Genomic DNA, 65,104 nt, shown 5'->3' on the forward strand with positions numbered 1-65,104 from the left:
ATGTAATTAATTTTTTTTTAATTTTTCAAAAAAAAAAATTTAAATTCCAAGATAATTAGTGTTAATTTATATATCCAAGCTCCTTTCTTTTTCCTTTTTTCTTTTTATTTTTTTGGCAACAAATTTCTAATTTTCACAAAAGCAACTCAGCAAAAGCACACCCATTTCAAACAAGGGGAATATATTATGTTCTACATATAACATTAACATTTTGGTGATAATGCTTCAATGATGATGGATTGTAAGAAAAGAGGAAAAGAAAAAGTAAACTAACGTCGAGAAAAGTGAAATATATTAGTAAATTAACCTTGAAGAATATGTTCTTAAAATAGTAGTAAAAAAAATAAAAAATGTGAGAACAGTAAGTTAGGACCATAAATTCAATGAAGTGGAGCTCCATATGAGCCAGGGAAAATTTAAGTAAAAAATATTTGAACACTTTTTCCTGTGTATTGTAGTCAAAAAGTTAATAACACTTACATTTTTCTAATGAATGAGTACAAGATAACATGATTAAAAGGGTGAGACCAAAACAAAAAAGTTTCAAAATCTGAATTAGCTTAACAAGGAAGAATGTAGCCACTAAGCATATTATATTTCAAATATTGAGATATTGATATTGGGTGGGTCTTGTACGAGTCATTTGTCAAATAAAATATACAACTGGAACTAAAATCGAGGTTGAGTTGCATCAAAGGCTCCAAGTGAAAAAGTGAAATTTGACAAGCATTTACAAATGCAGATTTCTTTTTGTATTTTGGAGGACACAATGACAGGATGCCATTTCCATTCTCTCTGACAAGGGCAGCCATAGTCTTTTTCTTTTTTTCTTTTTTTTCTCCTTTTTTTTTTTTTTTTTTTAAAGTGCAGTGGATGGCAAATTAAACATAATTTTTTTAGAAATAGAAAATGTAAATTCTTTGATATATATATATATATATACATACTCTCAAATTTCAAATAAAATTCGTTGACTTTATTAAAATAAAATTTACTTTTAATAATCATTAAATTTTATTAATAAATTAAAAATTTATCTTTTAAATAGGAATTTAATAATAACAAAAAAGCGATCTTATTTTAAATTTTACTGTATATATATATATATAGTGATATTGAGGTAAACTTTATTTGAGTTTTACTGTACATATATAGATGTGAAATTTTTTTTTTTTTTTTTTTTTTTGTGTAAGTGTTAGGGGTGGGCTCGGTTCGGCTCGGTTCGGTTTTGTGATCTTTTTTAAACCGAACCGACCGGTTCGGTTTGGGTTGGGTACAAAACCGAACCGAATCGACCGTTACATTCAACCCAAACCGAACCGAACCGAATGAATATTTTTCGGTTTGGGTTGGGTTCACGGGTTGGGCTTTCTGATGGGCTTCGGCCCAAATTTTTTTATTTTTGGTTTAGGCCGGTTTGGGCCTTATGATGAGCTTCACTTTCAGCCCAATTTTTTGTATTTTTGGTTTGGGCCGTTTTGGACCTCATGCATATTTCATGACTAAACCTTCACCTTTGGATTATTATGGGTCGGTTCGGTTTGGATTGGGTAAATTTTCTACCCACCCGTAACCCGAACCGAAAACCACGGGTTCAATACATATGTAACCGAACCGACCCGTTTAACAGTTAAAAACCAACCCAAACCGACCCAAATAGTTCGGTTCGGGCGGGTTGGTGGGTTTGGGTCGGGTTTTGCCCAGCCCTAGTAAGTGTTATAAGAGCTTATTACATACAAAGGCTTTCCTTTATAATCTGTTCACCAATATTAAAGGATAGATTTGCTGATAAAAGTCAATCTCATTTTAAGACCATTCCCGAGCATGGATCCCCAATTTAGTTTTCTTTTCCCTTTTTTCTTTTTTCTTTTTTTAGATGGATCCTCAATTTAGTTAATCTAGAATGTAGTTGTGAAAAACAAAAACAAAAAACAACTTATAAAATTTAAAAAGAAAAAAAAAAGAAGAGGTCTTATAAACTTGGGAAGACATGTCACAACCATAGATGCTTCATATTCATTTTTTGTTTTTGTTTTTGATTTTTTTTTTTTTTTTTTTTTTTTTTTTTTTTTTTTGGGTAAATGATGCTTCATGTTCAATCAAATGTATAGAAATGGTTAAATTCCATGAAAGCTCAAACTCTGAATCATCCTACTTGAATTGGACCAAGTTACAGAGACTGCATTAGCCGTAAGTCATATGAAAATGGCCCAAGCCCAACAAAGATGGATTGGTCCATCAGGCAGCAAAGGTTCAATAGTTCGATTGGATCTCATTTCAAGTCCAAAAATTGCACACTCAACTAACTTACCAAGTCATCACCTTTTTTTCTTTTTTTTCTTTTGTTTTGGGACAGTAAGAAGTCATCAAATTACAATTCCAACTTTTTGTTTTATTTAAAATACATTCCAGTGAAGTGGAATGAGGATTCTACACATTCAGTGGATCATATTCTTTAATCTAGGTGATATACGAAAGTGATTGTGTTTTTGCCAAATTCTGGAAAATTTTGTCATGGATAACAATGCTACAAACGGTGCCTACTTATATGTTATTTATTTATTTATTTTTTTAACATTACAAAATTATTTAAATTTTTGTTATTCTTATGACCGGAAATTTATATTTTCATGATATAGATAAATATACTCAATTATCAATTGGTTTATGGTTTATGTCGACAAAATCAAAGTTTTTATATATTCGCCTTGATCGGTCGGCACCATTGGAAGTAATTTATAAAATATTTTATCCAAAATCAGAGAGTGTTTGGTTGAACAACATAATCTGTTGGATGCCGCCTACTAAAATTAAATTTTATATTTAAATACGAGCATAAACCCCATATACCCGTTGGAAATGGGGTCATAAACCCTTACCATGAGATGCTATCATAATGTGGTTATGATTTTTTTTTTTTTTTTTTTTTTTTAATTTTCGTTGGTAATGGTATTTTCCTTTCACCTTTTTTTATTTTTATTTTTTTATTTTTAATTTTTAATTTTTTTTAATTTTTTTACGTTAATCTCCGCTTCCCAAATTTTGCTTTCCCTGGTCCAAAAACCTCACTTACCTCAGGAGTTAGCAACATCAGCAGCAGATCTACAAATGAGATCTGATTGGACATTTTCTCATCCACAAAGAGCAAAAAACTAGATAAGGTGATAAGAAAAACGTGGCAAAGACCCAGTTACTCTCTCATTCCCTACAAACCCAAAATCTCTCTCCTTCCTCCATCTTCTCTCTTCTTCCAAATCTTTCAACACCCAAAACAAAAAGCCATGGCTTCACCAACGCTGCTCACTCCCACCTCTCAACCCAAACCACTCCCTCCTATCAAGCCCAAATCAACAACAACAACCTCCTCCACACTCACTGCCAAGTTATCAACCACCAGCGCCGGCACAACAACCGTTGCCCCACAATGCAGGCGCCGGCAATTGCTATCCCTTGTGGCTGTGACTCTTTCTCCATCATGGCTCTTTCCAATTAGGCCGGCAATGGCTGCATCCGACGAAGAGTATGTGAAAGAGTCAGAGGAAGTGATCAACAAGGTCAGAACCACCATTAAAATGGACAAGACCGATCCCAATGTGGCTAACGCCGTGGCTGAGCTCAGAGACACATCGAATTCTTGGGTCGCTAAGTATCGGAGAGAGAAAGCTTTGCTGGGCCGGGCTTCTTTCAGGGATATTTACTCGGCCCTCAATGCTGTTTCGGGCCATTATATCAGTTTTGGGCCTACGGCTCCCATACCAGCGAAGCGAAAGGCTCGGATCTTGGAAGAGGTAGACACTGCAGAAAAAGCCCTTGCAAGGGGTAGATAAAGAAAACCAAAAAAACAAAAAAAAAAAAATTAAGGAACACAAATTACCCAAGGGATGCAAAAATTTTCTCATTCTGTTTATGAGCTGCTTTTTTTTTTCCTTTTTTTCTTTTTTTTTTTTTTTAAATTTTAAACTAATTTAATATTTAATTTATATTATGTTGACTTTGAGGTCATAGCAGATTTTTAGTGATGAATTAGTGGGGGGTTTTTTTTCATTCTCATGAAAACCCTGCTTGAGTATGTGTATGAGAATTGAAAACCAGCTACTATGTATGTATTATATGCATATTCTCAAATTATAATACATATTACTGCATATCTCTCTGCATTGTTAACTATTGATTTCATGACTTTTTTCTTTTTAAATTACTTTTCGAACAGTTTAAGAAGAATAATAATCCATAAATCTTATCTCTATGTATTTATGTTATCTTGAAGCATGATTTGAGGTAGCTTTACGTCTTATCCAAAATAATAAAAAAGAAATTAGATACACGATTTTTATTTTCCTCATATATACATTAAAAGATTTGACATATATGCGTGATCTCACCATGTATAAATAGAAGTGGAAAAAGAGAAGAAACAATTCCTATAAAAAGAGAAAAACCCAAAAATTCAATGTCGTGTAGAAAGAGGTAATTGATTGGCATCTTCATTATTAAATTATATATATATATATATATATATTGCACAGAGATCGGTTTGCATATGCATCTTATTTCTAATTCTGACAGAGAATTGATTTCCTACAAATAAGCCTTTTCTTTTGGGTACTTGACAACATAAAAAGTCAACTAGAAGGGTGTTTTATGTTTTCTGGTAATCAAGGTAATGGATAGTGGCTTTGATGACTCTATATATCAACATTCAACAATTAGATAGCTTAAGATTTGAGCAAATCACGTTGGATAAACATGGGCCAAATTGATCAGTGATCTTGATAATGTCGGTAAAGTTTTTCAAATAATTTTTGGTGGAAATTATGATACAATATTACACTACCAAGTTGTGGAAAGAAAATGATAGAGATATATGGTTGGTGCATTTTTTTCTACCTTAAAACCTGACAGAGATAATTACACAAAACAATTACGTGGGCATGTAGAATTTCACATGATGATAACCTTTGATTGACTTGTATGCATGAGCTCATCATATATAAAATTTGTCAACATTCTCATCTTCAAATAATGTTATTGATTCTCTTTTTTCTTCTTTGTTACTTAAGCCACTAATTACGTTAAATTCTTATAAAAAAATAACAGAAAGTAATATTTTTTGTAATTATATGCCCCAAAAAAAAAAAAAAATTCAAACTTCACAAGTCAATATTCTCGTTATGCTCTGGGCCTTTGCCTCAAAGTTGTTGGGCCACATAGCTGTGGTCAGAGAATGTTGTGGCTGCTGCTGACCCATTTCATAATATACAATTATGCATTGCTTGATTTTGCTCTTCTTTCCTCTTGACACAAACAATTCCAAGACTTGGTTATTGTATTTTTTTTTTTAATTTTTTCCTCAAAATTATATTATGGATTTGGCAATTCTAAAAGCTTGTAAACAAATTTTACTTTTTCTCCAAGTGGCGTTTTGGTAATCCTCCTGTATTGACATGAAGAAGAAATTAAGAAAACTTGTTCAAAGGGTCATATATTATGTATAATCTTCTGAATCCTTGTCCAATGGTTATGTTTACTTTCTTTTTCCTTCATCTATTTTTTATTCAAATTTTGTACTCCCATTAATTGCGGAATTAAAGTAGATATATTCCGGTTGAATTATCTTTGAAAAAGTCCTGATGGAATTCGAATCCGGACTTGGAGGAATTGACAGAAGAAGACTGAACGTGAAAGAAAACATATGAATTAAACAAAAAAAAAAAAAGAAGGTTTTTTTTTAGAATATACTGAAACCTTACGCTACAAGCATATATTCTTAAAAAGACAAGGAAGGCAAAAATTTTCTTAGACCAAATAAACCAATCAAAGGCACCACGATTTAATTAAACAATTTTACATTTTCTACAGCAATCTTTATATTTGCATCAAAATCTAATAACTTTTCTAAATTCATTGTTTCCATCACCGAATTCCAGAGTCATACACATTAGGCACTTTGAGAAATGATAGCTAGATATAGGTTTTTTTCTTGGAAAATGTAGAAAAATTGTATGAAACCATAATTGGGCTTTTTGATTTATATGTTGGGGGAATGCATAAAGGTCAAAGACAAAGCTAAAGTGGATTTGGTTATTGGTAAGCTCAAAACAGCCAAATACGGACAACCGCTGTTTTATTCTAATGTAGTGGTATTATTGGTAATTTCCACTTCTTGGGGTATTTTTAATATTGTGGCATCATTATGTATGGGCTTTTGCATCCATAAATAAGGAATTGTATAACAAACATTTGCCCCTAAAATAAAACAAAAGAAAAAAAGAAAGAAAAGGGAATTCTATAGCAAACATTTACCAAAATAAAAAAAGGAATTGTATAGCAGCCACGCATATTTTACTTTTGTTATGCAATGAAGGAATTGTACAGCAGACATGCATGCATATGTTATTTTTGTATGCAATGAATGGCTGTTTTCTAGGAAGCCCATTTGTCTTACTTTTTTTCCAAGGAATGTCAACTAAAAAATTTGATATACAAGGTCATATAGGTTAATAGCTTTTTTTTTAATTATTATTATTTAATTTTTAAATAAAAAAACTTAAACAAATTTTGTTTACCGGCCATATACACATTGATAATTTATTGGGACGATATTATTAAATTGCTTAAACTAAAGCCCAAATAAAATTGAAAAAGAAGTGAATATTATATTCATTTTTGATAAATTTGTTTGGATATTGGATAACATTAATTAATCTATATAATAATCATGTCAAACTAGTTAACATATGCTACAATATCATTAATATTATTATGTTTTTTTTTTTTTTTTATCATATATGCGACTTATTTAATAGTATATATATTTTAAGTTTCATTGATACAGCAGCACTTGTTTTCTTAGATCTTATTGCCATCCCCTTGTTTGATAGTGTTTATGTTTAAAATTAGCATATAGTACTCATTTACCATTCATGTATGCTAATTCTCACTTAAAAAAAAAAAGGTCAACTGGTTCCACTTAGTTGGCGGTTGTGGGAATATGGAATCTATAAGTTTGTGCATCCATAAAGTACGGAATAAATATTATAAAGCTTGTTTTCCCATCACAGCTTAGGGCCTTAGCTCCCAAAAAAAAAAAAAAAAAGCTTAGAGCGTTAGAATATTATGTTTTTTGCGTTATTATTATTATTATTATTTGCTTCTTCTTCTTTTTTCAATTACTATTTGGTTAATATATTAGTTTGGTGATTTAGGAAGATATTTATTTAGAAAATATGAGTCAAGCAATGAATGGGTTGAAATAAACTTTCTTGTTCGTCCACTCTGCTGGCTACAAATTTGGTTTAGTGTCAAAATCCAATTAAGGGTTGAATTTTGTGCATAGAAACCTATTCCCCAAATGGTGCATCTTTCTCTATCTTTAATATTTTAGGCCAATTACCCGAAAGAAGACCCAAAAACTAAGAGGAAAAAAACAAATACAAATTTTTTTTATTTTATTTTTTTGGGTAAAACAAACACAAGAAACTTCAACCCCAAAAAGAAAACCTTAATGATTAAGGGGCTTATAATAAATTTCCAATAGACACTCTTTTGCGACACTAAAAGCAACGAAGATAAAGTGGTGTTTACTCGCTTGTGGGGGTTGGCTTTCCAACAAGAAACTGTTGCACAGTTTGATTGAAGATTGGATTTTTTGTTTTTTTAACTCCCAAAATCCCCACCGACCGCTTGCTTTGTGTCTCTAATTTAAATGCTGCAAAAGAGACATTTTATCTTACTTGTTTTTTTTTTTTTTTTTTTTTGGGCCCATTCTTTAATTTATTAATTTATAAATATAATGTTATTCCATTTTTTCAAAGTTTTTTCCTCCATTGATGATGGACCGACTCAGCTGGTCTGAAATTTGACTTTGAGTCAGTACAGAGGGAAGTATGATGCAACATGGCAAGTGGACAGTGGGGGCACCATTATTATTATTATCAAACCCCTTTTTTTTTTTTTCTATAAATATTATTGGTGGTGATTTGTGGATCCATCTGTTTCAGATTTCATGTTCTGCGTCTGCCTATAATGCAATGAAAAGAGAGATGATTTAAAAGCTTTGAAAATTGCTGTCTCCTAGACTCCTGGTACTATTCATTTTCTTTTTCCTAACAGGAGGAAAACCAATATATATATTTTTTTAATTCTGCTTTTGACTCTTATATATATATATATATATATATATTTTTTTTTTTTTTCTTTTTAAGTTTTGTCATTACGATTTTTTTTTCACAGTACAATTTTGTAAAGTTTTTTCGACCTCAACATCAGAGTGGGATCGTGTTAGCCAAAAAAAAAAAATTCAGAGGGGGGATTGAAATTCTAATTTGTTAGATTAAGCAGTAGTCAGCCTTATTTGCTGCTTAATTTAATGAGAATACAAAAACCATAGTATAAGGACCAATTTCATACAGGACATCTAAATTGAATTTTAGAGCTTTTTTAAAATTTCTTTAATAAAAATAATGCTAAACAATGGAAACCAATCAACTGATATATGACACAATATTGACACATAAATAATTGGTTCCCTGTGATCAAATTAACAAAATGTTATCAATGTCTATTCAAAGAAAAAAAAAGAAAAAGAAAAAAAGATACCAATATCTTTTCCAATGTAGGTTTGTACGTAAAAACTAAACAAAATGTCCTTAAAATCCTTTCCAACTGCAATGTGAAAGTCTGTTGTTTTTTTCAAACAATTCGGCAAATACATAAAGCAATGGAAGGCGGTTCAATTATGGACGTGGGGTAGAGTTAATGTTATCCTTTTTCATTGATTATTGCAATGCGGGTGCAGAATTTAGGTGGATTTATATGTGAAACCATATATGTAAGGGCATAGATAGACCTTGTAAAAAAAATATAATTAATCGAATTGACAAATTCTATATTTGTTTATTTATTTATTTATTTTTTCAGATTTGAACATGTGACAAATTAATAAAGCCTTTAATTATTAAAAAGAAAAAAACAAAAAAGATGAACCCTCTGGAGTAGCAGAGCTTTTTGAATAAAAAAAATAAAAAATAAAATAAAAAAAGAATAAAAAGAATCTGTCTACTGTGTACTTAAGGTCTCTCCCTTTCTCCCAAGATACCACTGTAAATGGTAATCCGATCCTATGGCATTTACATCTCACATTGGCATTATCTAAATATTTACTGAAGTTTTCTACTTGACAATATCACCCATCATATACAGAGCACCCACCCTAAATAATACATACATATGCTGATAGGTACCTATTATTAATGGTCGTATGTGGTTATGGGACATCATATGCTACCTGATTATTATTTTTATTATTATCTTTTTTGAGCAAGATATGTTGTATGATTATGCCAATTAGATAACAATTATATATATAATTACATGTAATTGGAAATTAGCCATTTCCTCGACGACAATTTCCAACATGCATTTCTATATATATATAGTTTTCCAAAATATATATATATATATAGAAATGCTTACCACAAAGATGGTCCTCGCCTTGTCCATTTTAAAAAAATTGTATATATATTATATGAACAGTTAAAGTATACGAACACCATTACGTGTCCACCTTTTATAAAATTTGAGGTTTTAGAAAAATTAAAAAAAAAAAAAACACTTTACTATAAATTTTGATATATTTGGAAGGCGCGTTTTTTGTTTTAATATAAATATTAAGAACATAATTTTCACTTTATGTTATATATACATTGAGGATAAAGAAATCAATAAAGGTTATTATCTAACTTCTCAATTTGCATTGAAAACCTATTAATATGTAATTTTTTTTTTAATTTTAAATCATTATTGCAAGTGAGATTTTAAACACTTGAAATGTTAGCTAACTTGTTTCCATATGCCACAGAAGAGTCCATATTCATGTAGCAACCTCACTGCCGCTTTCCTGAATCATACATTTTACAAAAGCTTTAGAAATACAACCAGGGTCAATAACACCACCAAAACACTGATTAGTGCCCATTGACCAACAATATGAGGAAGCCTTGTTAGAATTTCTTGGAGTACCAGAAAAACAGACATTAGCAAACAAAGGATATATCAAAAATATTTCTAATAAGATATTCAGTAGTTTTCCACCCGTTTGTAGCTTATAATTTACTCCTATATATACCATGTTATCGTTATAAGAAAATCAAGCTCCAAAGTACTATTTGCAAAATAAAATAAAATAAAAAAAGCTCCAAAGTGCTAGGCTTTGAGCAGCAAATAAATTTTCATACGGGACGAGTTACAAAGCAGAACTTGAAGTATTTTATTAAAAAAATAAAGAAAAAAAGAGCTCGGAGTAGTTTAGAACAATTGGGTATCCAGTTAAAGAAAATGTGCTTGTTTTTTTTTTTTTTTTTTTTTTTTTTTTTTTTTTTTTATAGATATTTGTTTTATAATTAGAAATTGACCATGGGTATTTTAAAAGATAAAATAAAATAACATAAAATCAAAATGGCATTCTTGGCAATGCGTGGCAAGAAAGGCACTAAATATCAATATTTAACAGCGACCCAGTTCAAATCCTGCATCCCAAATTATAAATAAATAAATAAAAGTTTTTTTGCGTGGTCGATTTTAACAATGTTGTTGAAAGCCCTATTTTTAGTAACCTATTCAATATTTACCACAACCACTAAAACGGCTATTTCAAATCAGTTTTCAGTCCCCACAAAAAAAGAAGAAGAAGTATTAGTTTGTTTTTTGTGTGTATTATTTTTCTCTTTTCTTTTTTCGTTTTTTTCTTTCAAGAATCAGTTTATTGTTCTTTCGAAAAAAATAATACTTTTGGTACATTATAACTCTACAATATTAAAAATAAAGCTCTTATGGCCATGAGTCACTATATATATTTATCCAAATTTAGAATATATCTAATAGGTATTAAATGCCAAGTCTTTTTTTTTTTTTTTTCTGAAAATGCCAAGCCATGTAAATTTGAAGTTTTCTTTTTTTTTTAAAAAAAAAAGAAAAAGAAAAAGAAAAAAACAAATTGCTAAAATAATAATAAGAAAAGGACATGTAACGTTGTGGAACATGTGTGCAAAATAGCAAGCCACAAAAAAAAATTTCTATAAAACAAAATTTAAAAGTAAAAATAAAAAAATTTATGTGAGAAAAAACAATGAGTCTCAATCTTTTTATACATTTCTTTGTTTGTAATTTTGGATGGATATGATATCTCTATCACATATATTACCAAAAAAAAGAAAAAAAATAAAACTAAAAATCAGACTTTATAACACACAAAAACCAGCAAGCAAGAGGTCAAAATAGGTGGTCCATATTTACAAATTCAATTCAGTACCACAATTGAAAATGTTTGTTCATCATCTTAACCATCAAATGCCATACCGTCCTGGATTATCTACGTGTTACTATCCCAATCCAAGCTGATCCAAATCTAATATAATCTATCTTCTTCTCCAATCCAGTAGTCTACGTATCACTCTCAGACTCTGTCAAAGCTATTATTATTATATACCTGTAAATATGAAAAGCAAAGCAAAGGTCGAAGACAAATTTACACACATCTTACGTTGTCGTATTTTACTTATATTGTAATAGTGTTGCCATTGTTACGTTCACGCGGTTGTGCTAAATTCCAAGCTTTCCTTCATCTCACAACAACAAGAATGTTCAAACAAAGAGACTTTATAATGGTATTTTTTAGTTAGTCAAAATTTAAAAAAAAAAAAAAAGATTGAACGGATTTTTGTTTTAATTTGTTAAAAATTGAAATCACATGCATTTTGTTGTCAAAAAAAAAAAAAAAACAATAATAAGAAGAAGAATTTGATTTTGATGCTTTGAATTACTTTTTTTATTTTTAAGTCATTGAAAAGTATTAATTACTTGATAGTTTGGTTCATAAAGAATTGTTAAATATATTCTATAGAAAAAATAAAAATTAAAAGGAAAACCATCTCCAATATTGTTACTAAATTTTTAATTACTTACTCAACAAGGAAGATAAATAGAGGTGAGTCATAATAGAACAAAGAATTTATTATAACTTTTTGAAATATATGAAGTAGAAATCAATAAATTGTAAAAAAAATGATTATATACGAACAATAGCTTAGGAAAATAAATTGATTAAAACAATTGAACAATTTTCTTTTTTTATTTTCATTATATTTTTTATTATGTGAAAACAGAAAAGAATATCCATTAACGATGTATCAAGGGGCTAAGGGTGAGAAATTTTTTAATCTGAGTTAATGATAAGTTATTAATATGAGAAAGAAGTCATTTAACGTCGACGTTCTAAAGTCATTTTTGTTTAGTACGTAGTCGCATATACTAATACGCTAATTGCTTATTTAGTTGCCAAAGAATACCTTTATAGTAAGTAATTTATAGTTTTACAATCCCTCATTACAAAAAATGTATGTACTTTTTTATTTTTTGATAGCAACATAATATGTATGTATTTTTTTTTATAGCAACGTATATAATATGTAGTGATTAAATAAACAAAAATATATATATATATATACAGTCCGTTTATAGTGTGGATGGTCCTCGTATAGATTATAATATTGGTGACGGTTTTTCATAATATTGGTGACGATTTTTTAAAAAAACCATCATTAATACTATAAAAAACTGTCATTAATACTACGATTCTTATACTGGATTATAGAATTTCCATATATATATATATATATATATATTTATTAAATAATAAATAAAAAGGCTATAGGCATTGATATTTATATAATTGAAAATATTTAATTGAGTAAAATCTCGATTGAAAATAAATTTATTAAGGTTTCGTACGCATCTTTGGGCAAGCAGCGGATCAAGTCCAGTTGAAAATAGTTTTTATTTTTTTTGTATTTTACAAAAAAGATATTACATAAAATAAATTTTTTTAATTAAATATAAAATTAAGGTTAGAAACAAAAAACAATGTGGAAAAAAGACATTGTACACGTTTCTTTCAAACACAGGGACCTTGAGAGAGACAGGTGAGTCTCATAAATGATAAATCTGGGACTCGGATGCCATAATTATTTGTTGGTATTTCAAATCTCTCCCCTTCTCGCTCTCCTTCTTTCACATACACATACACATCCTCTCTAATCTTCATTTTAGTAATTCGTTTTTTTAATTTTTTCTTTTTCTAGAACCAAAAGCTCTGTTACAATTGGATAAATTTTTGACATTTTCGTTTTTTTTCTCTCTCTGTCTCTCTATGTGTGTTTGTTTTGGTTCTGCTCTTATTTTCCGGGAAAGCTGAATCCTTTTTTACAAATTTCTGTTAGAAAACCGTCTCAGTTTTAGCGCTAACATCGTGAGTAACCCCAAGAACCATCAATCATTTCCGTTGAAAAACAGAGAAAAAATTTTATTTCTTGTTTCCCACTTGTCCCTCATTTTCATGGTCTTTTTTTTTTTTTTTTCTACTTTTAAAATTAAGTGGGTTTTTGGGTTTTCCTTAGTTTTTGCCTTGTTGGGTTTGATTTACCTTGACGGTTTAAACGTTGAATCACTCTGACCTCTCACAGAGAAGTGCGTTTCTTGAAAATAGAACAAAGCACAGAGAGAGAGAGAGAGAGAGAGAGAGTTCGGCTTGAGTTTCCTTTAAGGTTAGTGAAACAAAAAAAAAAAAAAAAAAAAAGAGAAGGTGAATTTTTTTGTTTAATAAAATCTCCTCTGTTTGTTTTTGAACGGAGAATTGGCCGGAATTTGAATACTCAGGTGTACGGAAAAGTGTTTGATTTTGACAACGTCCAACGAAGACTTTTTGTGGAAGAGAGAGAGAGAGAGAGAGAGTTTTTAAGCTCTGCGTGAATTTGCTGTCCGAACGTCAAAAAATAGAAGTCTCTGTAGACCCATTTAGCAATTTATTTCTTTTTTCTCTCTGTCAATCTATGTAAAAGGGATATCATATCCCGATAACCTCTCTCTTCTCTCTTTCTTCACCATTTTCTCTCTTTAACCTCTCTCTCTCTCTTTTCCTTTTTTTTCCTTTCTTTTTTTTTTTTTTCTTGGCTTCCTCTGTTTTCAGGGTTGGGTGAGAGAAAAACTCAATTTCCCTCCCTTCCCTTTCTCTTCCCCCCCTCTCTCTCTCTGTATGAAGAAAATGATTTACGATAAAGGATCAATGCAATCAAACCTTAGTTGTTTCCTCCATTGCACTACACCAGTTGTCCAATCCCAATTTCTTCCAAAGGTTTGTAAAATTTTCCTCCCACTTTCTCATTCTTTCTTGAAATTTTTTATTTTTTATTTTTTTATTTTTAATCTTTTCGATTTCTAATCCAATTTCTTTTGTGGGTTTGGTTTTTCAGAGTGAGATTAGGAATTTAAATCGTCTATGGCACCCATGGGAAAGAGAAAAAGTGGAGTTTTTCACATTGGGTGATCTCTGGAATTCCTATGACGAATGGAGCGCGTACGGTGCTGGTGTTCCGATTGCTTTGGACAACGGCGATACCCTTGTGCAATACTATGTGCCTTATCTCTCTGCTATTCAAATTTTCACAAGCAATTCCTTCGTAAACAGATTCAGGTAACCAAAAAAAAAAAAAAAAAAAAACTTTAGTTTTCCTTCGTTTCTGGGTTTTCATAATATCTGATGCTTAGTCAAATTGAACCCACAAAATGCTGGTATTTGATTGGGATGATTTATGGGTTAAATGGGGGGTTTTAATGTTTTGAAGAAAAGCCCATATGGGTAAATTGGGGTTTATTGTTTTCTAATGAATCAAAAACTCAAAACGTGTTCTGGGTAATTTGGGAAGTGTCATTGAATTATCGTTTTCCTCACATGAATTTTGCTTTGAATTATGCCACCAAAAAAAAAAAAAAAAAAAAGCCTGGAAATTTTGGTGTCGGTGTATTATTCATCTTCATACAGAGTATATGCAAATGGATAAAAGGAATGTGTATATGATATTTCACAATAATTAAAATAAAATAAAAACTTTTCTCAGGGAGGAGGCAGAGTCTGGTGATTGTGAGACAAGGGATTCTTTTAGTGACTCATGCAGCGATGACAGTGAGAGTGATAAATTATGGAGATGGGATGGCTGTTCTTCAGAGGAAGGAGGATTTGAGCAAGAAAACACCTGTCATCTGAATGATAGGTTGGGAAATCTATATTTTCAGTATTTTGAAAGATCAACTCCCTATGGAAGAGTTCCTTTAATGGATAAGGTACTATTTTTTATTTATTTTTTTACTTTTTTGTAAAATTTTTATATTCCCTCTTCTGCAAATTTACTTGGGTTTCGATTAGGTAGCTTTTTCGGTTATCTTTTTTTAATTTTTTTAATTTTTTTTTTTTTTCCTCCCCACCCCTCCCTTGATCAAGCTTGTTTATCTACTTTTGTTTCTATTCGTTTGCCTCTCAAACAAGACTGAATGATCATAACATAGGTGTAGTGGACAAAAAGACTTGTGGATTTGTTAGAATCATGAATTTCTTTTTCTCTGTTAAGCATCTTTTATAGATAAAATACTTTTTGACTTGTATCAAATTGTTTTATATCAATTTCCGATATTTGCTAAGAGATTGATACTCTTTTCTTTCTGTGTCTTTCTAGTACGTATAAACTTAAAAATGGATTTTATTCCCTTTTTTTTTTCTCCCCCCCTTATTATTTGTCATGAGCATATGTTCTGTTCTTTATTATTATTTGTCCTTTTTGACTTTTACTGTTGTTTTGGAGAAGTATGATTAGCATCAAAGATATGAGATTCTAATGTTTTTAGATATTTGGGGAGTGTTTTTGGTAATCAATTCCTGAGCTTCCTTTTCTTATAAAAGTATGTTTGATTGCATTGACACCTTGTTGGGTTCTTTGCTTTCAGATTAATGCATTAGCTCAAAGGTACCCTGGCTTGATGTCATTGAGAAGCGTTGATCTTTCACCAGCTAGCTGGATGGCTGTAGCTTGGTATCTCTCTCTCTCTTCTAATACATAAAATATATACACATATATACAGTAGTATAATATTCTCGAACAACTATGTGAAAGGGACAAATTATGTGGAACACACGCACATAAATGTGACATCCATGCTACACGCAAAGAAATATATAAACAGAAACACGCTAAAAGCATGAAACTGGTTTCGAGCATATGTTATTAGTGTTTCAATTTAGTACGGATTTTGTCAAACATTTTTGCTAGGCTTTGTAGAGTGTGATTACTAATTCTTTAGGAAAAAAAATTCATTAAGAAAGGGAGATTAATTTTTTTATTTGGGTCGAATTATGTTCAGGTACCCAATATATCACATTCCAATGGGAAGAACAATAAAGGACTTGTCCACTTGCTTTCTCACATATCACACTCTTTCATCTTCTTTCCAAGGTATTCCCTCTTACCCTTCCATTTTTCAAACTTTGTATTTTGGTTAGCTTTTTTATTATACGAATTCCATGAAAGTTACATTAGGAATTATATACGCTGCACAATGTGATTCATTTGTTTGTTTGTTTGTTTTGTACTCCAATGGTGTAGATATGGACCTTGAAGATGACTTGGAGGGTGCCGAAAGGAAACAACGAAAGGAAGGAGAAGGTATCTCGCTCCCTCCATTTGGATTGGCCACTTATAAGATGCAAGGAAATGTGTGGGTCTCGGGCAATTGTGGTCGGGACCAGGAAAGGCTGGTGTCGCTTTTGAGTGTGGCAGATTCATGGTTAAAGCAGCTTAGGGTCCAGCACCATGACTTCAATTACTTCACAGGGATTCGGCGTGGCTAGCTAGGTGGAGTCACCAAAACTTTAAAAAATTAAAAAAAAGAATTACTTCACAGGGATTCGGCGTGGCTAGCTAGGTGGAGTTACCAAAACTTGAAAAAAAAAAAAAAAAAAAAAGGAAAAAAAAAAAAAAAAAAACAAACAAATGAACGGGATTTGACGAAGTCCTCTCTGTTTTTTTTTTCCTTTTGGTTGTTAATGGTTTTGTAGCCTTGATGGGAGTCGTTTGGCCATGTGTGTGAGGAGTTTAAGTTGAATCTTTTTCTTCTTCTTGTTGTTGTTGCCAGGCTTCATGGAGACAGTGGCTATTTTAGGTTGCACCCGCCCCATATCATGACATTTTTTGATGGAGTGGCAATGTGTCAAAGCAGATCTTTACTTTGTAACCTTTTTTTCTTTTTTTTGGCTGCTGTTTTTTAAGCTGCAGTTAATGGGGGTTTTATTTGTAGGGAGACAGGAAGAGAGAGTTTGAAATGGATGTTATATATGTAAACTGCATGCATTATCTTGACCATTTTATGGAACCATGAGGGATGAGTGTAAATGCCCTTCCTTTCTTTTACCATTTCTTTTCAATCTCCATTTTTTTTTTGTTTGTTTATTTGTTTTCCTTTGGACCTGAAAACGAAACAATAATAATAATAATAAAGAAAAAGGATAATGTAAGAAAAGATATGGTATGGTAGTGGTAGGGTGGGGATTGTTGGGGTCCACAAGATAGAAGGAGATGCGAGCTGTTGAGCTTGCATCAATCGAATCTTGTCGTTTTGAGATAAGGAACAATAACAAATAGAGCTTTCTTATGATCTGTGTTTGACTCGTTAGTTCAAATAATCTATGACCAAACCATTCCACTTCTGTTTGTTTTTTTTTAGGTATTTTCACCTAATCTAAACTTGACTTGGTGAATTTCAATGTGCACCCACAGTATTAGTTTATTCCACGTTTAATATTTAGTGGATTGGTTTTTGCTAAATTAAGGAATCAAAAACTTGTTACAATGCCACCTATCACTCTATGGCACAGAATGTTTGGGTAAATGTAACAGCTAATGCAATACATTTTCACCCATTAATCTATTGTTACATTTATTGGTTATCCTGCTTTTGTTAAGGATGAGGGAATACGATAATGAAATTACAAACATTAGAAGGACAGGAAGTGGAAAGAAATATATATTTTTTTACCCATTCGTGTTTTTTCTTATTTGGTATTGAAAGTAAAAAATGGAAGTAAATATATCTATTTTTTTTATTTGAAATTATCTTATTATGCTCCTTCATTTTTGTGCTTACAAATCATCATTTTACTAACTTTGGATTAAATAGATAAGGGGATTTTTTTAAAGAATAAGAAAGGAAAAAAAAATCATTTTCTTCCTCTAATTCTTGAATTTTTAAGAAGATCCATTTCAAACCCATTTTTTATTCCCCTCCATACCCCAACTCATGCTAAACAATAAATTTTGTCTCATTCCTCAATCCTCTTCCTCCATTCTTTTATATTTTTTCTCATCCCATCATTTCCTCCTATTAAAGATACCCTTAACATCAATATCCTCATTAAATTAGTATCGTGAATCATTTAAACTCTATCATAGTAGTATTATTTATTTATTTATTTATTATTATTTTTTTTTTGGGGGTCATTGTTGGTTTTCATAATGCTTGTTTTGCCATCTAATTCACTAAACTACAAAACTAGAAAACTGACTAAATAAAGTAAAAGGAGATGATTTTCCGTCTTTCCCTCTCTTTGAAAGACCAAACTAGGGAAATTACCGAATAAAAACAAAGAAATTGAAAAAGATATATATTTTCTTTGGAGTGGGCAATTACAAACAAATAATATTCCTTGTTTTCCCTGAAGACACATTAAATCCATGTCTATTATTTTATTATTTTTGTTTTTTATTAAAAGTGAATAAACAAAGAAAATCTAATCAATCCCTTTAGGACAAATGACATGCTTTTCAATTTCCTATTAATTGTGATTTCCTCCTTAACATATCCATAGGAGAAAAATAAATCGTCCATTAGGAACTGCCTAGATAACAATCAATTAATTATTGTCGATAACTTTTTAAAGCATTTTTAATGGCTCTGTACATTAATTCTGTTCATTTAAAAATTCTTTTCCACATCAGATAAATAGATAGGGTTTTAAAAAAATCATCTCCAATAGTTCTATGCATTAGTTCTGTCAAGATTATATGCCAACAAAAGAAATTGAAGCTGTAAAGAACACTGCCTACTTTTAAAAACTCTGGTAGACAGGTTGAATCAGTATTTTATTTATTTTTATTGACTTTTGTTAAAAAAAAAAAAAAAAATTCTTGCGCGGGCTTTTGGTTTTTTTAATTAGATATAATTTTAAAATAAAAAAATAACATATTAGCATTTCATGACATTTTAAACAGAACTCATTATAGAGAAATTGTCCAAAGCATTATCTATTAAATAGAAAAAATGCCACATAAGTATGAACACTTTCCAAAATCAATGCCATATAGACTCCAATAGAAAGAATTATTGGAGATGCTATTAGATTCTAGGTGGATCAAACCATTTTTTTTTTGAAAAAAGATGGATCAAACTTGATGCTAAAATCCTTCTCTCCAATCAATCAAAAATAATAAGAAGAAAGTAAATTAAATAAAAAGAATATGATAAATCTCTTCCTTAGAAGAAGTAATTGACCAAGCAAATATTTTGCCTTGAATATTAAAATAACGTGACATTGTCTTTTATGATTAAATTTTAAAAAACCATTGTTTCCTGATCACATTCCCATACATCTAATATAAAAAGAATGGAAGGATTACTAATGCATGATAGCAATGTTACCTAAACTGCTGCAACACTTTTTTAGTTGTTAGCATTTTTAGACAACTCATATCAGTAGTTAAGAGATTTAGTGTTTGTATATATCTTGTACTATATACTTACATATATACTTATTTTGTACCTAACTTGTAAACTATATACACTCACTGTATGTTGCATTAAGAGAGTAATGAAAACCAATACTTTTTAACACAATTTCTACATGGTATCAGAATCTTCCTCACTCTAATGAGTTTTTTAATTTTATTTTATTTTATTTCTTCTCCTTCTTCTTCTTTTCTCTCTGAATTTATTCATATATATATATATATATATATATATAAAACAAAGAAAAATGAAAGGAAACAAATGGCATCCATATCCTCTTCTACTCCTTTGTCAAGTACTGGGATTATCGCTACTACTGATCCCACCTTCAATAATCAAACTCTGGTGGTCCTTAATGTTGCATCTTAGGCCCCACTTCGTATCACATCCACAAATTACTTTTCTTGGCGTGCTCAATGGAATGCACTTCTAGTTGCATATGATATATATGGTTATTTAAATGGTAGTTTGCCATGTCCTTCTCCTCTCCTCACAGTGTCATCTTCTGATTTCAATTCTTAAACACTTCTAGCATATATCTTCTAGAATCGCCAAGACAAGTTCATTCTTAATGCTCTCCTCGTTTCCATTTCCATTGATGTCTCTCATTTTGTCTCCACTGCCAAAACTTCATATGAAGTTTGGAACAAACTCTCCAAAATATGTGCTAAACCTTCCACATCACACATTCTTCATCTATGGAAAAAATTGATTCGAACACAAGGGTCTCATACTGTTTAAGATTATCTTCTGACTTCAACACAACATTTCTTGAGGATGATCTCATTTTGTATATTGTTAATGGGTTGTCTTCAGCACTCAAAGACGTTTCTATCACCATTCGAACAAGGAATGATTTCATCTCTTTTGAGGATCTTCATGAATAGCTAGTTGAGCATAGATCTTATCTCAAACGAATTGACTCTCAGTCTAAAAATCAAGTTGTCACTGCTCATCTGGCAAACAAATCTCTATTAAAGCCTAACTATGCTTCCCGCAGAAACTCCTATAGATCCAATTCATCTTCTCCTCAACAATTGTTCTCTCTATCCAGTGGGTCTTGTTATAGTACTCCTACAAGATCAAGTGCATACAAAGGAAAATGCCAACTATGTGATTAACAAAGGCCTTCAGCTAAGTTTTGTCCTTCCTTAAAGGAACAATGGACATAACTCCTCAAAGATCATTTCACACACGTGGGCTAGCACCAACACCTCAAGCTTTTCATTCAACTTCCACACAACAAGGCAATTCATTGACTACCAGGATTCTTGGTCTGTCTCCTACCTCTACTAATTAATTAGCTCATGGATTCAGGTGCTTTGCACGAAATTGCTAATAACTTACACAACCTTTCTTCACACTCAAATTATGATGGCACTAATGAAATTGTGGTTGGCAATAGTAACACGCTTCCAATCACTCACATAAGTTCCACTACATTAACCTCTCCTTCTAAGTCTTTCATTCTCAACAATGTTTTCTGTGTTCCTAGTATGATCAAAAACTTACTTTCAGTTTCAAAATTTTGTGAAACCAATAATGTCTCCATTGAATTTTTTTCCTGATTATTTCTTGGTTAAGGACTTGCAAACAGGCTTGATTCTTCTCAAAGGTCTACATAAAGGAGGAACATATGAATGGCCATCTGTCACCCAGAAACAAGAATCTTATCAATCCATTCATGCTCTTACTAGCTTAAAAAGCAATTCTTTAAGAATGGCATCAACGTCTAGGTCATCCTTCTAATTGTATAATTTGCACAACAATTTCAGCTTCTTCTTTTCCAGTTTCTTCTAGTCAAAATTTTCATTGTTCATCTTGCAAATGTAATAAGATGCACAAACTTCAATTTGATATCTCATCAATGTATAGTTCTCAGCCTTTGCAATTTATTTATTCTGATGTTTGAGGTCCTACTACAGTTATTTATATTGATGGTTTTAGATACAATGTTCTGTTCATTGGTCATTTTTTTTTATAAAATATATATGGTTTTTTTCAATAAGAACTAAAGATGAAGTTCATTATATTTTCATACAATTTAAAGCTGTTGTTGAGAATTTTTTTCAAAAACCAATAATATCTTTTTACTTTGACAATGGAGGGCATTTCACAAATCAAAACCATTTTTTCAAAAACATGGCATTACACATTTTCTCACTCCACTGTACACAGTGGTTATGTCGAACGATGACACCACCATATTAGGGGAATTGGTCTCATACTGTTATATCAAGCAAATTTATAACCACTTTTCTGGACATATGCTTTTAAACAATTGTTTACTTAATTAACCACATGCCTACTCCCCTGTTAAACATGTTTCCTTTGCAAAAACTATTTGGTAAACATCCAAATTACAATCACCTCAAAACTTTTGGATTTTTATGTTTCCTTTGGATAAAACCATATGTCTATTACAAGTTAGAGTCTTATTCAATTTTATGCATCTTCTTAGGATATCTTCAAAATTAAAATTGTTATATTTGCTTTGATCCTATCACATCTAAATTTTTTTGAACTCGACATGTCAAATTCATAGAATATGTGTTTTCTTATAGAACTCTCTCCAAATCACACTCTAAGTCTACCTTTTCCACCGAGACACCACTCTCCTCTTCTGCTGGTTGCACACACACACATTCCTTCCTTTCCTTCTCAAACTTGGTTAGACTCTTTTATCTCTTCCACAATTCTTATCCACTGATCACTTTTCAACCTCTACAATGCCACCTTTGGCCCCACTACCTCACCAGCTAATCACAACTCCTTCTTTAGCAACATGTTCTAATTCAACCTAACAACCTCAATTGGATAGCTCTCATATTGTGTCATCATGTGGACAACTAGAGAATAACTCTTTCTTAAGTAAGTCTTCTACTTCTCACTCTGAACCTCCAGCACATCAGCATCCAATGAGAGCTGGTCCATGAATTTGATTTTTAAGCTAAAAAAACTATTTAACGAGTTTTTTGGGGCAAATAAGCTCTCATTATCTGAAAAGGAACCAAGAACCATCAAATAAGCCTTACAAAACAAGGAATGGCATGCTACCATATCTTCTGAGTTTGATGCTCTTCTGCACAATAACACATGGGACCTAGTGCCTTCATCCCTTGTTCAAAATGTAACTAGGTGTAAATGGATATTTCATATCAAACAGAATGCAGATGGCTCCATCAATCGGTACAAGGCTTGCATTGTTATCAAAGGATACAACCAATAGCCTTGTGTTGATTACTTTACCAAGTTCAATATGATCAATAAACCAGCCACCATTTGCCTTATTCTTAGTCTTTTCGTGGCCAATATGACAACTAAATATTAACAATGTATTTCTTCATTGCATCTCTTAAGAAGAAGTGTATATGGAGCAACCACATGGGTTCACTGATTCAGATAAACCAAATCATGTTTTTCAAATGAAAAATGTACTCTATGGCCTCAAACAAGCACCAAGAGCTTGATATACTAAGTTAAAACAGTTCTTACTGCAGATTGAGTTTAACCATTCCTTATCTAACACATTTTTTTTTTTTTTTGTATATCATCATAACAACCAGACCATGTACGTGCTAGTTTATGTAGATGATGTTGTCTACATTAGTAATAATGCTACTCTACTATCTTAGTTTCTCTTTTAACTGTCTGCTTGCTTCTCTTTCAAAGATATGGGCCATCTTAATTTGGAGTTGATGTTGTTCATACTACAGTGGTCTCTTTCCGTCTCAAAGAAACTATATCATAGATCTACTAGCAGCAACGAATATGCTTGATGCTAAAGAAATTCCTACATCGATGGTTTCCTTAACTTCCTCATTCTTAATGATAGTTCTAAAGTTGTTGATGCAATACTCTATCATAAGGTTGTCGGAAGTCTACAATATTTGTCCTTAAATCATCATGATATTACTTATGCAGTCAATAAATTAGCTCAATTCATGCATCAATCAACTGAGAATCATTGGGCTTCTGCAAGGTTACTATGCTACCTTAAAGGAACCTCCTCTTTTGGTCTTCTCTTATGTCCATATATACCTGTGTCTTTGTATGCCTTTTGGAATGTAGATTGGCTAGGAAATAAGGATGATCAAACTCCTACAACTGCATACATTGTGTTCCTGGGTGCCAATCCTGTTTCATGGTCCTCTAATAAACAGATATTAGTCTCATGTTCATCAATAGAGGTTGAATATCGTGCGGCTGCAAACACAATTTTAGAAGTCTGTTGGTTGATGTCACTTTTACGTTAATTTCATGTATGTCTTCCTTAGCTTTTTTCAGTATACTGTGACAACATGGGTGCAACATACTTGTGTTTAAATCCAATTTTTCACTCCAAGATTAAGTATGTCTCCACTGATTTTCACTTTGTGCGAGATCTAGTCTCATTTGGCAGAATTCAAGTATCACATATCTCAAGTTAAATCAATTAGCTGATACTCTTACTAAACCTCTACCTCGACACTCCTTTCAAATAATTCAACCCAAGATTACTGTTTGTCCACGACCATCAATCTTAAGGGGGCATGATAGCAATGTTACCTAAGCTGCTACAACCTTTATCTGGTTGTTAGCATTTTTAAACAACTCATATAAGTAGTTAAGAGTTGTTAGTGTTTGTATGTATCTTGTACTCTATACTTATCTTGTACTTAACTTGTAAACTATATATACTCAAGGTACATTGCATTAAGAAAATAATGAAAACTAATACTTTTTAACACAGGTTCTACAATGCAAATATAATAAAATTGTGTGATGCAAACGACTAAGACCTTATGATTCATGTTTGGAGCTAATATGGATGATATGAATAAAAACTTCCCATGTACATTTGAAGTCTTTTATCAAACGATTCCTAATTAAGTTACATCAAGGATATATATATATATATATACATAGTTTTTTATTTAATAATTTTTGAATTAAGGATACTTATGTGACAAAAGTTTAACAACTAGATAGACCTAGTAACGTATCATATTAAATCGTGTTCATGTGAAATTTAGTTAACCCAAACATGACCCATTAAACTTTCGTGTGGAAATAAGTAAATCCAAACCCATTCATTAAATTATCATGTAACCCGTCACCCGACCCGTTAACCCATTAAGAATATATAAAAATTTGAAAATTCAAATTTGATTGAACTTTCAAATAATAAAATGATGTTTAAAAAAAAAAAAAACTTATAAAGAAATTTGTTTGTTTTTAGATTTTTGAAAAAGTAAACAAAAAAAAACAAATCAATACATGTTTAATAATGAATTCAATAAATTTAATACTATAAAACTTGTATAATTACAAAAATACTCGCCTTTGATGGGTCTAATAGGTTTATCATGTATTATCTTGTTTCACCCATTAAAATCCGCTAATTTATTTGGTTTTATTGAGTGACACTGATACAGATTCGACATAATATTATCAAACCAAACCCACAAATTATCGTGTGGATTCGTATCATATTATCGTATCGTGTGAAATTTTACCAGATCTACAATTAGATAAAATATTAATTAATATTTGAATATGAATTTATTATTTTAGATGAGATGTGATAACTTTTAATACTTTTCATATAATCATTTCTTACTTTTGTCTTCTTCTTTTTTCCTTTTGGTCTTTTTGTTGAAAGAATAAATCATTCCTTGTTAAAGTGTTAAACAGTTTTGATATATATATATATATATAGACATAAACTATTCACCTAAATTGTCAACTTTTTAACCAAGCTTTGATCTATGGAATAGAATTGGATAATTATATAATATTTTAAGTAATCCAACATTTGTCTGGAAAAAGAAAAAATAAAAGATAGAAAAGTGTTTGAATATGCAGATTTTTGTTTGGGATAAATTTTATTTAGACCACTTAATATTACCATAATTATAATTATATTTATAAGTATTAATTCTAAAAATTAATTCAAAAAAACTAACAAATAAAGTCTAAATATGATTTTCTTATATACGAGTCTAATTGTAATTAAGACAAAACGATAATGATCTAGATAAATTTTTTTCCATTTTGATTGCCATCATTAATTAATGCTTTTTCGAGGACCATAACTTTTATCTTCCTGTGAAGCTCAGTACCACTTTGGCACAAGACCTAACTTTCCTAACATAAATTAATAAATTCCAAAATGGACCAACAGTTTTAACAAAACCTAATATTCCAAACAAGGTTTGGATAACAAATATGATTGCAAATTTCTTTTAGTCCTAGGAAAGCACGCGACATGTACCATGTTAGTGGTTTCTTAGGAAATCTCATTGACTTAAAAGCCTCTGTTTTCGAGTGCAGAACATGAATTGAGATAATCCACTTTGGTGTTGGAACAAAAGGTGGAAACCCAATTTCTTGATCTTATCTCCCCCAAAAATCAGATTTTTGGAGGTTTGGAACTCAGAAGTCAACCACTAATTATATGTTATAAATTGAATGAAATAAACAGAGTAAGTCCTTGTAGTTCAACCACCAAAACCATCATCAATTTCCCATAAAGCACGAGCACTGGGCTCTTTTGGGTCCACAAAGCAAGGACACCTTGGTTGCAAGCCACTCGGACACGAAGGCAACCCCTCATTAGTTTATATTTATTTTCTGGAGTTTTGTATGCCTGTGGCCCATGTTATTAATTCCTTAATATGGAGGAAATTAATAAGCACTAGTGGCTGGTGGCTTAGTGATTGGATATATGTGTTCATGTTGAATTTAATAGATAGAGGTGGAAATGGTAAATTATTTAATGCCTCTTTTTTGTTTCCCTTTTTTTTTTTGGTTTTTTGATCGAAGAATTATTTGATGACCCTTTGAAAGGTTTTTGTACACTTTTCACTGGCAAATCCTGATATAGCTAGATTTTAATTTATATATTTTGTAGAACAGATATAGCAAGATCAGTTTGAAGTGAAATGGAAGAATAAATCCCTGTTTCTGAAAGTGGATTTTTACTTCCAAAATATTACCGTAACAGAGTTGTTTGTAACGCAGATCAACAATAATTGGCCTAAGCTACCTCGAAGGCTATAATACTCATATTTTCAATCAAAAAAAAAAAAAAAAAAGGATTTAATACCCATATTTTAAAGCCCCAAACAAACACACCTAGCCCCACTGCCCAAGTCGAATGATACGTTGCTAGATCCACTTGAAAATACGAAGACATTTATTGCTTTTTCTATTGTATAATTTTGCACCGTTTAACATAGGTTGAATAAACGTGTCGGCCGTACAATACTTAATAATTTGCATTGGTGCTTTTTCTATTGTTTAATAGGCAAACAACACGATTGTTAATGGCTTTTTTTTCAAAATTGACAAACAAATAATTTTTTTACATTAAAATTATTAAGAACGATTTTTTTAATTTATATATATATATATATATATATATATTTGCAAAGCATAAAATACTTTTACCTTCTTCTTTTTTTCTGCACCTGTAAGCCTTCAATAATCACTTCCAAATCAGTTGGTAAGTAAACCCAACAATTTATGTGAAACCTCAAAATTAATTACCTGGGTCGTCTAATATATTTATTTGATATCTGATTATAAATGGTCCATTGCACTCAGAAAGAGTGTTAGGTGTAATCACTTGTTTACTCGCTCCAGCATTTACTATTTTTTAAAGATTGCCAGATTTCCTTGTCATTTTTCAACAATAATAATATAACCAATATAAATAATTATCTTTTTTTTTTTTCTTTTTGCAGACGATTACAATATTGTCACTCCTTTAAATGATATACATCTAATATTTATTTTATATTTTAAAAACAGCTATTGTTTAGTTATTATAAATTAAAAAGAAGATATAATTCTTTTTTTGGCTCATATAAAAGAAGACACCGATTAAATAAAATTAACATAGAATAAAAAAAATAATAAAACATGACTTATTTCAGTAATTGACACGTATATATTCTATTTTATTAAAACTAATAATTATAATATTTGATTTTTCAAGTATCATGTAAAATAATTTACTTTAAGATATTACTTTTCTAATATTTTTAGTAATTTGTTTTATGTAAATACTTTTTATTCACAAATGAAAAGTAAATGTTAAATGCTTTGGTTTTTCCATTAAAAATAAAATCGTTTTTAAGAAATCAACTATTAAAATAAGTTTCATTTTACTATTTGTTAATTTTAGTTTATTGGTTTTTTCTTTTTTATTTATACTAATCGGTAAAAAAATTTAATATATAAAATCAGTATAAATTGAACATCATCTGAAGGAATTACAATATTATAATTTTTTCCAAAGTAAGGGTAATCGTGTCACATTGATTATGTTACTACTGCTCAAAAAGTAATGAGAAAACATGGTAACCTTCAAAGGCAGCGAGTGCAAAGAGCGAATGAAAAACGACTGCACTGAGCACTCCTCCTCAGGTTGATGAGCATGGATGGGATATTTATGAACCTTTTTAAATTATGAAGTACCATAAGTAAGATAATAACTATTTAAGTGATGTTTGACATACATAATAATAATAATTTTTTTTAAAAAAATAAAAATAGTCATTGATGGAAATAAAAAATGAAATAAAAAATTATAATTGCTATTTATATATTTGATAAAAATATTAATTTAAAATCAAAATTTAGTTTTTATAAATAATTTTTAAGAAAATATTCAAATTTTATAAAAATTAATTAAATTTATATTTATTTATATGATAATAAATGTAAATCTAAACATGATAAAGATATTTTAAAATTTAATCAGATTAAAATATAGGAATAAAAATTTTGAAAATTTAAAAATAAATTGTTATTTTTTTAAATAGAAATACATCTATTACTATGAAATATTTATTACCAAATTATAAAAACCTACTAAATTTAAGAAGAACTAAACATATAGAATAGATACTTTATTTTTATATTTATTCCGTAAATCAAATATGCTTTTACTCTTTGTTCAAAAACATACCGTATAAAGTCAATATTACAAAAGCTCTTTATGCAAAATGGATTAACAATAACAGTCACTATATATTTTTAAATTCACTTAGTTACTAAACTATCACATTTATGAGTCAGTGACTTTGAGCTTGAAACATCAAATCAGAAATTATTATATATTATATATTTAAATATATATATATATTAAAAAAAAAATCAAGAATGGCTGTACAAGAAAGTTAATCAACAACAACAATCTATCAAATGGGATAGGCCTCGATGATAAAAGGTAAATTGGAATTTTGATGATATTACAACGAGGAAAGCCTACATCCTCTGACAATTTCTTCCAATCCATGTAAGTCCACTTCCACCATTACAGTTTACCGACATTATTAAATCATATATAGCGCGCAAATCTTTGAATAAATCACTGTTTCCAGCTTAAAAAGGATATCCACAATAATAATCTTTTCAGTCTCTTTCAGTATTGCTTTCCGACAATTTTTTAAAGTCTTTGAACATAATTCTTCACTCCAATTATGCTGCAGTGTCCACTGCATGAAAAATATAAAATGTAACAAATATATATATATATATATATATAGTCTGTTTATGATGTGGACGGTATTCGTACAGACCACAGTATTAATGATAATTTTTTATAATATTGGTGATGATTTTCTAAAAAACTATCGTGTCACTAATATTGGGATTCTCATGCGAACCGTTTTCACCATAAAATTTCTGTATATATATATATATATACATGTTTTATGTTAATTCTTTATCTTTGTTAAATATATGTCAACATTAAGATGACGATGAAGGCATTATATACCTCCAACGTTGAGCAACATGTGATTACTTTAATTCATTTGTTGTTATAGTAAATAATCACATAATTAACTGGATAGTATTTTTTTTCTAAAGATCATATATATGATGTTTATCTTATTGCCGAGGTCGTACGTTTCCATCGAATTAGAGTTTTATAATTAATAATATAGAGATAGACGTTCCAGCACTAATTTTCTTAATTGAAGTCAACAGATAGATATTTAATTGAAGTTAGGTGGGGAGATACTACTTAAAAAAATAATGAAAAAGAAAAAAGTACTTATAACGTGTACTATCAAGTCACCATACAACGAGCTTAATTTAAATTTTCTTCCCGACAATTATTATTATAATCCTTTCAAAAAGATATAAAAAAAAATATTATGATAATAATTATTATTTTGTTTTGGTCTTATCTTCCCACCAATAAATATATATCTAGTATTCATGATTCATTATTGTTCTTAAAAATAATTTATTATTTATTAGCCTCCATTTTTTTGGTGACAAAATCTTCATATGAAATTAACAATTAAGGAATTAGTTTTGGGGAGAAAAAAAAAATCTAATATTACATTCGGAGTAGTCTCAAACCAAAGTTTAAAATTTCGATATCGATTGAAATATTAAATGTTTAAAATATAAATTTTTTTATGAAAATATTAAAAAAATATAGAATATCAATAAAAATTAATAAAAAATAATGAAAATTGATAGCAATTTATTTTAAAAAATAGAAAATTTTGTTGAAATTTTAACATTAGCTTATTTAATCAATTAATTATTAAATTGATTATAAAAACTACAAAAATATTGAATAAATTTTATATTTCTCTTAATCAATTTAATTTATAATAAATAGTAACGATCATAAATAAACTATCATTGAATAAAATTGTTTATTAATTACAATATAACAATTATTACAGTTATACTATATTCATAAATATCATCTCAATACTCATAGAATTTTTAGATAATGAAAATTATTGGTCTCTTTTTTATTTTCATTTTGAGATTTGTGAAATATGAAAAGTAATTATTAAAAAATATATCTCTTTAATAAATTTTCATATAATTATTAATATGTCAACCATAAAAATCTAGTATTAAATAGAGTTGTCTTTAATGTTTAGTATAATATATTCTATCATTTTTTTATAATGTTATTAATTTAAATGCTATCAATACCAATTCTACATAATATTGTATTTCTATATTATTATTTTATGTTATTATTTTTCATTCTTATATAATTAATTATTGACTTATAATTATTGGATTTTAATGGATCCATCTTATATAAAATATATAACAAGTATATATATATATATATAATCAATGAATAGAACTTATCAATTTAATTCATTTTGTTTTATTTATATCTATATCATTAACTATTTAAAAAACAATAAAAAAAACACTAAAGTTAATTTGGTAAAATAATTTACTAAACAATCAATAATATTTTTTAATTTTTTATAAACAATTTTTTTTAAAAAAAATATAGATATTTTCAAAATTTTTATAAAAATTTACATGGAAAATTCTAAAATTTTTGATGGATATTATGGATTTTTCAACAAAATTTTTAAAAATTTGAAGTAAAATTTTGACAAAAATTTTCAAAATATTTTTAATAAATATTATAAAAATTCTATCTATTTTTATTTAAAATCTAAATTTTTTTAATTTTTTTAAAAAATAAAAATTTTAAAAAAATTTCGGTGAAATTTTTCATATTTAAAATCTTGTCTCAAACATATCTGGATACACCATCATTAGTGGGTTCTGTGGCAATGAAATGTGGCGAATAAGAGTAAGTAACTTTGATATGCGGATGAGATTTCACTATCTCATGTATATCTGCTCCGACCCCACCTCCCACATCCACTAATGATCTTCTACAACCGAATCCATCTTTATTACGATGGTAGGACCGTCTCCATCTCGATCTTGCCCAAGCAAACCATTGCATCGTTGAACAAGTTGTTGAACTCAAGATTGGCTGATGCAAACTCCCAACCACAAAACCAACGATCCCTGTGGCTGATATAATGCCACGCAGCCAATTGCAATGAATGGTTTTCAAAAAACTATTAGTCGGACCAGATTTAGCTTGGAGTCCCAAAGTAACCATCTTGATTGGTGGGTCAATCCGTAGATAGTCTCTTCACCGTTGATGAAGGATTACGGTGAAGATATTTTTGCTGACAAGTGGGCCCATAATGCGTGCGACGTAGGAGATAAGTGGAGAGAGTGAGTGACATATACCCGAAGCGATTCGAGACAAAGTGATTGGCCCACGGTGCGAGTGTATGATATTAGCGATGCGGAGCTCCACAGCACATTTCAGTTTCAAAGAGCCTGAGAAACTAAACGTTCAGATGAAGAACAAACATTGAAAAAGAAGCTTGGAATATATACACTGCTTGAGAATAATTAATTTTGAGACTAATTATGTGACATAAAATAACAATTTCCCATTCGAGAAAAAAGGATGATTTGGGGTTTGAAAAACGATAGGCAATATTAAAAATGTTATTGTTATTTAATTTATTTTTATTATTATATGGCACATTGATGTACTTATATAATAAAGAATATAAAACATCATACGAATCTTTTTCCTTTATATATTTTTTGATTTAAAACTAATATTTGGATGCACAAGTTGAGTTGGTATGCATATCCAGCTAGATAATGACATATACATTATTAATTACAAAAGATTGAAAAGATAAAGTAAGATAATAACATGTACATTATTAATTACACAAGATTGAAAAGATAAAGTAATCAACGTGACAAATTTTAACGCCTTTGCTACTAATCAGAGTTTCGAATCGTCCCCTCTCCCTTATTATTATTAAAATTTTGTTTCTTTTTCAAAGATCTCCTTTATAATATAATCACATATTCATATGCTATAAAAAACCAAATCCTTCCATCAATCAGCTGTCACCAAAATAAAAAATTGAAAAGCTTCAATCAACCAAACCATTAATCTTCCAACTTTACCCAACAGAATTATAGAGTCCAACTTGCAATTTTGATGCTCTACTTCTTCATTCCCGTATAAGTATGTATTGGGTATTTCCATAATTAGACCAACAAAAAGAGAATTGAGTCGGGATGTCGGGATGGAGATGTAAGTGGAGAAGAAAAATATTGCCTCAAAGCAGTAAAAAAAACAAAAGGGCATGTCGGGATGGAGATGTAAGTGGAGAAGAAAAATGTTGCCTCAAAGCAGTTAAAATTACTAAGGGGTTAAAAGTTGTTCGTTTTGTTTTGTCTTCTTGTGTTTTTTTCTAGTGTTTTAAAAAGCAGAAAAAAATACCATCTAGACGTGATGTTTTAGATAACATTTCGCATACTAATAAAGTTTAGAAAAAAAAATCAACCTTGTGTTCATCGTCTAAATGTGCGCCTAAGTGTTAAAAAACACATATCTTTTTATTCAAATTTTTTTTTTCTACATTATTTTTTAAAAAATATTAAAAAACGATTTATAAGAAATTAAAAAATAAAAATAAAAGATATTGTTAAAAATGAAAACTGTTTTAAGATTAAGTTTTTTTTTTTAAATAAAAATGTGAAAACATAATGCATAAGGATTAAGGAATTAGATATAAAATTTAACCAAAAAAAGAAAAAAGAAAAAAATGAAATAAAATAATATACTTTTTAAGTAAAAGTGGGCACTATACAGTTTTTTCATTTAGATATTCATGTTCTTAATGTTTAAATGGACCAAAGAGAAAAAACTTATCAGTTATTCCTATTAACTTACAGCTTGCAAGGTTTATTTCAAAAATAAAAAATAGGAATTTCTATTTATCAGGTTGCTTTTTACTCTTTACAAAGATACTAAAGAATTAGACAAGAGTTAGATTATGATAATAACTAAAGTATGTATTAATTTAGAAATTAGTAGGTACTTATAAGTTTGTTTTATATATGTTTTGAAACTAATTTGTTGTTGAAAACTTAAAAAATATATATTTTCATAAATCTATTATGATCAATTACATACTAATTCATGTTTATTGCACATGCAAAAGTAATATAAACTTATATATATTTTGATATTCAAAATATGAATTATTTTGTTTATTTAATAGTCTTATAATAATTAAAATAATAATATAATTATGAAATGGTTTTTTGCAGCTAAATTTATATAATTGTCAAATGCCTTTTCACGACTAAGCTTGTAAGGTTTAAAACTTGACCTTATTGCCTTGCGACATCTTACACCTTTTATAACAATGATTTTTCCAACAAATTCTAATCCAGAAAAAAAAGAAAAAAAAGAAAAAAGAAAAAGAAGAAAAAAGAAAGAAAGTTGTAATAACTCAAATTCACTACTTCCTAAATATGGATGTAAGGTATTTTGTAATTAATGGCATAAATGGCTCAATCAAAGCAGGCGTTGAGATATGGGCCTTAAATTACAATAATTTCTTCATTGGAGTGATTTGATGATCTTTTTAAATATATAAATATAAATGTAGATGAGTTATCAATTCAGCCTTAGACCAATTTTATATATTAACTTTGTTACGGTTTTGTGTATTCAGTACATTCTAATGCTTCCGTGTGTTGAGTTCATTTTGATAGTTTTAGCTCCGGGTTTATTTAGACAAACCCCAAACATCGAGGCCTATTTGGATGTTTTGGACCTCGATCCGGCTCGAGTAGTCCCGGATCTTAACCCCATTCAGCAATCCCACACCTTTATTTGGTTAGAGGATGTCAAATTGATTTTTCAGATTACTTTTTACCACGTAAAAATTGTTTCCAAAAGAAAGAAAAACAACAAAATATTATTTTCTAATTTTTGTTTTTAATTGTTTTATTTTCAAAAACTGTTATAAGAAAGCAAGAGCCAAATGCCTTATAAATTTTTTACAAAATAGTTTTTAGTTTTCAAAAATAGAAAATTATTCTAAAAACAGCAGACTAAACAAGTTTTTTTTTCTAAGCTTAAGGCTTTGTCAAGGATTAAAATATTTATATGTATACCTTAATATATACATATATATATTATATGATAATTTTATCATCAGAGTTTCTTTCATTAACAATTAAATTATTTTAAAGCAGTTAAGATTTAAAAATACATTTATAATTTATCGGATTTTTATAAAATTTATTTTCTTTTAATAAAATTTTAATTTGTCATTAAATCCATATTAGATAACTAATTAAGTTTTAAATCTAGATCTTAAAGAATTCAATGAGTGATAAAGGAATATATGACATTAAAATCATCAAATTGATCTTATGTAAACATAACTCTCTCTCTCTCTCTCTCTCTCTCTCTCTCTCTCTCTATCCAAAATCCAAATAATTCAATCTGAAACCCAATCAACTATTTCTGGTTAATTATAGTAAGTCTGTTGGTTTTTTGTTTTTAAGCACAAAAAACCTCCGAAGACTGAATTACAAAGAAATGACTTCAGGCAAGCAGTGGAGATTTGAAGAGGTTAAAATACAACCAAAAAAAATAAAAATAAAAAATTACAATTTAAAGAGAGAGATCTTTAGCTAAAATATCAGCTAGACTACTAGAAAAACGGACGTTCCATCCAATTATTCACAGAAAACGTAGATCTAATGTTCAAAATATCTTAGACTTGAATGCCAGTCCCCTGGCTTGGCAGAAGAGTTGATCTCCTCAACCATCGTCAGGGCCCCAGAAGAGAAAATTAGATTGTACCACAAACTGTTTGAAGCATAGAACGAGGCCCAATCTACAGCATTCACCTCTTCTTAATAAGCTGAATTAGTTGCCGCAACTACATAAGAAGCCCATCTTTTTATTCGATTATAAAGTATCAAAGCCATTGAACAGTACAATAATTAATCTATTTTACTGCCAAATATAGGACAATATTGCAGGAGCTATTTATGAAATATGGAAATGGCAATTTTACAACAGCTAGCAAAACATTACATACATATGCTTTCCCAAACAGGAAAAGTATCAATATACAATAAGAAACTTAATTAACAACAATATCCATGGATCATATAGGATAGGCCTCAATGATAAAAGGAAGAGTTGGAATTCTGATGATTTTGTAGCGACGAAAACCTCCATCCTCTAACAATTTCTTCCATTCTTGTTCAGTTCTCTCCTTTCCACCATTACTTGTTACCAACATCAATAAATCAAATATTCTGCGCAACTCTTCAAATAAGTCATTGTTCTCTGGCTCAAATACGATATCCACAATTATAATCTTTCCAGTCTTTTCTGGTATTGCTTTTCGACAATTTTTTAAAATGGTGATGCAGTGTTCATCAGTCCAATGGTGCAGTGTCCACTGCATGAAAAATATAAAATGTCACAACACGTTTTTGTCTTTGTTTTTATTTTCTTCAATATAAGTTTTCTAGATATGATTTTTGTAATTTTGAAAACAACGTCATTTTGGCCCCCTCAAAGATAATATATTACATATATTTCAAATAAAGTATTTAATAACTATGATTTTCATATTCACTTAGTAGTATATTTACAAAAATAAGGACATTTTAAACTTAAATTTGATTAACATATATATATATATATATATATAAAATTCAAACATTAAATATAAATGAATTTTTTATTTATTAAAATTAGTTAAAATAAGGACATTTTAAACTTAAATTTGATTAACATATATATATATATATATAATTCAAACATTAAATATAAATGAATTTTTTATTTATTAAAATTAGTTAAAATAATATATATATATATATATATATATAACCTTAAATAAATTTTTTTTATGACATCATTAATCAAAGTGAATAAGTTTTAAACCCACTAGTTTCCTTAGTTGATGATGATGGGGATAAAGGGTATGTATTAAGGCAACGTGAGCAACAAGTGATTACTTTGTGTACAAGCTTTTAATTTAAGCTCCATTTGGTTGATGACAAAATTTCAGATGAAATTACTAATTAAATTTTTTTCGCCTTTTCTATTATTGTTGAATTGATCGATGATATATTATGAATGTGCTCCACCTTAATTTGACAAAGAAAAATAACAAATTATAAAAAATAAAAAAATATTTTTTTGGTTAATACTTGTAGAAAAATCATGGTGACTTATAAGAACAGGACACATACCTCCTTTTTTTTTTTTTTTTTTTTTTTTACAAGAAGGAAAAAAGGCCCAAAAAAATATAAAAAAAAAGTGTGTACTTTACCTACATAAAAATTGCATCGGCATTTGGAATCGACTTAAACATGTCTCCTTCAACGTGGGATACCTCAACCCCATCATAGATTGGAGCTGTAGCAATGACATGTGGCAAATCAAAGTTGATACCTTTGATATGCGGATGAGATTTCACAATCTCATATATATCTGCTCCGACCCCACCTGCCACATCAACCAATGATCCTATACAACCGAATCCATCTTTATATGCTGGTAACACCGCTTCCATGACAATCTTACCCAAACAAACCATAGCATCATTGAACAAGTTGTTGAAATCTGGATTCTCAGACGCATACTCCCATATCCCACAGCCGTGGGTCCTCTTAAAAGGAACAGCTCCATCCTTCACACCCTGGCTTATACAATGCCACGCAGCCAATCGCATTGGGTGGTTCTCGAATAGTACCAGAGGCATCAGAGTTGGCTTGGAGTCCCAAAGCAACCATCTTGACTGGTGGGTCAATCCGTAAAGAGTCTCTTCACCGTTCGATGAAGGATTTGCGGTGAAGATCTTCTTGCTGACCAGTGATGTCATAATGCGTTCCAGGTAGGAGATTTGCGGAGAGGGTGAGTGAGAAATACCAGAAGCGATTTGAGACAAAGTGATTGGGCCACCGTACGAGTGTATGATATCAGCGATGCGGAGCTCCACGGCACATTTCAACACCAAAGAGTCTGCAAAACCAAACATGAGCTTCCAAATCTGTGCCTGGCCCTTAAGCAGAGCTTCTGCTTCACCTTCTAATTCCATTCTTTATTTTCTTTCGAATTCAGATGAACAAGAAACATTAAAGAGAAAGCTTAGGATTTATACAGTGCTTGAAGGCAAATTATGTAACATAAGATAATCATTTGAGGAAAAAAAGATTTGAGGTTTTTCATCAGGCCGGCAAAATCAAAATGAAAGCAATTGTCAATGTCAAAAAAAAAAAAAAAAAATAATAATAATAAAATAAAAATTTATTTTTATATAATTTATATTACAATTACTCTATGTGTCACAGATAATTGATGCTATACGAAGAGTATAAATTTCAAAACTAGATCCATACTTATCTCTAAAAATAACATAGGGACAAACGAATATTAGTGAACCAACAATTATTATTAATTTTAGATCTTGATTAAATAATAAAATTGCAGTGTAAATGGCAGTCAATGCATAACATAATTTTTTTCTCATCTTTTATTGACATACGCATAAAATACTTTGCAAACGACAACCATGGCGGACGGAGAGACGGAATTTAGCTAAGCATAACTTTCGCTCCATCGTGTCCAGTACTAGAGGTCAAACAAAAAAAAGACATTATATGTAAATCACAGTTATAATTTAATTCGGTAGTTTTCACACACACACACACACACACACACGTATATATATATAGAGTAATTCTACACTGTGAACTGTTTATATACGGATTTATCTTTTTAAAAATTGGACATATGGTCCGTAGCTGCTAATATAGCTGATGATTTATCATTGTCAGAGTAGTATTATATATATTTTTTTCTTGTGGTGACTCATTAATTTGAGTTTAAAATTTAAACCATCACCTAAACTGGAGGCACAATCATACACATAGATAATAGAATTTGCCTAAAACGTATATGAACAGGACAAATCAACACGGATGAATCCACCATTCGGAGTTGTAGGAGTACATCAACTTCTAATCTTCCGACCTTTACTATTTACCAAAAAATTCAAGTTTAGAAGTTAAACCTTTTTTGGGACTCGAAATTTCTGTTGTTTTGGCAAATAACATTTTAATTTTTTTTCCATTCAGAACTAATAGTACACAGGACCAAGAACACAGAATATAGGAGATGGATCATTACAAAATTATTATTAGCGCTATAGTTCATACTTGATATTTAGACCTTGTATTCGGACTTCGGATGCCATTTTTTCCCCTTTTTTATTTGGTCAAATTATTTCTATTCGGCGGTGTCCTTATTATCAGTAGCACTTGTAGACTTCTTAACCGGTCCAAACACACTAGGTAGAAAAATTGGGCCTTGTAAGTACATGTCATCCTATTTTTATTATTATTATTATTTTTTGATAAATGAGCACATCTCATACTTCTTTGGGCTCGTTTGGTACGCAGGATAGGTCCGGATCGGACGGGATCGGACAGAATAGGTTCGGATCGGACAGGATCGGACAGGATCGAATAGTGCAGTACTGTGTTTGGTATAGTTCTGAACTGAATGTTGGATTAGTTGTCCCATATTTGGTGCAGGATCGGACTGGATTGGATTATTTTATAATTATAGTATTTATTTTGTTATATATGAAAAGATTTAAAATTATATTTATATTTACAAAAAAATTAAATATTATATTTAATTAAAGTTTTATTATTACTTATATTTAATATGTTTTGTATAGATATTTATATGTTCAATTAATTAATAATAATAATAATTTAATGATATTTATAATACATTTGTAATTTTTTTTAACACCCATAAACTACTTAAAATATTGTTTTCAAAACCGATTAAAATAAAATTACTAATCATGAATAACAATTAAATACAAATAAAAAAAATTGACATAATATTTAATTAAGAACTTGTTAATAGCATAAATATATCCATCTTCAATTCATACATATAGATATATAGATATATAAATAAATGTCACATGTAGTTACACTTTTAACAAGTATGACATCCGTATATATATATTGGATTTTACAAGGATAATCTAATTATATAAGAAATAAGTAAATAAACCCATTGATAGTAAGCCAAATAAACAACCTAATACAAAACCATTACCCCACTCGTTGTGAAATTGAGCACGTGTATGTACGGTGGTGGTATTTTGTATTGGATTTGCTTCATTGCGATTCCTCATTGTTTGTTCTACAAACTCAACATATGCAATTTCAGCTTCTTCAATTGTATTATAGGCTTGATATAAATTATTTGTAAATCCGTGCACTTGTTGATGACATTCAGACCAAGAATTATATACCCCTGATTGCTACCTTTAAACACAATATAAACCCTTCTCTTTGCCATTCAATATTCCTGCATATAATAATAAATGACAATATAATATAGTAAATTATTAAACAAAATAACAACTAACCAAATCAATAAAGTGCATGTTAATATTCTAAAACATAACACATAATAATAAAATTATCCATACATGCATAATTAGAAACCAACATTCAATATGTTACAATATATGTCCATAAGTTTCAATTCCAAATGTTCATAGTTGTCATCCTCTCATACATATCCATAAATATATAATCCACAACATACTAATTTAGTTATCCAAAAATCCACGAGCAAATTCAATCTTCTGCGCATCGGTTTTAATAATCTTGAAAACCTCAACGTTCGATGGATCCGATCTCATTGCCTTAGAGATTTTGAGATTGTCAGTAATATGGAATCCTAACCTGTCAAGCTCCATAGCTAAGTATTGTGGATAGTTGATATCAGACTTCTCCAACTTGTCTAACTGTGTAGCCAATTTATCTATAAACTTATCTGCTACATTGTTTAACCCGCTAACGATGTCAACATCCTTCGATTGAGCTTTCCTCTTACCTCTTAATTGGGATTGTGTGGGCAGTTGACTATGTGTTTGATTCATAGACATTGGAGAACCCACATCATCAAATTGGTCATTGTCAGGCTCCATATTTATATCATTAACTAAATCAATTGGAGTTTGTGCTCCATGTCCTGTTGCCCGATCCTTCCCAAAAATATTAGCAAGCCTCTCATATATCGGGAAATGTTTATCTCTCCAACTTTTTGCACTTGGATTACTCTAAAATAAAAAAAGCCATCATTTAGTAAAAACATTATATATTTAAGATAAGAAACACAAAATTCAAGAAAGGTATTTTTCCTAACAAAGTCAAAACCTGCACATATGCTTTCCAAGCATCGTCACTGTCAATCTCCACACATTTAAGAGTGTCATTCCATCCAAATCCACTTTTGTTCAGCATGTCGTATATGATGCCATATTGCTTCTTCCACTTTTTTAGCTTCGATTCAATATGTGGAGTTGCTCGCAATCCCGAGTTAGGACACATTTCAGCCAGTTGCCGCTCAATCATATTAAGTGTACCAGGTTTAAATGCTCCCGTATCACAACGTTGCCCACTAGCTACAGCTTCATCTAAAAGAACCAGCAAAGCTTCTTCCTCACCTCTACTCCATGTACGCCTAGATTCACCCCACCTATTATCGTTACTGCTACCTCCAGCTTCCATTGCTATTCAAGTAAACATTTCATGATTCCAACATTATCAAAACAAGATGCAAACAAAATAACAATAAATCTCAAATGTTGCACTTAATATAATATAAGTTTGCCTTCATACATATTATCCAAAAGATTTAACAAACAATATTAAATAAGCAGTGAGAACATAATTTTTTACATAACCATCAACTAGTAATCATGATGACCTCTCTACTCACCAAACATTTGCTTAGCTAACTCATCTCTCCAATTCGTCCATTGATCTGAGGAAGCAATTGATCCTATAATGTCCTCCTCTTCATTAATGTCCACATTTTCCATCCTATCATATTCGACTTCTCCAAGATCGAGTGTCATTTATCTTCTAATCAGATTATGTATCAGACAACATGCAGTAATGATTTTGATTTGTGTTGCAATTGGGTAGAAAGATGGACTTCTTAAAATTGCCCATCGCATTTTAAGAACCCCAAAGCATCTTTCTATGATATTCCTAGCTGATGCATGCTTCATGTTGAAATACTCTTGATGATTTATGGGTGCACAACCATCTCTCCATTCGGAAAGGTGATATCTTGTTCCCCTATATGGTGCAAGAAATCCTTCACCATTTGTGTAACCAGCATCCACTAAGTAATAACAACCTAACACAGAAAAATTTCTCCTATTAGTTTATGCAATGTTAATCCACTCGATGAAATATTTAAGGATTGGTCTTACCGGTTGGTACTTTTAGTCCATTTGGCCTACTTATTGCATCTCTAAGTACTCTGGAATCTGAAGCGGAGCCTTCCCAACCCGGTAATACAAATATAAATTCCATATTCGGGTTACATACACCTAAGACATTTGTTGCGATCTCACCCTTTCTTGTTCGATATCTTGGCTTATTGATTTCAGGTACTTTCACCTTAATATAAGTTCCATCTAATGCTCCCAAACAATTCTACGACACAAACAATTTTACTAACGTCAGATAATGCTACAAGTCATCTAACTATAAAATTAATAACCAAACTAGTCCACATACGTACCTTAAACATTTTCCATCTATCATCCGAGCAATTATCCGACACAGGTTCAGGATGCCTCAACAAAATGGAATGTAAGCGCAACACCCCATTCAATACTGAATTGAAATATCTACTAATTGTCTCCCCTGATCTATAGAATCGACTGATAATTGTACGGTTTTTTGTATGATAAGCAATTATGTGCAAAAATATGCACACTTGCTCTTCCAATGTAACAGTACCATCTCTTTTCATATATCCATCTTGGCGTAATAACCGACATAAAATAACAAATGTTCTCCTATCCATCCTCAATTGACTAATACAAGTGACATCATTGTCCAACAAACTATCTATAAAAGATGTACGCAATTCGGTATTCCTAGTTATTCTATTCCTAACACGTCTTTCATTTTTCCTTTGCCACGCTACATACATGTACATAAAAAAGATAAACATAAAGCCCCAACAAAAAGATTGAATCACAACTAATTTTCTTCTATCCATCTCTACAAAAAAGAAAAAAAAAACAACAAATAAAAAAAAATTATCAGAAATACAATAAATTGAGCTGCTATTGCCAATACAATTGAATAAATACAGAAAACAAAAATCTTCCATAAATAATATATTTATATATTAGCATTCACAATAAACATTATATATATTTGGAAGGTCAAAATAAAAGGTGGATTTAAGTATTTTTAATATATATTCAATAATGTTTATTCATACTATTCTATAATAATATATATTATAAGAACAAGTTTGTAGGCGAAAACAAAACATTAATTAAAAGTGTTGTTCAATAAGTAGTTTGGTTTTTAATTTTTATTAGTTTTACCTGATTACATGCGATGTGTTTGCTATAAATATTTATTGGTGTAGTTTTAATCAAAGTTTGTTAAGCATTTAAAATAATAATAAATTTAAATATAAAGGTTAAAAACACTAAATTAAAAACTATTTTAAATTTAGTTTAATGTTGTGATTTTATTTCTTGTTTTTTTTAATTTTTTTATAAAAATTATAATTAATTTAAATGAATAATAAATTATAACTACCATTAACTCTAATAAATATATATTTTTAGACAACATCCCTAACAAACATTTTCAATGAAGAAAGGAGACAAAATCAAAACCCGAAAAGCAGCCATTTAAAAAGTGATTAAACTACATTATGGTTTTCAAACAAAGAGAAGGAATCCAATCAATGAAGCCCACAAGATTGGCCTTGACACTTTCGGCTAATTTGGGCTTATCCCAATGATCCAATTTCCATGGCCTATTCACTAACCTGGATGCAAGAACAGAGATATATGATTGACTGGAATTGGAATAATCATATTTACGTGCCCCAACATAAGAAACCAAACCAGTTAGCAATTTAAAGTATGACATGAATGCAAGCTACTCCAAATTTCAAGTTATCAAAATTCGTCTGCAACTTCTAATTCCCTTTTTCTCAGAATATGTAACACCTTCGAAACAAACAGCAATAAATCTTAACATTGATTATCATAATATGCAAAGTAAAGTGAAAAAAAAATAGTATAATTAAAAGAGATAAAATGAAGTTATTCAACCCTCAAACTTACCATTATGTCTAAAATAAACTCCAGTATTTATATTTTATTTACTTTTTCTTTCTCAGCGGAGGAAATATCATTTTTCGCAGAAGCTTTTAGCAATATATCTTCTGAAAAACTCAACATTTCTTCTTCCCATCTTCAATACTACATGCAGGCTTTTAATCATTATATGGTGAAGACAAGCACAGAACGACCATCCCTTGAACTCGACCAGAGATTGGATTAAACTAAATATTCGAAAGCAGCTTTGCTCATCAATTCTAATCCCAAATAAACAAGGATTTTAAAATTTTTGTAATATCAAATTTTATATGTAACTCATGTTCTTGATATGATATCATATTATATGTACAGATAATTAAGTAGCTAGATACAGTTTCCATATATGTATCTAAAACATATACGATTTAAAAAGGCAATCGACAAAAGAAAATCAAAGACTCTTTACAGGAAAACATACAACTGATAAGCATACGACGCTTAAAGTTAGCATAAGTGAATCATATTAGCTGGAAGCAATACAAGACATGTCAATTCTAATTTGTTCCATACAAATAAATTATGATGTAATATTTTGGTCAGTGTTCACATCATGGAGCACAAGTAGAATTTGGACAGCAACAAGCATAATATATCAACTACTCCACAGATAGTAGGAGAAAAGACACAAAGAAATCGCTACAGAAAAACCCATAAAAGCAGAGCAGCTAGACCAAATCTCACAGAACAAAACCATCCACTCCCATATCAATTATGTCTGCTGTCCTTTCCTTCCACATATACACAGGAAATAAAAAGACAAATGGCTTGCATAAACTTGAATTCTTATTTTTTCTTTTTTTTCCATAGAAAGCTAAAGATTACACTCAAATTCATTGAACAAATAACAATGACAAATTAAATATAACATGCATAGATATGCCTTCAACACCTAATAGTTAACTACAACAATCTGCAAAGAGATAATCTCTCTCTCAACTGTACGTTCCTCAATTATGGCCAGATTATCTTATAACAATGCGTTAGTACAAGGAAGGCAGAAAGGAAAACAAAATAAAAAAAATCCCAATCAGACCATCTTTAATCATACAAACACATCAAGGGCCAAGTTGTCTTTTTCAAGAAACCATTTATGCTTTATATACGTTTACTTATATTGGCTTTCATCATTACCAACATTATTGCTGACAAGCTCACATTTTTCTTTCAATCTGATCCTTTAACTAGGTACATATCTGATGAACACCACTCATGCATCACAATATCCTAAATCTTAAACTCATATTCCTCTTCCAATATTGACCCTTTCAAAGGTACATATTTCATATTTGATGAATATGCAGATGCTCACAATGATCTACATTTTATCCACCTTAATTCTAATGGCAGCATTCTCTCCATATTTCCCTCAAGCTTGGATAATAAGGATAAATTTTCTGGCAGTTTACCAGTAAGCTTGTTATGTCCAAGACTTAGATCTTAAGACAAGCAATGACATCCTATCCGTTTCATTATTTCCTCCAAGTACTAGGAAGAGTGAAGTCATGAAGATAAGGATTTGTACAGAAAATGACCTAAGTTTGCTTATATTTATCATGCTAGGCAGCTTTCTAATTCGAAATTTTGTGAAAAATCTTGATTCACTGGCTATGAATCTGTGATGGGTGTGTTAAGCAAAAGAATGAGTGATTTATGACGTTATGTACAAAAAAATACAACGTTATGTATGGAAACGTGAATGGTGAGTGCGTACATTCAGCGGAAGGCTAGCAAGAAACAAGCAAAAGACAGAGAGAGTATTGGGAATGAATAATTACCTGTTAGATACGGTCACTGGCCTTGGGGATCAGCAGGGTGGAAGAGTGGGCAATGAGGGATTGGGGAAAGGCAAGGGAAAAAGAAATGAAATGCTGGAATTTCGGAGTTGGGAGAGAAGGCCGGTTGCTGAAATACTGAAATGCTGAAATACGATTACAAATTTAATAATTCAAAACTAAATAACAAAATAAACCACAAATTAAGCACAGATATCGGCCACTCACAGTGACAAATTAAGCACAAAACCCAGTTTTCTGGTCGACATTTGGGTTGAGATTTGAGTGAGGACTCTTGGCGACGATAGAAAGGGTGTGGATTCCAGATTGGAGCTCGTCGATCTATCCTGCGTACCAAACGATGCCGTTTCACGGAGTTGGGAGAGAAGGCCGGTTTCGGGAAGACAATCTGGTTGAAATGGGTTTCGCCGGCGGCAGAGTTAGGGTTAGCTTTGACAGTGGCTGGCGTGCTGGTAGTAATGGCTTCAAACGTCTTCGAGGTCAAGAATGGCTTCAAATCGAAAAGAAGTGGCGAACGGGTGTGAGAGGCAGGTTGAAAGCATGGAAAGAGGGCAGGACAAAAGTGACCCAGGTGTTTTGGTGGGTCAGTTTTGTCCCCCTCGTTTCGGATAATTCGACTAACGGGACACATTTATCCCGTCCTTCATTTTCCTTCCCGAACACCAGATTGGGACTCAAACCCATCCGGTCCTGGCCAGTCCCATGTAACAAACACCACCTTCAAGAATTAAAAAAAAAAAAAAAAGCCCATTGCATACAGTACTCTAATTATTTATTAATCGAACATATACTAAACCGCCCCCCAAAACTATGTTAACAATTTCTTTTAGGTTCATTAAAAAAAATAGTTTTCTTTTAGCTAATTAAGTTGGATTTCTTTGAATGCCAAAAGAAACTAAAAGCCAACGGAGCCAAAAGCAAAGAAAAATAAAATAAAATAAAATGGTAATAATAAATCAAAAAATTGAGGAAGTAATTTCCTAGGAGTTAAAGAACGATCCCTCAACAACACAATTCAAAGCCCATGACATAAAAGGCCATCGATCCTCTATGTCCCTTCTTCTTTAACAATTTCTTCATTCAAATTTAGTATTTATGATCAAATAAAATTTATAATTATTATCGATTATAGATGAGAATGTTACTCCATTTATGATTGTTTCAACACTATAATCATACAAGCTTTTTCTTTTTTTTGCTTGAAAGATTATTATTATCTTTTTTTGGGTCATGAAACTTCGCATTGACATGTTTCTGTATCGTACAGTTTAATCTTAGCCCACACTTTTTAACACCAACATGCAATTTAGGAATAATTTGTACGATATATATACACACAAATTAATTAAATTACACTTTTCTATTTTGGTGAATAAATTGAATAACACTTTAGCCGCGTTTATTTGATTATCAAAACACAGGGCCATTGGTGTATAATTTTCGCTTCTTTTCCAAGCAATACATTCTACGTTTTATTTTATTTTATTTCATTTTTTTGATGAAGAGCAATACATGCTATTGTTGGACAATCATGCCAATGGAAATGAGATAATTATATGGTTCTAATATCACACAAACAAAAGAACCGCACACAAAACAGTTTTCCAGAACAACAAGAATAATTTTTGCATCAAATAATTAAATAGGATAGGCCTCGATGATGGATGGTATGGCTGGAATCCTGATGATTTTGTAACGAGGAAATCCTGCTTCCTCCAATATTCTTTTCCACTCAATTTCAGTGCGCTCTTTTCCACCTGTGGTATGTGCCAACATTACCAAATCCATTATTATTCGTGTTTCTTCAAATGCGTCTTTGTTATCTTGCTCAAAGACAACATCTACAATGATAACTTTTCCGGTCTTCTCCGGTATTGCTTTCCGACAATTTTTTAATATTTTTACGCATAACTCGTTGCTCCAATCATGAAGTACCGACTGCATATAAAATATTTCAATTATAAAGGTTGAATATATGCCTCACCTCAATTGTTAAACATACCAAAAAAAACATTATAACAAAATTATGTTCCAATGTGAAAATCAACATATATTAGAAAAAAAACAAAAAATTCCAATCTTTTCGAAGTATCGATTACGTACCTTCATGAAAATGGCATCAGCATTAGGAATTGACACAAACATATCCCCTCCAATGTGAGACACCCCAGGATAATTTGGTGCTGTGTCAATGACATGTGGCAAATCAAAGTTGATAGCTCTGATGTGCGGATAAGATTTCACAATCTCATACATATCACCACCGGTCCCACCTCCCACATCGACCAATGATCCTATGCTACCAAACCCATCTTTATAGGCTGGTAGGACCGCCCCCATGAAGATCTTGACCATACATCCCATACCATCATTGAACAACTTGTTCAACTCAGGATTTTTTGATGCAAAATTCCATAAATCACAACCATGAGCCTTCTCGAATGGATGGCCTCCATCTTTGACACAATGGCTAAGGTGTTGCCATGGAGCCAACATCCATGGATTGTTCTCCACAAGTATCAAGGCCACGAGATTTGGCTTGGTGTCCCACAATAGCCATTTTGAGGTCTCATTCAGTCCATAGAGAGTGTCTCCCTCCTCTGATGAATGATGTGCGGTGAAGATCTTTTTGTGGACTAACCTTCTCATAATGCGTTCGAGGTAGGATATTTCTGCACTGGGTGAATCAATAATATGAGAAGCTATTTGTGACAGAGTGATGGGTTTTCCATAAGAGTTTATAATATCGGCAATACGGAGTTGTACTGCACATTTCAGTGCCATTGAGCCTGTAAAGGCAAACATGAGTTGCCAAATCTCTGCTTGGCCAGTGAGAAAATTAGCATCAAATTTTGCTTCTTCCATTTCTCTCTTGCTCTCTATATTTCTGTCTGATTAAGATGGGAAAGAGCAAAGATTATTGTTGGCAAAGGACGCTGAAAAGATAAGCATAATATAGACTAACTGAGATACAGAGAAGGTGCTTTCTTTTTTTTTATTTTTAAATTGTGAAATAATTGTCCAGTAATGCCTCATAAAATAATGTCTATTTGAAAGGGAATTGTAAGCCTCGTGACAAATTTGAAAGAAACGTTTTTTTATAGAAAAATATTTTAAAAAAGAGCAAAATCTTAATAGGGCCTACTCAAATCTATGGGTTAATTATGCATTTTATTTTAATGAAAAATAAATGGATTATTTAATACTCAATATGGCGAATCTTATGTTCATCATTCTTTTTTATATTAATTAATTTTATCTTTATCGTCTGTATATATCATGCATGTTAAAGATATTGAGATTTTTTTAATATGTCAAATGAGCAAAAATTGCATGGTCCGAGGACAACCAAATCCCTAGATGCAAAAAATTGTCACATATCAATCCCATATATAAGTCCCATACAAAAGGACTTCGTAATCCCAGCTCTATAGAACTTTTTGCTATGTCAAATATAGTGATTGTAACCATAAATGTCCAATTACCCCACTCCTAATATTAAAAAATGATTAAACAAACCATAGATTGTGATAGCCTAATATCTATAACCCCGTGTAAGTAATCTCAAATTAAATTTAGGGGAACGTTTTAACCGTTTATTTTGTCCTAAAGACTGAGTTTCATTTGAAGTCTCTCCTAAGGATAAGTCACACATTTTTTAAGTGAATAATCTCATAAACCTTTAAATTCAAAGATATGCACCAACAGTTTCTAAAAGTATACAAAGATATTGTCGTTGAAGAGGGCCCCAGTGAGTGTCACAAAATGAAGAAAATAAATTACAGAGATAAAACAAAGCCTATGGTGGGGCTGGCTTCATTTTTAATTGATGAATTTTGAAAGCAAACGTATCTTCTGTTTTTTTTTGGGGTAAAGAAAACAAATGTATCATCTATCATGACAACAATGTTATCATATAGGATATGCCACAATAATGCATTGTTTAGCTGGAAATTTGATGATTCTGTGTTGGGGGAAACCTCCTTCCTTTAACAACTTTTTCCATTCCACCTCTGTTCTTTCTTTTCTGTTGGTCAATACCATCGTCTTTAATTCCGATGTGATTTGCGATTCTTCGGGTATGTTATTGTCTTCTTGTTCAAGAACAATATCCACAATTATAACTTTTCCATTTTTTTCAGGTATTGCATTGTGACAATTTTGTAGAATTTTCACACATTCTTCGTGGCTCCAATCGTGTAGTATGCCCTGCATATGTATACTCCAAAAATACATAAAACCATAATGATAATAATAATAAAAAAAACTAGTATTATATTTTATTTGGTTTTGATATAGGAAATGATTTATGAAAAAAAATTATAAAGTCATCACACTATAAAAAATATACAGATATGACAGATAGTAAATTATACAGATTATCTGATAATCGTGGATATTTTTTTCCATATTCTTTTTGTATAATTTTCTTTCTATATTATTTTGTTGTTTTATATATCTAAAATATATAAAACAATACTAATTAAAAAAAAAATTATATAGCTTTGCTAAAAACGTAGCAATCCCTCTCTATAAAAGGTGCTTTTGTCGACAACAAGCCGATAGCACGCCACTTATGATTCATTACTGACACTTGTTTTATTTATCCAAAATATATAAAACAATACTAATAAAATAAAATAAAAAACTAGTGCTGAATAAAAGATTATAATTTAATTATTACCTTTAGTAAAACTGCATCTGCACTGGGAATATTCTCGAACATGTCACCTCCAATGTGAGAAACCCCTTGAAAATTTGGAGCTGTGGCGATAACATGTGGTAGATCAAAGTTGATGGCTTTGATATGTGGATGAGATTTCACAACCTCATGCATGGTTCTTCCCGATCCACCCCCAATGTCCACCACTGATCCTACACTTTCCAATTCATCTTTATATGCTGGTAAAAACACATCTATCAAAATATCAACGGTGGTGGTGGTTGACATAGCATCATCATCAAAGGAGTTGTTGAAGTCGGGGTTTGTCAATGCGAAGTCCCAAATATCACCACCATCTTCATCATCTTTGACACATTGGCTGTGGTAATTCTCCAATAGTATAAAGGGGACAAGGCTTGGTTTGGAGTCCCATAATATCCATCTAGAAAGATGTGTGAGATCGTACAAAGTTTCTCCACCGTCCGATGGGCGATGCGCGGTGAAGATGTTTTTCAGGACTAATAATCTCATGATGCGTTCGAGGTAGGACATATCTGGACAAGATGAACTGGTAATATCAGAAGCTATTTGAGACAATGTGGTTGGACCACCATGCGAGTGTATAATATCAGCAATGCGTAGCTCCACCGCACATTTCAGGACCATTGAGCCTGCAAATGCAGACATTTGCTGCCAACCCTCTAATTGTTCTATTAGCGATGCATCAGCTTCTGTTTTTTCCATGTTGATCTCTCTCTCTTTTTTCTTTTAATCGATTTTTTGCTTAATTTTGATGGAAGGAGAGCAATATGATAAAGTTATTGCTCATTGAAGCTTGGTATATATACAATTCAAACAGGGGTTTATGACTTATGCGTTACGATTCTCTCTTTCTTTGTTTTTTAATTTTTTTTTTTGGTTAATCATCCTCTGTTTCTTTTTGTTTTATGTTAATACACAACCATCTTGGTTAGATAACTTTTCTTTTTTTGTGGATGTAATATTTTCTGTCTCTCTGTCACTTCATGGTGGACTAACCATTCGTTCCCCATAAATAGAATGGATAGTTTTTGAGAGACTGTTATGCCAGCTTATTGAATACGGGATATAAAAATTAGTTGGTGTGTTGTGGTGTTTTTACTTTTCTAATAATTGAATTGGAATCTTTAATGCACCAGCACCTTCCCGATAAGATTTATACAAAATTAATAATTCATTGTTACACTTGCAAAATTAATGGAAGAATTAATTAGGAATAATGGAAGAAAATATTGAAACAAAAGGAAGTTAACCATTATAGTCAAATTGAAAATTAGGCGCTCATGGGACTATCAGGTCCCCTGTGAGAATCTACACGTGGGACCTATATAATGTGATATGCTTTGTGCGAGGGGATTTGGTTTTTACTCTTGCAAGTCCATCCATGGGGTATATATGTGATTAGACTCTTTAAAGCAAGCATAAAAAAAGCTTGGTTTCTTTACTTTTTGAACCCTAATCGGATATTCTCCCAACCTGCTACACAAAAAAGTAATTTTTACAATGTTGTTGGTAACTTAATTTTATACAACTCGGTGTTTTCATGGCCTTTGCGGCGCGTCAATTGGAGATAAGCAATGCAAAAGAAACAAGCTGTATGATGTTGTGAGCTGGTTATGCAACTGGATGCGGTGGGGAAATCCGTGTCAGCCTTTGTCACTATACACCCTTGCCCTGTTTAGGCTGAGCTGAAGGCTTTGGATTGAACCAGATATTTATTTGTTTAAGGTTTTACATTCCATTTAATTAGATTAAAAAAAAAAAAAGTTGCTTGTCCCTTGATTTAAATCGAAATGACTAGGAAAATCTAGGGTGGTATTGGATACTCCAGTGCTCAGACATGATACCAGGTACCCTATACATAAGCTATAAAGGTACATCTCTTGATACATTTTTATTTTCTTATTTTGCATTGAAGTGGATAATTCAAATGTAAATCATAGCATTTGGTTTTTACTATTGGGATGTCCTACTTTTACTATTTTTGGAAGCAAAAGCTATAAGAATTAAAGTTAAAAATTGTTTCAAAAACAAAAACAACTAAAAATTATTCACCTAATTAAGTGCTACTATATAGTTAGTTTATGGCTGTATATAGATTAAAATCCTCACCAAATCTTCCAACCCCATCGCAATTAATTAGTATTTGATCCAAATATGGATCAACAAAATTATTGTTACTGTATTTGTCCATCATAGATCTCACACCCTATGTGAGAGAAACGGTTTATATATCCCGCAGGATCTCTCCAAGTCCTTCATGATGACAAAGGTAAGTTCTTTATCTTCAGCGCCATAATAATGGAACATTTATGGTGGATGTGTAACCAAGCTATCCATAAGAATCCCTCTGTGGATTCATTCTTCTCGATAGAGGTTATCTTGTCTAAATACAAGGAAATCCTGGTAGCTTACAATTGTGAAGAGCATTCATCTGCATTGGTCAGGTTTGATTTAAATCCGCACAAACGGAGACGCCCACCAAATGGTGTAATCAAAGGCAATTCAGACGTAGCAATGAAGGATGGTGGCAGCTTCTTGGCGATAGTGGTGGGGGGGAACGATAAAGGTGATGTTGTGCATGTACATACCTTCAAGTCGGCGATCTCTATCCCCGAAGTGGCAGAGATGGAAGATATTTTAGGAATGATGCAAGTATTGTTATCATTTGGCTGGACAAATGCATACCTAGAAACAGATGCCTTAATAGTTCACCAAGCAATCACTAAGAGAGACAGAAATTGTCTTAATTGGACTGCACACAGAAGTTTTGAAGACATCTTTTCTTTTATTCCTAGTTTTGACTCTATTTTGTGTTCTTGGGCCTCCAAAGAAGGCCAACAAATTAGCCCACGTGGTGGGAAAATGAGCGGCAAATCAAAGTTTTAGTGGTCTGTTAACCCTATTTATTTATCATCTTCTTTTGTTGTATGTGTGACTGGGAATAATGTACCAGAGAAAACTATCTGAGTCTGAACTAATATTGTTGTATCTTCTTTTTGGTTTAAAAGGGGAGAATACCGGTTTCAGAAAAAAAAAGAGCTTCGGTTTATAAATTTGGCGTTCCTAAGTTTTTTTTTTTTTTTTTGGGTGTTTGTCCCACACTCTGTCTTTTAATTTTTTATTTTTTTTGGATGTGACACTCAGGCTTATTAAGAATTAATTTGTTAAACACGGCTTTCCATTTACCAGGAAAAAAAAAAAAAAAAAAGGGATTATCACGTCCCTGTTCAAAGAAAAAGGGATTATCATGTCGTACTCTTTATTTGGAATAACAGTGTCGGATCGGAACCATGTAGTCCATTTATGGCAAAAATGTTCACAAGTCTATCTTGGGGAAAGACAAACAGAAAAAATTATATCCACACAATAGAAATGTTGAAATAATAAACCCCGTTTAATTTGTACATCCTCAACTAACTAAGAAGTATATTTTCAATAACGATGTTGTATTCATATTATAAATTTTGATATTCATTTTATATTTTTAATTATTTTTTTTAATATTTTAAAAATATATTTTGTTAAAAAGTCATAAGGTTACTCTAAGTGCATAAACTTTTTTTTTAAAAAGCCACAAATTCATAAATTGAATAAAAATAATTTGTTACATATGCGATAATAGAGTTTTAGAAAAAAGAAAATCAAAAAATTGAAGACAGTAGAGTTTAGCAATCAAAAGGAAAAAAATTGACAAAAATAGTTTACAAATCATTCCTTTCAATTCTAAAATTATAAGTATTTAGTTTTTTTTTTAAAATTATTTATTTGCTTTCTTTATATGTTTTTTTATTTGATTTTTTATTTTTGTTTAATTTTTATTCTATCCGTCTTCTAATTAATTGTTTCATTGTCTACACTTTGAAATTATTTTGTATATGTACCTTGAACGGTATTATCATATGTGGATTCTGTATATCGGAGAAAATAATTGTTTGAATGATTTGTAAAGTCATTTGGTATACACAGTTTCAGGTTATGTATGCCTACTACTTTGTTCATATCCAGGTTATATAATATGAATGCAAACACAAATATAGGTGAAGCTATCCGACATATATAATACGAATATGTAGTACCCATCTGATTTATATATGTTAGACTACACATTCATATCCAAATTATATAAATCGGACCATATGAAACCATCTGATATACGTAACCTTGACGAATTGTATTCGTTTGAGATTACGTAATTGGACTATGCAATTATATTCGGATGATGTAATCCAAATGGAAATACATCTATTCAAATTATATATAACAGACTAAAATAAGAAAGGAAAAAAAATTAAAAGAAAAAAGAAAAAAGAAAAAAAGAAAATGAAAGAATTACGTTTTGTATATGAACTAATATGAAAAGGCTTGTTGAAGATGAAGAACATAGAACCCAATCAAACAACTTTTTCTCATTTTAATTTATTGTTTTTTTTGTAGAAAAATGGGGAAAGAAGAAAAACAAAAATAGAAGAAGCAAGGATAAACAAAGGAACATGTTGATAGGTGAATATGATAGTAGATCATACGTTTTTGACTCTGCACATAAGAAAAAATATTAGCAAGGATTGTTAAAATGAAGGGGATTTAAATTTGGAAATTAGGCTATAATATAACATATGGATTTAATTTAAAAAGGAATTAGGGATAATAAAATGTGAGGTATGTATTTAATTATATTTAAGGATAAATTAAGTATAAATGATTGATGTGAATACTAAAAACTAAAATAAAAATTAATATGCATAGAATGTAGTGTAATATTAAACTTTGTAGTACGAATAGAAAAACTCCTTAAATTCTGATCTTAACTTCTTCCATTAACCATTACTAAAATACCAATTTTGACCTTTATTAATAAAGCTAATATTTATTTTCCAAGTTCCAGTTTTATAGTAATTAAGCTTTGATAAATTAATTTTTTTTCCTTTTTTGTACTGAACAAAAAAATTATTATGTTAAATAAAATATTTAATAATATTTTATATAGTAAAAAATAGAGGAAAAAAATTACGATATTATTAGAATAATACTACTGAAGATATATTAATGATAAAGGCCTTTTCACTTATTATGATATAATTACATCAATTAAATGCTATTATTAACCAAATGCTTAAATGTTGATTTTAAAACCTACAACAATTCTGAATCATATGTTTACCAAACACTAAACAATTTATTATATAATTGATTTTTTCTTCAACAGAACTAAAGCTAATTGATTTATTTAGAAACTACAACAATACCAAACTCTAATTAGCATATTTGTAAAATTTGAATTCAGTATATTTATATAATTAGCTTATTTATCCAATCGTGTTATAAGGTGTATGGCTAGATAAGCATATTATAAATGGTGTATTAAATATGGAATTTAAAAGATTTTTATGGAACTTAATTATTTAGAGGTATTACATATATATATTTATATATATATACTTTTTAAAAGTATTGGGTATTCATACATCCAAAAAAGAATTTTAAACTATAAAAATCTTGGCACTCAATATTGCAAAGTTATAGAGTACTTAATTAAGACAATTGGAAAAAGTGTATAAAAGTCACGAAATTCAAAATGTCAATAATTTTTAGAGCATATTTGATAGTGTTTTTAGAGCTCTAATAAGTGCCAACCAAAAAAAAAAAAAAAAAACATTTGCCTATGTGTTTGTTTAGAAAAAAAAATTTTTTTTTTTGATAAAAATTAAAAAAATAAATAAACATTTTACGTGCTTTTAAGAGCAGCATCAAAGTTAGTATTTACCAAATAAGTGTTTCATGATGAAAATAAAATTATACGAAATGCATTAATTAAACTATAAAAATACCATAAATAACTTTAATTAAAAGTGCTTTCTAATCATGTGTAGTCAAATATTCATCACTTATTTTATAAAATATTTTTTAACAAAAGTATTAGAAAAATAAATGCTATAGAAAATAAGTGTTGATTAAAAAAAAAAAAAACCACAATCAAACACACCCTTATACTTGTTTAAATGCTAAAGTTAAAAAAAAAAAAGAAAAAAAAAAAAAAACTCTCAAACACACCATCATATATACTTCTTTAAATGCTAAATTTTATTGACTTTGAAGTCAAAAATGAAAATATTTGTCTAAAAATTTTCCTTCCATTCATCCTAAAACTTTTAAACTTTTTTCATTTATTGAAAAAAAAAAAAAAAAAAACTCAAACACACCATTATATATACTTCTCTAAATGCTAAATTTTATTGACTTTGAAGTCAAAAATGAAAATATTTGTCTAAAATTTTTCCTTCCACTCACACTACAACTTTTAAAGTTTTCTCAAATGACCTGAACTCAATTTATCCAACATGCATGCCATTTTTGGAGCTCTTTCTTCTCATAGTTGGAAATAACTATCATTCATGCAGTATTGTAGAAAATAATTTAAATGAAAAGATGAACAAAGACACAATATTTAACGTCTTTGGATGTTGTAGTAGCAATTCTATTTGCACACCAGAACCAGAAAAAATATATCTTATATTCAGTGATATGAAGGAAGAGATAACAACGCACTATATAGGTACAAATGCTAAGCCTGATAAGGCAACAGCAACTGATAAGGCAACTGTTGCTGTACATGCTATACAAATAATGATACAGCTGTATAATATAATATCTATTAAATATACAGCTCCTATTTTATCTTCTCTAGTCAACCAATATACAGCTCTTAGCTTTAATAGCTAAATTATTCCCGAGAGTTTCTCTCTGTCAATACTCCCCCTCAAGTTGGTGCCAAGATGTCAACAGAGCCCAACTTGGACAAAATCTCATGAAACTTGATAGCAGATAAACTTTTGGTGAAGATATCTGCAAGTTGTTGACTACTTCGAACACTCACCAATAACACCAGTTTGAACATTTTCTCTGATAAAGTGACAATCCACTTTGATATGTTTTGTACGTTCATGAAAAACTGGATTTGAGGCAATATGGATAGCTGCTTGATTGTCACAAAATAATTTGACAGGTTGAGAAGTATGACAGCCCAAATCTTGTAGTAAACATTTAAGCCAAATAAGTTCACTAGTAGTTGATGCCATAGCTCGATACTTTGCTTCGGCACTTGTTCTTGCAATCACATTTTACTTTTTGCTTTTCCACGTTACCAAGTTACCACCAACAAATGTACAATATCCTATGGTTGATTTTCTATCAACTAGACAACCTGCCCAATCTGCAACAGTGTAGGCTATAATAGAACAATGACCATTGTTGCGCATCAAAAGAACCCTTCCAGGTGATCCCTTCAAATATTGCAGAATTCTATGAACTGCTGTCATGTGATTAACTCTTGGTTCATGCATGAACCTACTTACCAGACTAACTGCATAAGTTATATCTGGACGTGTGATTGTAAGATAGATTAGTTTTCCAACTAATCTTTGATACTGGCCAATATCAGCAAGTAATTCACCATCATTATCAAGTTTACTACTGTATGTAGGAGTGTCCACTGGTTTGACTCCTAGATTCCCAGTTTCTTGCAACAAGTCTAACACATATTTTTATTTGACTAAGAAATATGCCTTTCTTTGAATAAGCAATTTCTAACCAAAGAGACTATTTTAATGCTCCCAGATCTTTAATAGCAAACTTTTTATGCAGCAATTCCTTAAGCTTTATGATTTCAGAATTGTCATCACCAGTAATTATTATATCATCAACTTATACCAATACAATAGTGATTCTGAAAGTACCTTTTTTTTTTATGAATAATGAGGAATCTGCAGCACTTGCTTTAAGTCCATTTAACATCAAAATAGAGCTAAGCTTGGCATACCATGCTTGAGGTGATTGTTTAAGTCCATATATTGCCTTTCTTAATTTACAAGCTAGACCATCTTGGGATTCTTGAGGGTGACCGGGAGGAATACTCATGCAGACTTCCTTTGTAAGATCACCTTGAAGAAATGTATTTTTGACATCCATTTGAAAAAACTTCCATTCTAAATTTGCAGCTACAGAGAGAAGAATCCAAACTGTATTCATCTTTGCAACTGGAGCAAAGGTCTCTGTGTAATCTTCTCCATCGGTCTGAGTAAAACCTCTTGTGACAAGTCTGGCCTTGTGTCGTTCAATTGATCCATCACTTTTAAATTTAATTTTATATATCCAACGACAACCAACTGTTTTCTTTCCTAGTGGAAGTTTAACAATGTCCCATGTTTTATTGTCTGCAAGTGCCTGTAATTCTTCTTTCATTGCTTGCTGCCAAATAGGACTAGAATTAGCCTCCTTGAAAGTCTTACGTTCATGATTCCTGGATACATCACTTAAAAAAGAGACATGAGACTTAGAGATAATATTATATGTCAAATGAGCCTCAAGAGGATAAGAGACACTGCGATAGGCAAAGAAATCCTTCATCCTTTCAGGAGGATGAGTCACTCTACTCGATCTGCTTTGAGGTAATGATGCTGATATTGTTTCTTCATCTGTAGCATTTGTGTTTTCACCTTTAACTGCTTCTACTTCTAGCTCTACGACACCCTCCTGTACTATAGCGGAGCCATCCTTTTTTGCCTCTATTTCTATATTTGGAGCAATTGGAAGAGGTATCAAATCGGACAAGCTCTCCCCCTGAAATTGATTTTCTGAAGCATCTGTTGCCTTAAAAAATGATTCTGATTCAACAAAAACAACATCACGAGATATGATAATTTCTGGTTACTCACATTGTAACATATGTATCCCTTTTTCGTAAGAATAACAAAAAAAATACACATTTAATTGCTTGAGCATCCAATTTGTCATGATGAATAGCTTGTTGATGCACATAGCAGCTACAACCAAACAAACGTAAGTGTGATATATCAGGTTTATGATTATTAAGGATTTCTAATGGAGACTTGAATTTAAGGATTCGACTAGGTAGTCTATTAATCAAATATGTTGCAGTAAGAACACCATGCGACCAATATCTCTTTGGAACATGCATTTGAAACATAATTGCACGTGTGGTTTCAAGAATATGTCTATTTTTTCTCTCAGCCATCCCATTTTGTTGTGGTGTTCCAACACAACTAGTTTGATGTATGATGCCATGGCTACGTAAATATTCAGGAAAAAAACCTTTGGTATATTCTGTGCCATTATCAGATCTAAACATCTTAATTTTGGCATCAAATTGAGTAGTCACCATGTTATGAAACTCTTGAAAAATCAAAGCTACCTCTGTTTTAGATTTCAATAAATAAATCCAGGTGGCTCTAGATCTATCATCAATAAATAAAATAAAATATTTGTATCCATCATAAGAATCAATAGGTGCAGGACCCCATAAATCAGAATGAATAAGTTCGAAACATTGATTTGAAATAGAAGAAGAATTAGGAAAAGGTAAACGAATCTGTTTAAAGAACTGACAGACATCACAAATATCATACTTAACAACAATGGATGGAAATAGACTAGATAAAATATGAGTTGATGGATGACTAAGTATTTTATGTAAAATTTGACTCTCCTTAACACTCTTTGTATGACAAGCCCTTTCAGAAAGATTTGAATTCAACATATGTAATCCATTACAGTAAGTTCCCTCACCAATCTTCCTCTTTGTTTTTCGATCCTGAAAAATTACAGAGGTAGGAGAAAAAATAACATCACAGTTCAAAGAGTTAGTTATCTTTCCAACAGATGAAATCTGAACAGGGAAAGATGGGACGACTAGAGCATCCGAATTGGGACAATGAGGAAAGAAACTAATTTTTCCACTTCTTATGACAGGAGCAGTAGACCAATTAGCTACAGAAACTTCATGGTTATTAGATTTTGGATTAACATCATATATGGAAGAAAGATTATTAGTCATATGATCAATTGCTCCAGAATCAATAATCCATGAAGTGACATTAGAAGAAGAAGTGAGATAGGCTTGCAAGTTACCTGAAGGATGTGTAGATGATGCAGATGAAGGAGTTGACTCAGAAGATATGGACTTAAAAAATTGTTGAACGAGTTGGTTAAACTGATTCATTTGATTTGTAAAGATGGAGGCATCAGCCACTGTAGCATAAGCTTTTTTATTTGTCTCAAAATTTAATTTGAGATGTGGATACAACTCCCAACATCGATCTTTTGTATGCCCAGGTTTACCATAATGTTCACAAAAGAAGAGTTCCTTCTTTCCTTTGTATATAGAATTATTTTTCTTTTCTGAACCTGAAAATTTTTTCTGTCAAATTTTCCAGTCATCAGTGCATGAGATTCAAGTTTTTCTGCATCTTGAATTGATTCAGCCACCTTGATGGTTCGCTTACGAATTTCTTCTCGTTGAATGCTGGCATATACAGTAGATAATGTCGGAAGCTTAGCATCCATAAGAATGTTATTTCTCAATGTTTCATAATATGGTTTCAAACTACGAAGAAGGGCAAAGATTTTATCTTCCTCAGCTCTTTGCAATAATGTTTTTGCATCTGGAGTATGTGGACAATATAGATTCAATTTGTCCCATAATTTTTTTAGATGGCCAAGATGCTCACTGAATGTTTTGTCTCCTTGTTTGGCTCCTACAATCTCAAGCTTTAACTCATAAGCACGAAAAGCATTATTTTTGTTACCATACAACTCTATGACAGCTTCCCATAGCTCTCTTGCAGATTCAGAATAGGTGAATATTTCACTAATTTGTGGATCCATAGAATTTAAGATCCCTGATCGAACAAGTTGATCAGTAGCTAGCCAATCCTCAAATTTTGCATAATTTGTTTTTGGACAAAGAAGACTACCATCTATATAACCCAATTTTCGCTTGCCACCAAGTGATAGAGTGACAGCTCTAGACCAAGATACAAAATTAAATCCATTCAAAGGAACAGATGAAAGCTTTAGACTCGGATCTGAATTAGCCATAGCTAAATGTGTAAGAGGAGAAAAAAAAAAATATATATATATATATATATATATCAGACCTGCTCTGATACCATGTAGAAAATAATTTAAATGAAAAGATGAACAAAGACACAATATTTAATGTTCTTTGGATGCTGTAGTAGCAATCCTATTTGCACACCGGAAGCAGAAAAAACTATATCTTATATTCAGTGATATGAAGGAAGAGATAACAACGCACTGTATAGGTACAAATGATAAGCCTGATAAGGCAACAGCAACTGATAAGGCAACTGTTGCTGTACATGCTATACAAATAATGATACAGCTATATAATATAATATCTATAAAATATATAGCTCATATTTTATCTTCTATAGTCAACCAATATACAGCTCTTAGCTTTTATAGCTAAATTGATCCCGAGAGTTTTTCTCTGTCAACAAGTATTCATTGCTTCCATATACACTTATCCTTAATAAATAAAATATAAAAACGGTCATTTTAAAGATAATAAGTGTTTATCTCTTGTTTTACAATATTATTTTTCATTTTAAAAATTGAAAATGATTAAAAATATGTCCACTAACTATATTTGAAATATAGAATTTGAAAAAGTTAAAAAATGGAAGCATTCTTTAAAACATTAGCCACAGCAAGTATCATTACTATGTTTTAGGCAAAAATCCTCTGGCTAAGCCATGTCATTATATATTTGCCTCGCTTAAAGGTACTTCAGCCACAATTATTTTAGTAGTTAAAATTAATAGTCATGGCCAAAATTGTTTTAGGATAAAATTTCATTGTATTTAAAAAATATAGTAAACATTTTTTTCCCCCTTCAATAGTAAAGGAATGAAAGGACACAAATAAAATATTTTGAAATCACGTATTTCAAAAATTTGTATTATGTGCCAAGTAAGATTAAACAAGTGGTAAATCCCGTGGACTTATATCCTAAGGTCATAATTTGAGCCCCATCCCCCTTTATTTTTAGAGTACAAAGTGATGATGATGATGATGATGATGATGATAATGGTAATAATAATAATAATAAGATGATGATGATGATAATAATAATAAACTTGTATGGTGTGAAAAATTAAACTAATATGTGACATGGCACAAGGGCGGACCCAGATTGGCCACAAGGGCACATTCCCCCTGCAAAATTTTTATTTTTTGAAATTTATAACATTTCTGTTACTTATTTAGAATTTTAAAAACCCATAAGGATACAAATTTATAATCGTGCCCCCCTCAAACCCTCTCTTTCTCCCCGACAAGTGTAATCCAAATTTCAAATTATTTATTTCCATTTTTTGGGGTTTTAATACATTATTTCTTCACTTGTCTATATATTTGTTACTGATATATATATATATATATATATTTTGTTTTGTTTTTGTCTGTTATCTACAATCAATTATATGTCTACAATTTCATAGGAAATGTAATATTTAATTAATTATCTTTATTTTTTTTTGGAAAAGAATTAATTACATTTATTTCGTATATATATATATATACTTATGCAATCAAATTCAAATTAGGTGTTTAAATCAAGTGTTTAATATTAAGAGTAACGTTATAATTTTTTTTTCAACTTTCAGATCATATTAAAAATTAAAAATTAAAATTAAATTTATTAATTATTAGATTCAAAAAAATTTTTTTTTTTAAATATGGTTTTACTATGTTATTAAATTCAAATTTGATTATTTTTAAATTTTAAATTTTAATTATTTATATGATTTAATAACTAATAAAAAATATCAAATATTAAAATTATTAGGTCCATCTATTATGAAATTGACTGTATATATTTATATTTCTAGAATTATAATTATTTAACATACAATTAGCTAAAAACAAAAATATATTATATAATTAAAGCAAAACATATATTATCTTATAACATAATACTTACTTTTTCTTTGTTTTAATTATGGATCAATTGAGCACTAATTTTTTGAATTTTAATTACAAACTGCAATTAGGTTCTCTTTTCTTTTCTTTCTTCCCCTTGTTATCAATTCACTTTGGCTGACTAATTCCCAAAACATAAAAAAATCTTTTGTCTTAAGAGTATATATATTTATTTATGCTTATAATTTTTAATGAATTTATTGTGGAAATCAAAACATATTTTGCGAAAGCGTTAAAATCAAAATTAACCCTATTTGCTTGGTTTAGTAAATATAACACAGAAAACAAAAGGGTACATTTTTTATATATGTTTTTCTCTTTTTTTTTTTCTTTTTTTTTTAATTTTTAAAAATTTTTTTTTTTAATAAGTATATTAAAAAAAATTTATGTAATTGTGCCCGAATAGTTTATTAAGGGTGTTCGCCACCGACATGGTGGGTAGCAGTGAGCTGCGAGGCTCAAAAACCTTCCGACATGACTACTCAATTATAAATTAATAGGGATGAAAATGTCGTCGACTTTAAGGAGATATCGTCGACAATATCGGAAAAACACCATAGCCGAAATCAATAGTGGGGGTAATGAAAATCGTTTCCGATGTCGTTGATTTTGTTGACGAAATGCATGAGAATCAATGATATTGTCAACATCGACAAGAATAAGGAGTCGAATAGGCGAGATCCAACAATATTTTCGAAAATTATTGCCGATAAGATGAAATGTGCAGAACTTTTGCATGTGGCTGTCAAAAATAAGAGACGGGGAAGAAAACTTTGGGCTGCTGGATTTGGGCCATATTAAAAAATATTTGGGCTTCTTTTAAATCATAAAGTTTTGGGTTTTTGAATTAATTATGTTGGACTTCTTAAAAGTTGAAACCCAAGCTTTTTGGTTTTTTCTTATTGGTAAACAGAAAACCCAAGCATAATTAGATGAATAATTATATATATGTGTATATATATATATATATATATAGAGTGGTGCTAAGGTCAGATCCGTCCTGACCGTTACTCATTCGAATAAAAAACATGTGTAAATTGTTGGCCGTTTGATTAAAATTGACGGTTCGGATTAGATTGCCATTCTCCCCTTTTAATCCCTTCCTTTCCCACCCAGTTCGACACCCATCTCCCATCATGTTCGAGTAAGCAGCCATCAGAGACACGGTTCTCATCCTCTGATTTATTCGTGCTTCCAGTTCTATTTGTCTCCTTCTCGACGACTCATGCCCCCCTTCTCCCCTCTTTTTCTTAGGGTTTCCTTTTTGCTATTACATTTACAAAATTGATAGCTCTGCTTGATTCTATGTAATTTGTGAATTTTTGGTACTATACAGCTCTCTGTTTCTAACTTCGCAACCATCACACTTGTTGGTATAGATTCGAAGGATGGTCAAGTTTATGTCAATTATTTCGACATTACAGTGATTCCTTCTACAATTTTCTTCTTCAATGCTCATCACATAAAGATGGATTCTGAGTATTATTTCTTTTCTTTCCTTTTTTTTTTTTTAAAAAAATTTTCACTCTATGGTTTAATCTTTTTTCCCTATAATTTGTTTCACTGTATTTTTTTCTTTTTAAACCATCAGATTTGAAAAACCCCCCATTAAAGCCCATCTTTCCACTTTGCAAATTAGTTTTTGATGCAAATTAACATCACTGGATTTGAATTGAACTGAATTTTTTGTAATTTCATATGCGACTGCAAATGGGAAATTAATTGTAAAAGTGGAGAAAAAATATGACAAATCTGGTTGATGAGAAATAAAAGTGGAGAAAGAGCCTCGTTTCCATATTTTGCAAAGTGATTTTTCTCTTTTACAAGTTTTCATATTTTGAGCAAGTTGAAGAAAGAGCCTCGTTTGTAATTTCTGTTGACAAAGGGAGTTGGGTGCTCCAAATTTCTAGTTGTGGTGTAAAAGAGAAAAAAAATGGTTGAAAAGAATTGTTCGATGCTGAAGGAGAGGAGACTTGCAGACCCATTCATTTGTGAGAGAAAGGAAGAGAGAGAGAGAGAGAGAGAGAGGAAAAGACCGGTTGTGAGAAAGGAAAAGAGAATGAGAGAGAGGAGAAGAGAAGGCCGATTGTGAGAGAGGAGAAAGTGCTGATGTGTCATTTGAAAGTTTGACAAACTGGGCAAGATAGAAAAAAAAAAAAAGGGAAATTTGGGCCGGATAGAAAGGGTCAGGACCGTGTTCTGATCCTAGCCTCTCTCTCTCTCTCTCTCTCTATATATATATA

The 65,104-nt window shown here is 30.6% G+C and overlaps 6 protein-coding genes, 1 long non-coding RNA gene and 1 pseudogene across 9 annotated transcripts; 3 read left to right on the forward strand and 5 right to left on the reverse strand.

Annotated features, from left to right (window-relative positions):
• Window positions 1–3,160: 3,160 nt before the first annotated feature.
• Window positions 3,161–4,164, forward strand: LOC107416633 (photosystem II repair protein PSB27-H1, chloroplastic). The gene has a single exon (XM_016025152.4). It carries the CDS (start codon window positions 3,282–3,284, stop codon window positions 3,825–3,827), a length of 546 nt encoding a protein of 181 aa, XP_015880638.2. The 5' UTR covers window positions 3,161–3,281; the 3' UTR covers window positions 3,828–4,164.
• Window positions 4,165–13,022: 8,858 nt separating this feature from the next.
• LOC107416641 (uncharacterized) lies at window positions 13,023–17,288 on the forward strand. 3 transcript variants are annotated; one of them, XR_009638657.1, is made up of 7 exons: window positions 13,023–14,185; window positions 14,304–14,524; window positions 14,949–15,171; window positions 15,829–15,914; window positions 16,243–16,334; window positions 16,485–16,803; window positions 17,014–17,288. XR_009638657.1 is itself a non-coding variant. In XM_025072639.3 (7 exons), exons 1-6 carry the CDS (start codon window positions 14,087–14,089, stop codon window positions 16,727–16,729), a joined length of 966 nt encoding a protein of 321 aa, XP_024928407.1. In that variant the 5' UTR covers window positions 13,023–14,086; the 3' UTR covers window positions 16,730–16,733; window positions 17,014–17,288. The 3 variants fall into 3 exon arrangements, 2 of the variants coding, with proteins under 2 accessions (XP_024928407.1, XP_048327755.1); XM_025072639.3 differs by having other exon boundaries at window positions 16,485–16,733; XM_048471798.2 differs by having other exon boundaries at window positions 13,023–13,598; window positions 13,711–14,185; window positions 16,485–17,288.
• A 2,644-nt stretch (window positions 17,289–19,932) lies between these two features.
• LOC132803450 (uncharacterized) lies at window positions 19,933–21,576 on the forward strand. The gene is made up of 2 exons (XR_009638709.1): window positions 19,933–20,933; window positions 21,244–21,576. It is a non-coding gene; the product is annotated as an uncharacterized LOC132803450 (long non-coding RNA).
• Window positions 21,577–35,465: 13,889 nt separating this feature from the next.
• On the reverse strand, window positions 35,466–37,538 carry LOC107416640 (desmethylxanthohumol 6'-O-methyltransferase-like; annotated as a pseudogene).
• A 2,353-nt stretch (window positions 37,539–39,891) lies between these two features.
• LOC112492539 (uncharacterized) lies at window positions 39,892–40,997 on the reverse strand. Its single transcript, XM_048466951.2, has 2 exons — window positions 40,570–40,997; window positions 39,892–40,472 (listed from the first exon to the last, which is right to left on the reverse strand). Exons 1-2 carry the CDS (start codon window positions 40,921–40,923, stop codon window positions 39,960–39,962), a joined length of 867 nt encoding a protein of 288 aa, XP_048322908.2. The 5' UTR covers window positions 40,924–40,997; the 3' UTR covers window positions 39,892–39,959.
• Window positions 40,998–41,273: 276 nt separating this feature from the next.
• Window positions 41,274–45,989, reverse strand: LOC132803580 (protein ALP1-like). The gene is made up of 4 exons (XM_060816815.1): window positions 45,566–45,989; window positions 41,951–42,357; window positions 41,637–41,862; window positions 41,274–41,560 (listed from the first exon to the last, which is right to left on the reverse strand). Exons 1-4 carry the CDS (start codon window positions 45,987–45,989, stop codon window positions 41,274–41,276), a joined length of 1,344 nt encoding a protein of 447 aa, XP_060672798.1.
• Window positions 45,990–46,795: 806 nt separating this feature from the next.
• On the reverse strand, window positions 46,796–48,382 carry LOC107416634 (desmethylxanthohumol 6'-O-methyltransferase-like). Its single transcript, XM_016025153.3, has 2 exons — window positions 47,462–48,382; window positions 46,796–47,296 (listed from the first exon to the last, which is right to left on the reverse strand). Exons 1-2 carry the CDS (start codon window positions 48,221–48,223, stop codon window positions 46,997–46,999), a joined length of 1,062 nt encoding a protein of 353 aa, XP_015880639.3. The 5' UTR covers window positions 48,224–48,382; the 3' UTR covers window positions 46,796–46,996.
• An 885-nt stretch (window positions 48,383–49,267) lies between these two features.
• LOC107416638 (xanthohumol 4-O-methyltransferase-like) lies at window positions 49,268–50,931 on the reverse strand. Its single transcript, XM_016025156.4, has 2 exons — window positions 50,043–50,931; window positions 49,268–49,567 (listed from the first exon to the last, which is right to left on the reverse strand). Exons 1-2 carry the CDS (start codon window positions 50,763–50,765, stop codon window positions 49,271–49,273), a joined length of 1,020 nt encoding a protein of 339 aa, XP_015880642.3. The 5' UTR covers window positions 50,766–50,931; the 3' UTR covers window positions 49,268–49,270.
• Between the last annotated feature and the right edge of the window lie 14,173 nt (window positions 50,932–65,104).

Source organism: Ziziphus jujuba, chromosome 4 (assembly GCF_031755915.1).
Source record: "Ziziphus jujuba cultivar Dongzao chromosome 4, ASM3175591v1".
Classification (NCBI taxonomy): Eukaryota; Viridiplantae; Streptophyta; class Magnoliopsida; order Rosales; family Rhamnaceae; genus Ziziphus; species Ziziphus jujuba.

What these genes read in the sequence shown, in the direction of transcription:
- LOC107416633 (XM_016025152.4), top strand. Translation starts at nt 3,282, where the DNA reads ATGGCTTCACCAACGCTGCTCACTCCCACCTCTCAACCCAAACCACTC.
- LOC107416641 (XM_025072639.3), top strand. Translation starts at nt 14,087, where the DNA reads ATGAAGAAAATGATTTACGATAAAGGATCAATGCAATCAAACCTTAGT. An exon ending in GAGTTCCTTTAATGGATAAG is followed by an intron (nt 15,172 to 15,828) that starts GTACTATTTTTT and finishes CTTTGCTTTCAG; the next exon opens with ATTAATGCATTAGCTCAAAG. An exon ending in TCTTTCATCTTCTTTCCAAG is followed by an intron (nt 16,335 to 16,484) that starts GTATTCCCTCTT and finishes CCAATGGTGTAG; the next exon opens with ATATGGACCTTGAAGATGAC.
- LOC112492539 (XM_048466951.2), bottom strand. Translation starts at nt 40,923, where the DNA reads ATGGAAGCTGGAGGTAGCAGTAACGATAATAGGTGGGGTGAATCTAGG. An exon ending in CTTGGAAAGCATATGTGCAG is followed by an intron (nt 40,473 to 40,569) that starts GTTTTGACTTTG and finishes TTTTTATTTTAG; the next exon opens with AGTAATCCAAGTGCAAAAAG.
- LOC132803580 (XM_060816815.1), bottom strand. Translation starts at nt 45,989, where the DNA reads ATGTGTCCCGTTAGTCGAATTATCCGAAACGAGGGGGACAAAACTGAC. An exon ending in TTTGTGCTTAATTTGTCACT is followed by an intron (nt 42,358 to 45,565) that starts GTGAGTGGCCGA and finishes ACATGTATGTAG; the next exon opens with CGTGGCAAAGGAAAAATGAA. An exon ending in TGGACTAAAAGTACCAACCG is followed by an intron (nt 41,561 to 41,636) that starts GTAAGACCAATC and finishes TTTCTGTGTTAG; the next exon opens with GTTGTTATTACTTAGTGGAT.
- LOC107416634 (XM_016025153.3), bottom strand. Translation starts at nt 48,223, where the DNA reads ATGGAAGAAGCAAAATTTGATGCTAATTTTCTCACTGGCCAAGCAGAG. An exon ending in CTGATGCCATTTTCATGAAG is followed by an intron (nt 47,297 to 47,461) that starts GTACGTAATCGA and finishes TTTTATATGCAG; the next exon opens with TCGGTACTTCATGATTGGAG.
- LOC107416638 (XM_016025156.4), bottom strand. Translation starts at nt 50,765, where the DNA reads ATGGAAAAAACAGAAGCTGATGCATCGCTAATAGAACAATTAGAGGGT. An exon ending in CAGATGCAGTTTTACTAAAG is followed by an intron (nt 49,568 to 50,042) that starts GTAATAATTAAA and finishes ATACATATGCAG; the next exon opens with GGCATACTACACGATTGGAG.